Source organism: Bacillus rossius, chromosome 7, assembly GCF_032445375.1.
Source record: "Bacillus rossius redtenbacheri isolate Brsri chromosome 7, Brsri_v3, whole genome shotgun sequence".
In the NCBI taxonomy this organism is placed as follows: Eukaryota; Metazoa; Arthropoda; class Insecta; order Phasmatodea; family Bacillidae; genus Bacillus; species Bacillus rossius.
The window spans coordinates 50,495,007-50,567,095 of NC_086335.1; the positions used below are offsets into that span (position 1 = coordinate 50,495,007).

A 72,089-nucleotide genomic window follows, 5' to 3' on the forward strand; every position below is an offset into this window, starting at 1 on the left:
CAGTAAATACTTATTTTTCTTCTTTTACATCCCTATTTTATTTTTTGACTTAACATTTATATTCATATTATAGTCTCCGTATTTTTCGTGATTCTAATTCAAATTTCGGATCCAACGAAATTGTGATTCGACATATCACTAGTAATTTTGATAAACTGTGTAAAATTTTGCTTTCGAACCTGCCAATGATGCACTATCAGTTATTGAAAGAGCGTTTTTGTTAATGAATAAAATAAACTACAGTAATTTATCAGTTTTATCAACGCTCCTGCCTTGTATTGACTTCAAGATTTAGTATTGGCTACCTTATCTTACATTTAAAAACATCTCACGCATATCTTCCTTGCCCATGGTTTGAACCAAGAACCCAACCCAATAAAACTGTCACGCAGTATTTATTCAGGCCTACATGCCCCTCAAACAACACGGCATCAACTTCATCACTCTTAAGTGATACCAACAATGCTTTGGATGATCATTGCAATGGGAAAAATTGATTTAAAACAATGTTTTGGAATTGTTTCAAATCTATCTAATTGGGAACATTCTCACTCATGAGCATGAGGTCGCTGAAATGTGATCGGTTGATTAACTTCATCCCACAGTACGCCCCGAACAGGGAACAAAATCGCAAATTCATCTTCTATTGTGGAGAGCGTTAAAAATGTACGCTAACTTCCTAATAAAATTTTGAGGCAAAGTCATGTGCTTACCGTCGAGTCAATTGCTAAACGGAATTTCAAATATATCTGTTATAGATAAATGAAAAACATTCCTCCTCTCGTGTGGCAACTGGACGGACCGCACTGTTATGTTCCCCTTAACTGTAAACTTTAAATCTATCATTAAAATGAAATAAGTTGTTAAACGTTTCAAAAACACCGATCACGCCAACGAAAGATCTTTTGCGAAGTATAGGTAGAGGTGTTTATTTTATCCAGAAAAAAACCCCATCAACATTTAATTCTAATGTTAAGAAGTGTTTTTATATACATACGTACAATAATAAATGAAATAAAGTAAAAATAATTGAATATTTTCAAATATAAAAGTTTTGAGTTTTGTTTTGCGTTATATGAAAAAAATTAACGCCTGAAAAAAGTTTGACAAAATGGAGAGATAGTATACATGCAATTTTTTTTTTGAATTTGGATTTTGGCAAGTTGTTTTTCTTAGAATGTATTCTATGTATTCTAATTTTGTGATTGAACATGCTGGGTAATAAAACCAGGCGAGACATTTTTTATGCAAGGAATTGGTATTTTTTTGTCCTGAGCTCCAATGAGTCAACAGCTACCTGTTATCGTAAGCGAAACCACTGCAATTCAATATTCAGCATGCGGTGTATCACCTTAACTGTTTGCTCTCTGCAAGCCTAGACAGTTTACGGTGTATTCAGCGGCAAAATGAAGTCGAGAAACACATTTTGAGTCGTTTATAAAAGTAACGGGTTTCTAAGGCCACTTTCTGCCTCAAACTTCAAGCTGGATTTCTTTTATAGGACTAGGAAATTAAATATCGATGTCCGATAAAAGATAATAGATTCTCGCTGGAAAGACGCTAGGTCGTATGTGCTTCCTTTAATCGTACATAAATCTTCTACCTGCCGATATTCACCCCCCAAAAAAATCTTTTTTATGCATTCTTTATTATGCCCACTATAATAGAAAAATCTTCAGTATGCTGATTTATGAAACCACGATTACGAAAAAACTATCACAATTCCGCAAATTTGCTGTATTATATTCTGTGAAAATGATGGTTTTATTATATTAAAAATAATTTTTACTCTGTAAATACTTTAAATAATTGGGATTTATCTGGTTTTTGTTAACAGTTTTTAAATGTTGTATGATTGAAAATCGCGTTGGAAGAGTTACTACGTTTCAATAAATATAATTATTTATTTTAAACCATAATACTGAGAGTATAATACTTTTCTTCGTCATGTGAAACATGCAGATTGACAACAAAGACTTTTGAACTTCTCGTGTTATATCAGCATTAGAGTAGTTTAATGTAAGCAAAAATTTTAAAAGTGAAAATTGTGGTCAGACGATAAAATTTTCACTCCCGTGCTTTGTGGTAAATTATTTAGGCATTGAGGTGTCAGTAAATTTAAGTTAAGTGCCAGTATTGCTACTCATTTACGATACACGTAAATAATTCAAGAGAGAACATTTCCGTTGTCACGAATATTTTAGTCTAGGATGACCCAGTAGCATGCATTCGTTTCATAACAACGCTATTTCATTCTTGACAACCTGACTAGTCCTAAAGACAAGCGCACGAGAAAAAACGGAAACACAGGTAGGTACTACATTCGCAGCTGGCTGGGTCGACGACTGGAAAATGCTGACTGATAACATTTGTGCGGAGTAGCCTGTATTTAAAGACAGGAAAATTTTTCGAATTCATTCCGTGGGTTTGCTACAATTGAATTAGTTATAGCTAGAGACCTGAAAAATTCGCGTGTTCATTTCATGTTATGCTAAAATTCAAATCATTATACCTTAGTGCTGCTTCTGTCATTGGTTCACTGTTAATTTGGAAGACTGAGGGCCAATTAGAGACCCTCACTCATAGAAGTGTCGAATCACAGGCCATCCAGTCGAGACGACTCACAAGTCAACAGCCAATGAACAGTTGGCATTTGCCCGAGTGTGTAGAGGATATTGGAGTCTATCCTGGAGGTCATTGTGAACTCGCGAATTTTTCCGGTCTCTATATAGTTATAGCTTTCACCTGCGTCTATGACTGGCTCAGCGTTAATGTGAAAATACTTTGAGCCAATTAGAAACTCTTATCAAAAAAAATAACGAATCATAGACAAACCCAGGTTAGAAATCTCTCAAGCAGGCTACCAATGAGAGTGTGCATAGGACTGAGAAGTCTATCCTAGTATTCATTGAAACATCGAATTTTTCCAGTCACTACCTATATTTTTTACTAAATACCTACAAAATTCTCGTTTTTGTTGTTGTTTATAAACAGGCTTGAGTGTATCAAATTTTAAGATTAAATGACTTTTTCATTGAGTTATGGTTGGTTTTGACACGCCAAAAAAAACACAATAAAAACCGAAACTGTTATGATCCCACCATACGCAATCCGGACAGAAGGTAAAATATCGTAGCAGCCAACGAGTAAAATACATTGATTGTGGAGTCCAGCCTGACACCAGGAAATAACGCGAATCCTGCATTTTGCAATTGTTCCTTTTTGAATATCTGATGCCTCAATTTAACCTATACCCATCCACCGTCATCAACGGATCTGTTGGATGAGGTGGGCCTTTTCGGCGAAAAATTTAAAATGTTTTAATAGTGATGTTTCGTGCGTGATCCACTGTCAAGTAGGACGGCCAGTGACGCAGTATATGAGCGAGGTGGCGGAGGAGTGAGACACGTCAGAGTATCATTGTTCGAAACCCGACGCACCCATCCTGACATCGAACTACTGCTGTTTCCCAAAATCATTCCATGATAATTCCTTTGCACGTATCTTTACTAAAGGCCATGGAAGGTTCTTTTAACAATACATTTTATCTACAGATTCCACCAATTATTAAACTTGATTTACTAATATTTTTCTCTAAAGTTCTTGCATAACTTACTTACTAACAGCAATTAATATTATAAAAACTACTTTTTAGCGGCTTTTAAGTCCTGACTGGAATCTTTTTTGATAACTAAAATAATGGTGATAATACACGTTTCTCTGAAATATTTGTTAGCGTCAAATTCTTTAGTAATTATTTTTTTAAATACCGTTTTCTTGCGAGAGGTTATATTTTTACTTCACACAGGTTTATTAAAATATACAAACACTTTTACAATCGCCATTATTAAAAAAAAATACATAACTTCTATCACAGTGAGAATTTTACAGAGCTCTAAATTTTGATGTTTTCAACAAATAATTTTAAAGCTATGAACGATTTATTCGTTATTTGGTTGTACTTAAATTAAGAATTGATTTGTTAATAAAAATATAAGTATCAGAATTCTTTAATCAAATTATTATAATTTTAATTCTACTAATGGTCTTAAACTACTGGTATGATCTGTACGTCATCATAATGTGTTAAAGTGTACAACGACCATAAGACGAGACTTTACAAACAAACTAAAAAAAATCAATGAAACAAATAAAATAAATCATTTTTTTTTGTTTATATGATATTAATTTGTTAGAAAATTCGATATGTAAATCAAATGTAACATTAAAAATGTTTGACTGTCAGTACGAAATGATTTAACTCAAAAAATACTAATGATATTGATGTTAAATTAAAAATGGTTTTAGATAGTCTTTAAAGGACTAAACAAATCTCTATGCCACTGTAATAATTAAAATTTTCCTGAATATTTAATAATAATTATATAACATTACTTTGTAGTATAAAGTAGAATTACATATATTTTAATTCTAAGGTAAAAATATTACGATCGATTTATAGAAGCCTGAAAACCCCGCTATAAATAACCTAAAACTACCGCGTGATAGTTTTTAATGTCCCCTGTTATAAAATGGTATTTAAAAACAACTTGCACAGTATTATAATGCTTACCACTTCTTTTAAGCAGAGTACGTAAAATATTTTATAACTTTTACATACGAGAAATTATTTTAATATTAAATTATACTTGAGTGTGAAATAATAATGAGTCACTCGTAAAATAAAGTCAAATTGTGTTCATAATTTTTTACGGAATAGTTTAAAGCCTCCCGTTGTTTCTAAAGTAACTAATTCAAATAGTTAACAGCTGAAAATAAAAATTCTGATGCTAAGTGTACCTACAATAGGAGTTTTGTAACTTAATATTTTATTACAATACTTTTTATTTATACCCTCATACATCCGCATTATTAATAGCAACAACTATCCTTCTGTCTCCCTCTCGCGTATGAAGGCATCGCTTCGTTTTATATTGTATTCACTTTCCCTTTTCGTAACGTAATCGATGTCTGTTCTGCAGGCGCACACAATGTTTCTTTGATATCTGGTAGCCACTAAATTTTACAGTAAAAGCTAGCAACTATTTAGATAAAATTATTTTGACTTCTAAAAAAATAGTAGCCAAGGTATATTATGAAAATAAGAATGAAAAACCTTTTCACGACCGTAAAACAAAGGGTTATGATAAATGCTTTGAACATTTATACGCGTATAGAATATGTCATTATCTCTTGGGAAAACGATAAAAAAAATATATGAACGTAATGTATTTTTGTTTTTTGAAAGGAATGGTGACATTTTACGGCATTTTGTCTCAAAAAATGCATATATTATTACAGTTTTATATTGTTTTTTTTTCTTTGGTGACACTAAATACCGACCTTGAAAATACATCATTCAAACAATTTTTTATTTGCATTTCAGAAAAGTCTTGGAAATTTTTTCCTCCATGAAAACGAATATTTCATTCAGTCTGTGGGTAAGTCCTCATGTACGAAAGAATAGGGTAAAATATTAACTAGTGAAATATTTCATATGAAGATCTAAAGGCTATTCTTCCTTATAGTTTAATTTGTTATGACTAGGGGCAGGAAATTTTCGCGAAAAAATCTGAACCCATACTAGACTGCAAAAAGGTATACCCACACCAGCGGTTTCTTCCTTGTGATTGGCGGCCGTCTGCAAGAGAAGTCGTTGCCTTGTTTGCACGAGCCACTAAGGACGAGTTTGCTTCCACACTGAATTAGTGTGATTGGTTGTTGTAACAATCGACATGCACCTCAAAGTAACTCACCCAATCACGAAACACAGACGATGCTACAGTGTTTTAACTTCCAGCTACTCTCGGGATCTTTTCGCGAAATTTTCATGGCCCTAGTTATGACATTTCAGCATATACAGCTTAAATCCCCTTTTGTGGCTACCATTTATAATCATTTAAAAAAACTCTCATTTCATGCCGTTTTGAAATATAGTCTATATGGAGTAAACAGTGGTAAAGCAGTCATGGTTTGGTAGTAAATGGTAGGTTTTGGCCAGGTTAGTAAACTGTAACCATTAAATTGTCCACAAGCAGGGTCAGCGAAGCGGATGTTTTATGAGTTTGCTCCCTCACGTGAAAATATAGAGTCCTCAATTGCGAAACGATATGATAAAAAAAAAGTACGTCGGGGCACGTATGACGGCGGTTGGGATTGTGGTTTTGCTTCGAAATCGATTGCCCCTCGTTCCAGGAAATTAGCGTTCCAAGAATTTCTTTCCCCGCCTCCCCTAATCCATCGCTCTGGCCTCGACACCAGGCCGCATTCTAATGGAGTTCTCGTCACTATACGGGCAGCTATTTTTAAAAACCCGCCCACCCCCTCCTCCACCCTGACCCATCCTTGCGGGGTTTTAATTGCTGCATCAATCATTATACCTCTTCGCAGCCGAGTTGGCACAGAGAAGGGAATAGCAATAACTTCGTACCCTAGTCCGAAGAGCCTTCATGAAGATTTATGGCCGCAATGGCCTGGTTATCCGAACAGTGCACCACACGCTGAGATGTACACTGCCTGCCAATATGCCGTAAATTCGCAATGCTTAATACGCGGGGCCGCTATTACTTCGTGAATTAATTTCACTGCAGCCTGGACTCAACTTCCTTATGAGAGATCAATCTTTTTATGATGCTCATTGGTTGATAATAAGGTCACTATGGCGGGTTGCACGTGATTGGGTAGAGATTTTTCTCCTTATCTAAAACTAGAGACTGGAAAATTTCGCAGGTTCGTTTTGCGATAGCCTAGGATTCAAACTTCTCCCCACCCCCTTCATTCTGTTTCAGTGAATCGACGAGAGTTTACCTGAAGAACTCTTATCCATTAAGAAACCTTAACAAAAAAAAGTATCGAATCACAAGCATCGCAGTTAACCGGTGTCATGAGTTAGTAGCCAATGACCGGGTGTAATTTGCCCAAGTACGTAGGGGATCTTATTCAAGTCTAATTTGTAGGGGCATGCATATTTCGCGAAAAGATTCCGAGACTAGCTGAAAGTTAAAACACTGTAGCATTGTCTGTGTCTCGTGATTGGGTGAGTTTCTTTCAGGTCAATATCGATTGTTACAACACCAATCACAGTGAGTCAGTGCGGAAGCAAACACGTCCGGAGTGGCTCGGTCAAATAAGGCAACGACTTCCCTGGCAGACGTCCGCCAATCACAAGGAAGAAACTGCTGGTGTGAGTATAACTTGTTGCAGTCTAATAGGCTTTCAGATTTATTCGCGAAAAATTCCTGCCCATACTAATTTGCCATCCAACGAATCCACTAAATGACCGTGCATTTAATGATGTTTAAAGCACAAGACCATTAAGGATATTATTGATTCCAGGGGGACCGGGACCCTCCCCCCCCCTCCGAGGATCTACGCCCCTGTATCTCGGCACAACTTGAAACTGTATTATTATTTAATAGCTTGGTACGGACCGAAATATAAGAAATTAACAAGAAAATACCAAAATTCGTGTGATTCAACCACATACAATCCGGACGGAAGGTAAAATTATACAACAGACATTGACTTGTGTACAAGTTTGCGGACTCCAGCCTGCTACCAGAAAATAGCTCGAAGTTTGAAGTTCTCTAGTTTTTTTCGTAATGGGACATTGTAATGCAGAGAAACAATAATCTAATAAATACCACCCCAGTTTCGTTCTAGAAACATATTTATGAAAACTGAAAATAACCTTCGTAGATTCTTGCATCTATTGGTTAGTTATAAGCTAAATGGACATTCATCTCAATTTGCCTACCTGCAACGTACCTTATGACAATGAATTTTTCATTGCTCACAATGAACTACACACTTTAAAATAATAGAGCTTTTAATTATTTTTTACCATGAAAATTAAATTATACTAAGGAGTTTTATAACTATGATTTTTTTGTGTACGTTTTTTTATGTGTTTGATGTTTCTTTCAGCCAAGTACAGACCGATGCAGTAGTATCTAAGGTAAGGATAAGGAGAGAAAGGAAGAAAAATATTTTATACCCCTTCCCTCTTGTTATCAAATAGATCAACTCATAGGTAGTCACCCGACCCACAATGTGAAACAACCTACTGGCTGATGCAACTGAACCCAAATATACGAACACCTTTATAAAGTCACTAAAAATTGGCTTTAATCCTTACCTTCAAAAGCAAGCATGATTCTGTTCATGCTATCTGTATGTGGAACAATAAAACGACATTAAATTTATCCCAGCTATAAAGCTTGTAATGGAATGACTTCTGGAAAATATTTCAAGTTTTATCCAAGACGTGACTTAAATAAAAGCACAATGCATTTATTTAGTGAATTATGTACAGTGTTAAGAATTGTTCCCTTAACTTAACAAATAACCCTGGTTAGTAATTATCCAAAGTATTCGTAAATATGAGGATATTTTATTCAAATTTACGGGCTCTGTGCTTGCTTGCTTTAAAAATCAAATCGCAAGATTTGATATTCAAATGTTAAAAAAATCTTTAAAAAACTGATTATTTTTTAAAAAAATCTGTTAAAATGAAAATCACTCTTATTTCACCCTAGTGCCTGTTTACCCAGTTACCTTGTTTCCCTGATTACATTTTTCATATTGTTTACCTTGTTTATCTTGTTTACCATGTTTACTTTGTTAACATTGTTTACCCCATTTGCCTTGTTGGTCCTGTTTACCTTGTTTACCCTGGTTACCTTGTTTACAACGGAGTACAGAACTGGGAAGTCGGATCACGTGTATTTTCTAATAATATGCAATTATTTGGAACTTCGTTTGTTTGAAGTGCACTTTTCGTTGAAAAAGCGTCAGTATATTTACAAAAGTTTCCAACATTCGAGTTCAAAAGGTTATCATGTCATCTGTCGCAGCAGATTAAATATAACTATGTATGCTATATACGCTCGTTCAACGTGTTTCAGCGTGAATAAAGAACAAAATAGATTTATTTTTTAAGTCCATACACGATAAAATACAAAAATTTCTAAAAAAAAAAAAGGGAGGGTGATTTTTAATTTTATTCAGAGTTTAGTATTTGAAAATAGCACTGGTGGCCGGCATTGGTGAGAAGTATTTATTGCCGTAGAAATGTAGAGGATGTAATGAGAGACTGGGATAGATGTGGCTTTTAAAACAGCAGTTATTTAAGGTCCGTGAGAACTTTCCGTAATTAAACATAAGCTCCCTTCACGGCAGCCGAAGTGTTTCCATATTTTATTTTTACTTTTTCGACGTTCCGTTTTCATGCCGTTCTCGCTTTGATGTCGGACGGGTTTTACCTGATAATTCGGCTTTCATGCGCGATGGGACTGGATACAAGAAAAAATTATGAGCTGTAAACCTGCTGCGACATTCACGTTTTCTAGTCTTCGTAACTCGCTAATCACTGCTCGTGGAATAACATGAAAACACTAATATTTATACATTAGGTAATCATTAAAAATTTTAACAATAAAAAACGAAAAGGCAGTCATGGAGACTATCAACAGAAGTGAAAACTTTAAACTTTGTTTTTAAATGTGTAATATGACATCATTTCTACGTTAAAAGTACGTAAAAAATGTTTTTGGTATTATATCACTAGCATGTCCGTGAAGCAAACCCTTAAGTTTTGCCCGTACCAATAATAACTTTAAAATTAGAATAAATGATTTTTCATAATTGAATAATAAAGAACTTAAATCCACAAATAATCAACTTTACCTCGCATAAATCAATAACCGGACATTTGAAGAAATTTACTACGTAAATAAATAAATTTAAAAAAAAAACAGACAGTCATGGGGACTGTAAACAGAAGTGAAAACTTAAAACTTTGTTTTTAAATGTGTAATATGACATTATTTCTACGTCAAATATACGCAAGAAAATGATTTTGGTATTATATCAGTACGATGTCAGCATGATATCATTTATCCTTACATCATTTTTTAGTCACAACAGATGTCAGTGGTATGTAAAAATTACGTAAAAATTCATTACTTAGCTATGAATTACCAGTGACGTCATACCTAGGTCATGTATTCACGTGGTCAAATTAACTTCACTTACTGCTACTACAACATGTCGGTGATGGCTAAATAAGTTTTCACTTCAAAAACCTTAACCTCAACTTAAATAAATACTAAAAAAATAGCCAAAACTCGCAATATATACCACAGAATAACGTTAAAAATTCATTGGAATATAAAAATTAAAATGAAAAGCTTATAACTTTAAAATTAGAATAAATAAGTTTTATCCTTGAAAAATCAAAAAAACTATGAACTTAAATCCACAAATAATAAACATTCACTACGTAAATAACACAGGCCTGCGATGAAAAAATTGTTTGGAATTTAAAGGGTGATTCTTAAGTATTTTAGTGTGCTCAATTCAGGAAAAATATTTTAAAAAGTCCATCACGTACAGTTTTTTTACAAAATATACTTACCGTACAATTGTTATATTACAATTTTCCCCTCAGGAGTAAATGCATACACTAATGTTTTCTGATTTTGTATATTTATAATTATAATTGCGGGGTCTAATTAGTTTTAATTGTTTTAAAGATTTCTGGTATAAAAGCATTAAAGTTCAAGAGCAGGTGATAAAGATGACTTTCGGTAGAGGAATGAGAGCAGCCAGGGTGAAGAGGTTCTTGGCCGCCAGACAGCCAAGAACATGTTCAATCAGGTTCTAACAGGATTTTTCATGTTCTGTCCTTCTCGTTCATAGCACTTCTTACTTTCCTTCTATCATTCTTCCCTTGGTGTGCCGACCTCCGTAGCGTAGTCGGATGCACACCGGCTTACGGTGCGAGGGGTTCTGGGTTCGAGTCCCGGGTAAGGCATGGGTGTTATTTACAAGCTACAAATTGATTGATTAGGGCATGATAATGATTCGAATATGGACGAATTGTACAGAGATTTTATTGATAAGATATGATAAAAGAAAAAAAAGCTTCGTATAAGGACACGCTCATTTCTGGCTGAACGGGTACCCCCCAAGGCCATAACTATCAAGGTAGAAGAAGAAGGTTCCCTTGGTGTTGACACAGTTAACGTGGTCTGACAGTCGTATAAAATCTAATTTGCTCTTGGTTTTGTTTGTGTGTGTTTTTTTGTTTTTTTGACCACTGACTTATTTATTTATTTATAAAATGACCTCCAGAGGATGTCGTGTTTCTCCTGATAAGTTTTGTTATATTTGTGGAAGTTTTATTGTGAAAAAACAACAGAGAAATATTACTGATTTTGTGAAAACAGCATATTTTGCCTATTTTGGTATGAAGCTAGGGGACCAAGACAAATCGTGGGCACCACATAAAGTGTGTTCTATTTGTGTAGAAGAACTTCGTCAGTGGACCCAAGGTAAGAAAAAATCTTTTCGATTTGGAATCCCCATGATCTGGAGAGAGCCTCGTAATCATTCAGATGATTGCTATTTTTGTTCTTGCGATATTCAAGGTTACAATTTGATTAATAAGAAACAGATTTTTTATCCAAATATTCAGAGTGCTATGCGTCCTGTTCCCCATGGTCCAGATATTCCAGTACCCGTTGCTCCAAAGTCATTAGATGATATATCACTACCAGAAACATCTGAAGAAGAAATCACTGTTTCAGGTGATGAAGAATTCTATATACCTCAAAGTGAACCTCAACTGTTTTCCCAATGTGAATTGAACGATTTGATCAGGGATTTAAGTTTATCTAAAGAATCTGCTGAGTTGCTATCTTCTCGACTGAAAGAAAAAAATTTATTAGCTCCAGGTACTTCTTTCTACTGGTACAGAAACCGTGAAAAACATTTCACTCCATTCTTCACTCAGCATGAGGAACTGGTTTACTGCCATAATATAACAGCGTTAATGGGTATGTTTAATATTGAGTATAATAGCAATGAATGGCGTCTTTTCCTTGACTCGTCAAAGAGAAGTTTTAAAGGCGTACTTCTGCACAATGGTAATAAGTATGCATCAGTACCAGTAGCCCACTCTGTTTACTTGAAAGAGCGTTATGAAAATTTAGAAATGATATTGTCAAAGATTAATTATAATGAACATATGTGGACGATTTGTGGAGATTTAAAAGTGATCTCGATGTTACTGGGACAGCAGGGAGGGTACACAAAATTCCCATGCTTTATATGTGAATGGGACAGTAGAGACAAAAGTTCACATTGGATTAGAAAGGAGTGGCCAAGAAGAGAAGCATTAGTACCAGGAGTTAAAAACGTGTTAAGAGAAAATCTTGTCGAACCAGAGAAAGTTCTTCTGCCCCCACTCCACATTAAATTGGGTATTATGAAGCAATTCGTCAAAGCATTGCCAAAAGATGGCCCGTGTTTCAAATACTTGGGAGAAAAGTTTCCAGGATTGTCTGAGGCGAAATTGAAAGAGGGCATTTTTGTCGGCCCTGATATTCGTAAGTTGATGAAAGATGATGTGTTTGAGACGAAAATGAATATAACAGAAAAAGAGGCTTGGCTTTCTTTGAAAGAGGTAATAACCAAGTTTCTAGGAAATTATAAGGACCCTAACTACATGTTCATTGTAGAGAATATGCTGACTAAACTGAAAAATCTGGGTTGTTCGATGAGTTTAAAACTTCACTTCCTGAATTCCCATCTTGACTACTTCCCACAAAACCTAGGAGCTGTGAGTGAGGAACAGGGTGAAAGATTTCACCAAGACGTGAAAGAAATGGAAAGGAGGTATCAAGGTCGATGAAACATTACTATGATTGCTGACTACTGTTGGATGCTGAAGAGGGACTTACCGGACAAAGTCTACAAACGAGAAAGCCATAAAAGGAGCTTCAAAAAGAAGAGAATGAGGCATAATGAAGACGAATAAACATACAAATTGGTCATATCATACAGTAAATGGTGTTAAAAGCGCTCTAAGTGATTTATGAACAATAAATTTTATGATAAATAAAAATAAAGTGAAGTTTCTTGATCATTTATAAAATTGTATTATTTCTCCTAATTTTTATTTGCATTTTGTAGGAAAACCTTACGTGATGGAAAAAAACCATGGTCATATTTGGATTCAGCACACTTAAAAATATAAAGTTCAGCCACCAAATGTGAAACAATTTTCAAAAATTCGAAAAATGCAGGCCTGTGTAATTAAACAAAATAAAATCTCTGAACGTGGTCAATTTAACTTCACTTACTGCTACTACAACATGTCGGTGACGCGAACTCACAAGATTTTACCCATCCAAAAAGAGTCCAACACGCACATGATACAGTCGAGTATATATACAATGTATTAGTGTATATGTGCGTTTACATGTACACAGGCCGCTGCGCGTCGCCAGTCTGGCGCAACACGTCACTAGCATGTCGGTGACGCGAGCCCATGAGTTTGGCGCCTACCAAAAATCGCTCAACGCGGCTAAAGAAGTTTTCACTTCAAAAACTATAGTATTTTTTTATTTTAAACAGACGATTGGTTGCTCGAAAAGGATTAATATTATTGTTTACAACAAGCATATTAGCAGATTAGACCATGCGCACACATTAATATGAATTAATGTGACAAGCAAGAATAGGAGAAAAAAGTAGGGTGTTTGGTACCTACATAGTATATTTTATCACATTTTATTTCAGTCTAATGAGCTGATATCACATTAATTAATTTATATTACTGAAAATATTTTTCTTTCTAAATAAACGCGTATTGTATAAAGCCGTATATACCTATGCATGAATATTATTGGCATATTTTTATTGTAACTTATCGCAACGTACATGCATATCACAGCAGACCAATAAATCCTTTTTTTATATTCTTTCGATATTAATTTATTAATTTCATTCAGGAGAATAAGCTGGAAGGCTCTGAGTCATTCAAGCATTCACTCAGATGGACATCTGGAGTATAATTTCGCAAAATGTGTCCAAAAAGTAGAACATTAAGTATGATTTTTTCTTCGTCATTCTAGTGTTAATTTGGTACACTCTGGCCCTTATCTTTATAATTGGTATCAACCTTGGCCCTAACCTTGGTATACAATTTTGAAAAGGCAGTACTTGAAATTTTTGCAGTTCTAAATAAAACCTTTTAAAATAATTACAATTCTATAACTTGATTTGTCCTTAATAAGATATAGGCAATCCAAAATGTCTTTACATTCAAAATATATAAAAAATATTTTTATTATTGTGTTTTACTTCAATTTAACAAAGCCTATTGAAAAATTTCCCACTTTTTTTTCTGTGTTCACCTAGTGTCACACATTTTGCACGACATACCTTTGAAACAAATTGTGGCGAGAATAATTCATGGTAGCGAAAGTTTTCTTAAATTTTGCACATTGAGGCTATCACAATTACAACGTCCCTCATTCTCCAGCTGTGAACGCGGCGCTCAACATAACATCACACGACTAGGGGAAAAATTCGACTTGACACATTTCGATAACATTTGTCTCTATTTCAAACACATTCAGATTTTTCCGTGGCAAACCAAAGGTCAGTATTTCCTCTGATGTAGATCTGAAGTAATTAAGTAAAAAAATGTTCATATTTTACGAGTGATGTTTTACGTATTCAAAAAAGTATTACTTCAACTAATATGGAATTAATTTTTTCTAAGAATAAATGCCCATGTTTCTTGCAAACGCATGGGAAACTTTGTAAAACTTGAAGGAAAACAGGATCGGTCTATTTTATGGAGAAGTTTCAGGTTATTTGTGTTCTTAATAAATACTTGAAGAGATGTGATAAGTTTCAAGAAGTTGGCGGAGTTTTTAGACGGCAGCGAACATTGGTGCTGTGTCGGAAAAATTTTGTAAACCTTATTTTTCTCTCTCTCTCTCTTCCTATACTTGAAGACAAACTTTGCTGAACGGGTTCGATGGAGATAGGCACTAGAGTTTTTTGAATGCTTATTTTTATTTTTTGCTTGTATTTATTATTTATTTTCAGTAATAGTACTACTTTTAGAAAAAATAACAAGATGATAAGTAAAAAGAGGAAATATTTGTTTGATGTTGAAATATAACTAATTTAAGTACGTGAAAAAATTGAACGTAAAAAATAAAATCAGTAAGTAATTATGATATTAGATAGAAAATTATATCATCTTGCTGAAGAATTGAATATTGAAATATCCTCACGCTATAACAACATTTTTTGTTGATAATTTTTCACATTAAATTATATATATTTACTATGGAATGCTCTTTTAACATTCAGTTTGAGAACTATCGGTATATTGCTATGTTTTTATATTAATTTACGTTTTTGAAATATTTTTTGACAAATTAAAAAATTTTGAAACTTACATATTACAAATTTGTGTCAGAAAATTTCTTTAAAAAATTGGATCAATTGTAAAGGACGGATTGATTCATAGCAAACAATTCGAGACATTCAAGAGAGGCAGATGCCGGAAAAACACGCTTAGTCTCAATGATTGCAACTGATTTATCAATCAATTCTAAATTGCCAGTCACAGACAGAAATCACGTCGGAAAGAAAGGTTTTTGAATGCTGGTTTGAAGCTCAATACTAACTCAATTCATTTCCCATTTCTTTTAAATAATTACTTAATATTAGGTTCTTTAAAATCTCAGAATAATACTTTTCTCAGTGGCAATTCTTTCAAAGGTGGCATTTAGGTAGGCGAATATGTATAAATTATTGCGTATTAAAATGCACTTAACTCATGCGGATTTAGCAATATTTTTGGTTTATCTATGTATTAACATCTTAAGAAGTTATGTGAACCTGTCTGGTGCGAAATTATACGAATAGTAATTTGAATGATAATTTTTCTGTAATCTTATCTTAAATCCTGTGTGATGCATATTTCACATTTTGTCTAACGCTTTACTTTGTTATTCCCTTCATATATCTCGGCATTTTTCATGTTATATATTTTTATGTCAGAATTTTTTTTATAGTATTTAGGTCTTTTGCTAGAATCATCAATGATAATCTTACATTCCGCCAAATATTTTGTTTCAAAAGCTTAAGTTAAGGGGTAAATAAATTATCCTCTTGGTACATAAAGGAATCGTAGTGGTAATAAGTGGTAGAAATTATGTGGATTTTAGTTAAAAAGTTGTATCATAAATTTGTTCAGCGGATTTTTTTTCGTACAATAGAGATTGAGGTACGAACATAAATAATTTTTTGCAATGTGTTACCAACAAAAAACCAAAACAACGTGGCTATATATATGCGTATACACATAATTATCTTTTGAAAGAATATCGGAATATTTTGTAAGCCAAATGTGAGTACCAACTGTTTACAAATATATTGACTTCCTTTTAACCTCCTTCGCTGTGAACTTAATCAATAGATCTGGATTCATCTCTGGGGCAAAGGTTGCCCCCATCTTCATTATTTTTTGAAGTGAAACATCTTTGCTGAGGGGGCTACAATTTCCTGGAATAGTTAGATACGTGTTGGGGGGAACCAGTAGAGTAGCAGACGGCAGAAGAGAAGTAGAAATTACGCAGCATAATTTCACACTTGGATACTTGCAAAATTGCATACTTGCGTACTTTCATACTTGCACACATGTGCACTAGCATAATTTATACTTGCATATGTATATTTTTTTAATCTGTGACATCAGCCAAAGAGAATTATGTTTCCTAAACCTAATAAAATAATATGCAAGATGTTTCACTTCTGTCACGCTTTTATTACCTACGCGTTTGATTGCAGCGGTTTGTCGTGGACTCTTGGTGGACCCTGAGACGCGGCCGAGCTGAAAAAGTTGTCGGCTCGAGTTACGCCTGCCGTGCGTTAATTATTACCGACACTCAACTTCACTGAAATTTCTCCGAGGCTGAAAACTTTCTCGTCCATCTCCTGTGTAAACGTCGCGACGGTTTCAACTCGAGGGCACGCGAGAAGTTCTCGCCAGCTTGTTTGCAGGCGCGCCAACAATAATGCCGGGGAAAAAATTGCAAAAAAAAATATTGCAGTCCTAAATAATTGTTAGGAAAAAGTACGGATTTTTTTTTAACTTATACTTCTTTAGGCGCGTTATGAAAAAAAATATGAGAGTGAATTTCCATGATGCGCGCCCAACATGCAACGAAATTTTCACAAAATGAAAAAAAGGGTGACTTTTTAAAAACAGACTAAATAAAAATAAAAACAATATATGTGATTTTAAATTTTATACAATAATGATTCACATTGAATACTGGTTCATCTATAAATAAAAACTATTATTTATTTTTAATATTAGTGATAGAAATTGTTTTTATAAACTTTTTCAAATGTATTTATACAAGCGTGGGTGGGTATGTTTCCGTATGAACAATTTATCTGCATTATAATTCATTTATTGTTTCATTATAATTTTATAAATAAATAAAAATAATACATTATAATGAAAATTTGGGATATTTATTGATTGTCGTTATTAATTAAAATTTATCTCAATTATTTGTATAAATTATATATTTAATTTTATATACGTGTATATATTAATATTGAATACTGAGCAGTTATTAATTTTTTTTAATTTTATTGAATTTATACTTTACCAACAATATTTATAATATCACTCCAGTCATTTATTATTTTATTTCTATTAATTAATTGCATGCATAATTAAATTTTTTATTATGCCAAGTAAGTGTAACTTCTTAAGTGCGTTCACATATTTTACACGTACATATTTTAGGTAGATTTTAAAGTTATACTACCTATTGTAGCCGTTACCATGGTGTGACTTCCATAAAAAATTTTATATAGTTTTTTGTTTAATGGTCTATAGACCTTAAAACCATCGTCAACTTAAAAGCTTTCATAAATATATAAATTTTGTAAACACGATAACTGTCGCAATTTTTCACAAATCACTTCCAAAATGATATATAAAATCTAATAGTGGAAAATCTCAGTCAATTTCGTTAATGATCAACATTGACCAAATGGTAGAAATGGAGAAAGTTTTTTAAGAATAAAATAATCGCTATATTTCCCATACAACTTATCGGAGTATCATTTCTCCATAATATATAGCCCTTGAAAAAAACATTACAAAATACAAACTCTGACTGAAACTGTCAAGCTGTGATATCGCCTGATTCCTGAGACACTGAAACGTTACCCGTTTTAGTAAATATGTTATCCTTAATCAATATTAATGTTTGTTATTTTGATTAATTAATTTTTAATACAGGTAAAGGGTTTCCTGACTTGTGGGTTTTGACCGCGTCAAATTATATAGATTTCACCAACGTTTCGATCGACATTGCATTCGCCATCATCAGCGTACCCTGATGACGTTGGCTAACACTTCACTTTTGACGTGGCTAAAACTTAAATACCAAGAAACCTCAGGCAAAGACCGCGATAGCTGTCGATCCTTATAATTAGTAACGCAGTATTTTTTTACAACATTCAGTAACGCCATACCAGTCTTATGAAATAAAGAGGAAAGAAAAAGGTATATGCCCTACAACAATTTTAAATAAAGAATAAAATTGTAAGTTTAATGTTGGTCATTAAAATAAAAGAGATATATTTACTTTTATAAACTTAACATAAAGTTGTCTGATTTTTGGGTAGCAGTTAATATTTTAATTTTAACCATGAATTTTTTTAATTTATTGGAAGTTGTTTATGTTTTTGATCGTTTTCATTTCCAAAATTAATTATACGTTTGCAAAAAATGTTAGGAAGGATGGCCTCACAGGACAGAGATAAAGTATCAATTACTTGAAAATAATACGTCTTAAGAAATATTTTACACAAAACCAATTTACACGAGTCTATTCATTATGACTTGTTTTTGAAACTTATATTCTTCATCCTAGTAGAAAATGATTGGCACCCAAAAAAAAAAAATACGACGCAAACAAAAGCATACTTCACTCCATTCGGACCCAGTGACCCTTTACGTTCCGGAAACTGGGACCGATGACGTACACTCCCTCGTGAGTGATCGGTGTTCGCAGAGCCGTGAAGGTGATAACAGGCCCGCCACTCCAGTGATCACAGTTTATCAGCAGTGACGGGAGTGAGGGCTGTTCTGCACGCTGCTGCCATCTACCGCAGCGCCTCGGGACCACGTGGTGCTGTGACGTGGAGAACAGATCGATGGGATCCTCCAGCCCGCTTGGAGCGCCGGTTGCCCCACAGGCAGTTCGGTTTATGCAACCGGCAACTCCTGGACGCCTACGAGTTATACTATCCAAGTTCGTGCCTTTACTTCCCCGATCTTATACGCTTCCGAATCCTATACTTACGTTGCAGATATCCGGAAGGCTAAAATGGTGAGTTCTGATAAAACTATCACTCAAACTGTGTTTCCGTTTTTTTTTTTTAATGTTAAACAATAAAAGTTTAATTTCACAGCAGAACTTTTATTTTACGTCTTATCTCTAGAGACCTTTAAAAAATCGCAATTTCATTTCGCGAAAGGCAAGAATCAATCCTCGTTCACCTTCAATCTGCTTCAGTTATTGGACCAAAATTTACCCGATGGACTCCGAGGAAATAGATAATAATAATCTAATAATAATCTAATAATAGATAATAAGAATCTAATCAGGAACACCCTGGTTAACAGGTGTCATTAGTCATTAGCCAACTAGAAGGTGTTATTTGCACAAGTACGTATAGGATCTTTGAGTCTATACTAGAGGTGACTTAAAACACAAATATTGTCACGTGCCTCTTCATAAAATAAACAGCATATCGGTATTTTAGTTCGAAACATAATAGCTTGTATTTCAGTTTGAAATGATTGATGAGAACTTTTTTTAAATAATTTTTTTATTAAGTGTTAAAGAATTTTGCCAAACTTTTCATTTGCATATGTTAATTCAGATTTTAAAACAATTATTATTTTTTCATGTTGCAGTATGGATTTGTGAATTACGCCCTTGAGCTTCTGGTCGTGAAAACATTTGGAGAAGAGACATGGGAAAAAATTAAGTGAGTAATAAGTAAAGAAAATAAAATGTTTTAAATAAAATTTTTACATTATAAAGAATGTATTATGGATAAAGCCCTGCGTTGTGGTTATGTGTTTTGCAAGCATAAATCTTAAAAAACAACTTCTTTAACACCGTTTGGTATAATCTAATATATTAAACGGTCACGCAAAAACAGCGCAATAACATTGTTAGTTATTTAAATGTCTTTGTAACTTTTGTGGAATAAATTAATTTAATTCAGCTGGCACTTAAATAAGCTCTAATATATAATCCAAATTAAATATTTATTTCCGCCCTGAGCTCTAACTTTGACTGTGCTTACTGGTAGAGTATGTGAAGTTGGTATCTATGTACTGAACTTAAAAACAATACAGTTAAAAAAGAAATAAATTAAATCTCAAATTTAAATATTAGTTGTAATAATTTTATTTGTAAAATAAGACATCTTTATACACACACATACGAGATATAACTTACAGGTTTTCAATTGTGTAAGTGCGTGTGAGTTCACGCCTGAAATTAACATCAGTTCAATATGATAGTAATATTTCCACAGTTATTTTTAAACATTTCATATTTATAGAAAGAATCCGAATTTTTTTTTTCCATTCAAGCCACAGTTAAAATATTTATCTTATTTCGTTTCCATAAATTATGTAACTAACAATGAATTTAAGATAAAATATTTTTAAAAAAACGCGACAATTTTGTGGTTTGGTCCTTTTTGATTTTGTCAATATGATCATTTACAATAAATTGTAACGCTGGCCTCATTGGTTGTGAAAATAGTATAAAACAAAACCGCTATCTGTTTCTGTTTGTTCACTTACTTCATCTAAATATCAAAATGGATTTTTATGCAGTTTTGACCATAATTTCAAACATTTATTCCGAAAGTTTTGTGTTTAGAATACGTTCATATTAAATTTAATGATAATAGAGAAATCCCGCTGTTTTGTAATCAATTTAGCCGTTTTTAGGGCGCATACAGGCATACACTACTTATAAATGTCTGATACATCAAATCAATGTGCTACAGAAATGTATGTCTTGAGCGTTTAGTACTTTTCACATAGACATCTAAGTTATACGTAGCCCTTTCACACGAGACTTCTATACAAAATCTGTTTGTGTTGTCTAATGAGAAAATAAGGTCACAACATTGCTTACAAAGAAATTTTTTATTATTGGGCAGTACGTGTTAGTAGGTATATAATTTTTTTAAACACTGAAAACTTACAAGAACTCAATACATATAATTACTTACTTATTAAATATAGACACAACAAATTAGTAGATCGTATCCGTGTGAATCGGAGGCAGATCGCTAATTTTTTATAAATGGTTTATCAATTTTATTATCAATTTATCAATTTTCGAAATTAAATAGTGCATTTGTTTTTCATTCCTAGCATACGTTTTTTATTGTTTTAAATGTTTGCAATATTGTTTGTTTTCTAAAACGTGAAAAAATGGTAATTTAAATTTATAAGGAAACCGGATATTTGTTGGTTAGTGAAAGAAATTCTTAATAATCGTCTTTGCGAAAATAAAGCTTCCTAAATACAAACGGGGAGTTCAAAATTTATAACACGCGATATCATTCTCTGAGTTCATAGTGGAACTAAAATATAAATTGGCCTTTCAGGTTTTTAAGATCATTAAAAAATATATAGGCCTACATAAGTTCGTTCAGTGAATGATTCTTGAAATGGGGAAGATTGATTTAAAACATTATGATGGACATACGCCATTGTTGGTTTTCACTTCATTTCAGAGAGAAATAAAAAAAATGGACAAGAAATATTTCGTAATACTACAAGTAAAATATAATAACTCTGTACATCAGATGGCTATGTTTAATTTTGAACATATGAAATACATTTTCCGAGCTAATACGTAGTATGTATTTGTTACGAAAATTGTTACATAATTTTATATTTTTGTTGATATTTCATTGAAGCATAATTTTTAAACTATGGAAAAAGAAATCGAATATTTAATAATTTTACACTATCCGGTTTTATTATGCTTAAAAATGTGCGCAGTTAATACTGGAAAGCTATTCAGAGAAAATTTTACAAATAACTGGGACAATACAAAGCATAAATGCTCGGGAAAGAATCCAAAACCCAGTATTACTGCGAACACTATTATTTGGCAGTGATACAGTTGTTTTCACGTGCACGTTCAAATTTACTAATATGTAGAGACCCGGAATATTCGCGGGTTCATTTAGTGTCATGCTAAAATTCAAATAATTAAACCCTTAGTGATGCTTCTGTCATTGGTTCACTGTTAATCCGGAGGACTGAGGGCCAATTGGAGATCCTCACTCATAGAAGTGTCGAATCACAGGCCAGCACCCGGTCGAGACGACTCGCAAGTCAGCAGCCAATGAACAGTTGGCATTATTTTGCCCGAGTGTGCAGAGGATATTGGAGTCTATCCTGGAGGTCATTGAACCCGCGAATTTTCCGGGGTCTCTACGTAATATGTGTAACTGTACACGGATATTTCCGGTTTTTTGCTAACGATAAAAAAAATGAATATATTGAGAGTGCGAGGAGCGCGCTGCAGCGGAGGTGACGCGTGTGTTGTTCGCAGGAAGAACGCCGATGTGTGCATGGACGGGCAGTTCCTCGTGAGGCAGCTGTACGACGACGAGATCACGTACAACCTCGTCACCGCGGCCGTCGACGTGCTGCGTGAGTGACGGGGCCCGCCTCGCTCGTCCTCGCCGTTCTTACGTGACGTCCGCGTCTCGACACTCGCGGTCTTTTACTGGCCAATCCAACACTGACAAAAAAAAAAAAAAAAAAAACACACATCGAAAATACAAAGCATGTCCATAAAAGAATGTCCCAGTCATAAATTTCAATAGCATCAACTGTAAACGTTGCGGAGTTTTGTTTTTGGTTCAAGGTCGCAATTAAAGAGAAACCAAAAAAAAATTGGTTGTCTGTAAAGTCAGTTTACGGACGATAGTTTAACGCGACAACGTCATGACAAAACATTGATGAAATGATTGCATTCTTTTATGAATAAAATTGAATCATTTTTATTGAATTATCACTATTTTTTATGGATACAAAGAAGAAGTGAAATGAAATCTACAATTTAATTGATAAATTTACTTTTATTTGCACTCATTAATTCAAATATGTTTATTACTTTAACGAACAGATTATTTTAACTATAACTTTTATACATGTTTGCTATTTAACTTCTTCCAATCTGTGTTATTCTGTTAAGGATAGGACGATGATAGGAAAAGTAGGGAACGAATGGGAGTGTTTCAAGTTTAATGTGCCTCGAAAAAGTCAAATCGATGGTTGTTCGAATCGAGTGGAAGAGAGATAGATGTGGCGCAAGCGTACAATGAGCGTAACGGGACACAGCATAACGGGACAGTGTGAGTAACGGGACAATGAGTCATCCTTTTCCGTGCGTGCAGCCGGCTTTCATCGATTTATTAGACGTTGCCACGTCAAAAAAACACATTGAAAATACAAGCATGTCCATAAAAGAATGTCCCAGTCATAAATTTCAATAGCATAAACTGTAAACGTTGCGGAGTTTTTTAGGTTCAAGGTCGCAATTAAAGAGTAAGTAAAAATAAGGTTTTAGATAAGCGCATGCACGAGTACTAATTTGCTGTTTTCACGCTTGCAGCGCCACCTATGCAAAATGGTGACTCCTGACCGTAAACCTTTTTTTTTTCTGTTATGCATTTTCTAAGAGTGAATCTGTAATTTCCACCTTCTCCATTGGAATCTCTTTGCACGAGAGTGGTTGAAAGTCGAAGTCCCTGGCCGTTGGATTGGTCGAAATGGTCGAGACGACAGAGCTTTTTTTTCGCTGGCCTCTCATGTTCACCTGTCATAACGCCATGCGATTTTTTTTTACCTCTGGGACTTATAAAAGATCGTGTCTACGTTCCGACGCTAACAAATGATTTGCCGGAGTTGAGACACAGAATTGTAAAAAGTTATTGATTCCACTACTCCGGACTTGTTAACCAAGAGTGGGAAGAATTGGACTATGGTGGATGTGTGCCGTATAACTAAAGGTGCACATATTGTAAACTTGTAAGAAAAACTATGTTAGTTTACCTTCCTTTTGATATATGATTTGTTTTAAATAGTCTAAATTAAACTGTTATAATATGCCATGGAAAATTACACATTCTTTTATGGACATTCTGTTTAATCAGTACGGATGGGTCAAATCGAAATTTTCTCAAATCCAAATCTCGAATTCGAATCCCAAAAGGGGCACCTCGATTCAACCCCTAGAATCCGAATCTGGGTGTCAAGTATCAAAAATAAAATAATGTACAATAAATTAAAAATTACCAACTATGGTGTTGAAACATTATACCATTTAAATTGTTGTTTCGAAAACAAAATTTCCAGATTCAACACACATTATAATATTATTTATATAATTACATGTTAAAATAACAATATTTTGGAGAATTGTTTCAATATATGTATGGAGAAAAAAAAGGTAGTTAACTTTAGAGGTTATCAGTGTTGAATTTTTTCAATTTACTTTACTTTATTTCCTCGAATATCGAATCTTCAAATACTAAGGATTGGATGGTATTTGAGTATTTGATTAGCCCATACCTAATAATTACGTGAACAGTGCTGTACAGTAAAATCAAGTTAAAGATTCAATTGTCACATTTAATGTAACAGCAATGATTTTTTAATTAATTTTCTTTTATTAAATACATATATTATATAATGAGTTTAACATAATAATATAAAATGTTTAACAAGCATATTCATTTTGCAACAAAATAAAAGTTTTTAACTTCTTGGTAAACCAGATACATTAAATCAGTAACAAACTGACTTTTAATATATATACATATATATGATATTGTTTCTAATGCAATAAATTTTCCTTTAAAAATTGCAGAGATTCCTGCCAATGACATTCTTGAACTTTTCGGCAAGATGTTTTTCGAGTTCTGCCAAGACTCGGGGTACGACAAGATCCTTCAAGTGCTGGGAGCGACTCCAAGGGATTTCCTCCAGGTAATTCATCCAGAACGTGGTGGCAGTTCCTAGTTGTTGCCGTCCAATCTGTTTAAGAAACTAGCGTCATTACTTGGAATTATGACTTAGCCTAAGGTTAATATATTTAGCTTCAAAATTTTAGCAATTTACAAACATGCAACTTTACTTGATTATTTCTTGCAAAGTATATTTTACCCCCTCAAAATATATGTTGTAATATTTTCTTTGTTTACGCAAAGGTTGCCATAAAAATATCACATGAATATTGAAATTTAGATACATGTCACAGAAAATATCAAAGAAAAAAATATTACCTAAGAGCACAAAAATATTATATTTGTATTAAGTTACTAATATTCATAGAACTAAATCTAATCCATTTTAAACATTAAAGAAGCAGTTCTGATTGTGTTATTTCAGTATAGTGTGAACAAACCAAAACACTATTTCTTCTTAAAGATTTCTTTTCGTGTCTTTGCTATGTGAAAATTTAAAAAGTATAACATATTTACCGTTTAACAAGTCGAGCAGATTTTGTTGTAATTTTTAGATACCAGAGTTAATTAAAGTATTGACGATTCCTTATACCTAATACCATTCCTAATACAATTAATTTTATTTGCCGTGTTTACATACAACCAAAAAATAATAACTCGTAATTTTACTGAATTGAACGTGTATATTTATTACCTTTGCTAACGTGTATAAAATCTTGGTTTTATAAAGACTTAACTAATATAGTAATACATTATAGTTGCACACTTAGGAACATGTAATGTATCTTTGGGTCACAGGAATTCCTCTTTGGTGTTAACGCTCCCTGAAGGGAACCTAACTAATATATAACTGGACTTGTCAGATTGCTGTGAAGGGAACCACAACACGCAAGTCACTTGACTTGTCACTTATCAGTTTGGTGGTAACGCTCCCAGAAGGGAACCTAACTCTCATATTACTTGATTTGTCACTTGATGGTTTGGTGTGAACGCCCCCTGAAGGGAACCAAAACTCACATGTCACTTGACTTTCCACTGTCAGTTAGGTGTGAACACCCTCATCCTTCATCAATGAAAGTAATATCACCTTCCCCACATCGTTGGACAAGAGTCGGCATCAAGAGCCAGCATCTAAATGATCACACATGTTTAATCTCCATCCAAGGCGATCCCAGTTATATACCCGGCGTTGCCGAAAATGGTAGACATTGCGCACGTTGTCGAGGACCGGATGATTAAAAGACTATTGTTTTCCCAACTTTTGCAATCCTGTCAATACTCCATTACAAGAGGTACAAACATTTCACAGATTTACTTGCTCGCAATATAGAACGAAAAACTTCATACTATTCCACTGTGTCCATGTTTGAACCGCAGCCCATCTTCTACCGTGAGCCAACGATGTTCAGCTATAAGAGACGTAAGCGAATCAGGTATTGTTTATTAATGAGAATAAAAAATGTTAACGCTTATTAGAAACGAGCGAATTGTAAAAGCAAACGTTGGTGGAGAAAACTTAAGGCTTTGAATTTTAGCCTGGCTCCAAGCGAAATTCTTGAAATTTGCGAGTTTCAAACCATCGCCGTCTCGTGAAACCAACACCAAAGCGTCAAACATCACCCACTTCCCGCCAGCAGAGTGTTCAGTCCCGCGGCAGAGTGTTCAGTCCCGGGGCAGAATGTTCTCTCCCGCGGCAGAGTGTTCAGTTGCGGGGCACAGAGTGTTGAGTCCCGGGGCAGAGTGTTCAGTCCTGCGGCAGAGTGCTCAGTGACCGCGGCAGAGTGTCCAGTCCCGCGGCAGAGTGTCCAGTCCCGCGGCAGAGTGTTCAGTCGCGGAGCACAGAGTGTTCAGTCCCGGGGCAGAATGTCCTGTCCCGCGGCCGAGTGTTCAGATGCAGGGCACAGAGTGTTGAGTCCCGGGGCAGAGTGTTCAGTCCTGCGGCAGAGTGCTCAGTGACCGCGGCAGAGTGTCCAGTCCCGCGGCAGAGTGTCCAGTCCCGCGGCAGAGTGTTCAGTCGCGGAGCACAGAGTGTTCAGTCCCGGGGCAGAATGTCCTGTCCCGCGGCCGAGTGTTCAGATGCAGGGCACAGAGTGTTGAGTCCCGGGGCAGAGTGTTCAGTCCTGCGACAGAGTGCTCAGTGACCGCGGCAGAGTGTCCAGTCCCGCGGCAGAGTGTCCAGTCCCGCGGCAGAGTGTTCAGTCGCGGAGCACAGAGTGTTCAGTCCCGGGGCAGAATGTCCTGTCCCGCGGCAGAGTGTTCAGATGCAGGGCACAGAGTGTTGAGTCCCGGGGCAGAGTGTTGAGTCCCGCGGCAGAGTGTTCAGTCGCGGAGCACAGAGTGTTCAGTCCCGGGGCAGAATGTCCTGTCCCGCGGCCGAGTGTTCAGATGCAGGGCACAGAGTGTTGAGTCCCGGGGCAGAGTGTTGAGTCCCGCGGCAGAGTGTTCAGTCGCGGAGCACAGAGTGTTCAGTCCCGGGGCAGAATGTCCTGTCCCGCGGCCGAGTGTTCAGATGCAGGGCACAGAGTGTTGAGTCCCGGGGCAGAGTGTTCAGTCCTGCGGCAGAGTGCTCAGTGACCGCGGCAGAGTGTTGAGTCCCGGGGCAGAGTGTTCAGTCCCGCGCCTGAGTGCTCAGTGACCGCGGCAGAGTGTCCAGTCCCGCGGCAGAGTGTTCAGTCGCGGAGCACAGAGTGTTCAGTCCCGGGGCAGAATGTCCTGTCCCGCGGCAGAGTGTCCAGTTGCAGGGCACAGAGTGTTGAGTCCCGGGGCAGAGTGTTCAGTCCTGCGGCAGAGTGCTCAGTGACCGCGGCAGAGTGTCCAGTCCCGCGGCAGAGTGTCCAGTCCCGCGGCAGAGTGTTAAGTCCCGCGGCAGAGTGTGCAGTCCCGCGGCAGAGTGTTCAGTCCCGGGGCAGAGTGCTCAGTGACCGCGGCAGAGTGTTCAGTCCCGCGGCAGAGTGTTCAGTCCCCGCGGCAGAGAGTTCAGTCCCGTGGCGGCAGAGTGCTCAGTGACCGCGGCAGAGTGTTCAGTCGCGGGGCACAGAGTGCTCAGTCCATGGGCGGGGGTTGCAGAACCTGGACGCGCTGCACGACCACCTGGGCACGCTGTACCCGGGCATGAAGGCGCCCTCCTTCCGCTGCACGGAGCGGCCCGAGGACGGAGCGCTGCTGCTGCACTACTACTCCGACCGGCCCGGCCTCGAGCACATCGTCATCGGCATCGTCAAGGTCACACGCTCCGTCCGGTCGCGCCGAAACAAACTAACATGCTCGCGGTCACACCACTCTGACCCGCTACGCAAACACACCACCACGCAACTTTAAACATGTTGGCAGTGAGCTGCGGATCTTTAAGGTTTCACAATGATATTAGAAATGAACAGAAACAATGTGTGATTCCGTCTGCATATAATTACGTCAAATTTATTAAAGGAAAATTTATAACAGGTATTAAAAAAAAATATAAACATACAATATCAATTACGTACTTAAACAGTTCTCATGTATATTCAGAAAGAAAAAAAAATGGGCCGACCCGAAATTATTATAAAAAGGTTTCATTTAAAATAAAAACATAAACCAATAAAAAATACAAATATATTTAAACCATCCCAGTATATATACTTAAAGTCCAGAAATTATATTTATCTGAAGAACTTCGTCTGACGGCGTAGTTTAAGAAAGTTCCGAAAAGGTTAAAACATACAGTAGCACCGGAGGTCGGGGCTTCGTTTCCCGGAGATAAATCGGGAACATGATGCCAGGGCGCCTGTGTGTTGTTGAGGAAGGGTGGTGAAAATGCCAATTCGGCGTCCGGCTCTCAGACCCTGTCAGACAGGGAAGTTGGCTTCTGTTTTCCGGTGCGTCGCCAGCCAGGAACTGGATCCCGCGAATACGCGGCTGAGCGCGGACGTTTCCACCATTTCAAAAGAAATTAATTTAAAAAAAACTAACTATTACTTTTTGCACTATGCAGACGGACTAAACTACTTAAAAAATATTACAGGGATAGCATCCCTTAGTTAATGGACTACATCGTCGGTTGCGGCCGGATGGAAGTCTTTCAGTGTCTCGTCCACTCGCCGATAATCGCAAACGGTCCGTCTGCAGCCGCGACGCGAAGTGAAGTAATATTACAGACCTGGGACGTGCCTGCAAGCGAGGGAAATGTTAAATGGGCTGCCAACGAAGTCTTAGATTTGCAAAAGCTCAGATATGTCTCTGGGAAAGGTGCTTCGGTCTACTGGCACAAAGTTTAACTAAGGAGAGTACACCAGCCTAACAAAGAGTAAATCACCCAAAGTAATCAAAGTATAAAGAAAAATAAAATTACCAAAAATAATTTAAAATTATGATAAAAATGTTATAAAACGTGTCGAAATTCCTAATTTCCGGCACAGCAGGATACGCTTTAATGCCTTAGCCGTATAAAATAATGTAAATCAACAATATACTACTTATACTACTACTACTAATACTACTACTACTAATACTACTACTATGAATTGTGCTTTTTATGTTATCCAATCAACAATTTAAAAGAAAGGAGGGAAGCATTCTGGGGGGAATAAGATTATTTCAAATTTCATTTTGTGTAGTTGCACTGCCTTTATATGATTTGTTAATCATGTAAACTAAATGTAAAAAAAAATTCTGGAAATTGTTATCTTTCAAAGCTCCGTACATATTACGTATTATCTTGTAAAGTTATCTTTCAGGGGATAAATGTTCACTTTAGAGTGTAGCATGTTTTGGATATTTAATCTGTAAATGTGTAAATGACGTGTTCATAGCGTTTTGGTGTCAGCCGTAAACAAGGCTCAACGGAATGTAAATGAAATAAATAAAAAAACAATGAATGCATTCATTATTGAATGAATGCAGTAAGGATTAAATGTCTGAATGCAATAAATATTGAATAAATAAATGAGTAGAGACACGGAAATTACGCCATTCATTAATTCATAAGTTAGAATGCAAACCTTAACACTCTCGCACTGTGTTCATGATTGGACCGCAGTTATTCGGACACACCCCTCTACGAACGTAATCCAACGATTCCAATTAACAAGGATAATAATGTTCTCACTAATTAATCAACCAATGTGAAAGCAAACACAGGTTGAGTACACCTATGACTTAGAATTATATTCTTGAAGTTAGACGGATCCACGAAATTCCCGGGTCTCTATGAATGAGTGAATTTGGAAAAATCGAATGAAGAATGAATGATTAATGCAGAAAGCAAAGAATGAAGGAATGAACGATGCAGAAAGCATTAAATGTAGAAAGTATTAAATGAAATAATGAATTAATGCAGAAATTATTGCATGAACGAATGTAGGATTTATTACAGGAATCAAGAATGTGTGAAGTTATGAATTAATTAATTAATGCAGGCAGTAGTGAATTAAGGAGTTAATTATATTGAATCTATCGTTTTTTAAGTTAAGCAGAAAAGGTACATAAAGAAAAATAATTAAATATAATCATATACTTATTTTTTTATGTTTGAATACAGATATTTTGCAATGTTATTAACATATTAACAATACAAAAATCTAATTGATTTAAGTAAACTTAAAAATTGTAAACAATAATGTAAATTTTGCTTAAAAAACTTTCCTGATGAAAAAATCCTTTTTACGAACTGACAATTCATATATTTATTTATACTAGAATATTGTTATTAAAGAATAATTATACTAATATTATTTCTAAAATGATATTTCTAATAGAACATGTAGATTCCTGCCAATGACATTCTGTAACTTTTCACCAAGATGTTTTTCGAGTTGTGCCAAGATTGTCTGTAAGGATAAAACAAGTTAAATGCAAAGAAATCACGCTACCCAGGAAGACGTATCTTCCCGCATTTGTAGAGTATTATAGTTGGACGTGCTTTTGATCCAAAACTAGACATAAATTCTTAGCCCCAGAACAAAATAATTTGTTGCCCTCATTTATCTCGCGGCTGCAGTAGAGTGTCCTGGTGGTACGAAAAGCGTGGGAACATTGCACCATATCGTTCCACAATCCCGGCGCGTTTAAGGCGGTACTCTTAAGTCATTCTAGACGGCTAGGTGATATGAGCTGGCAATATAGATGGCTCTTATCAAAGTCATTGATTTTGACACCGGTTGACACTGTGGGTATGAAGGATATCCTAACTCACTACATGAAGAACTGCAATCTAAATTTTAAATATAGTTGAAACTGCTCAAAATTAAAATATATATATGACCTCACACTGTATTTTTTTTTGTAAAAGGAACAAAAATACTCATTTAAAGTTACAGATATTCGTAAATTTTTTACATTTACGTGGAAAAAAAACTGTATCACTACAAATTAGTGTTCGAAGTAATACTGGGTTTCAGATTCTTACCCGGGCATTTATGCTTTGTGTCGTCCAAGCACCTACAATAGTTAAAGTTATTAAAAACCGTTCCCAGATTATCATTCCAGTACTAACGGAGCACATTAATAAGCACAATATAAATAATTTAAAGTCGAATTATTGAATATCTATAATATTTTTCATGGTTTAAAAAAAATGCTTGAATGAAACACCAATTAAAATAGAAAACTATGCGCCAATTATAGTATAAAAAATACTCAGTATTATCTCGAAAAAAGTATTTCATATACTTATGCAAAAGTAACCATAGCCATGCGCTGTACAAAGTCACGATGTATTTCTTGTAGTGTTATAGACTATTTCTTGGCGACTGGTTTTCAAAGGAATTTTGACGTGACAACGTCTAATAAATCGATGAACGCCGGGTGCACGCACGAAAAAGTGTCCCGTTACGCTCATTGTACGCTTGCGCCGCATCTATATCTCTTCCATTCGACTGGAACAACCATCGATTTGACTTTTTCGAGGCACATTAAACTTGAAACACTCCCACTCGTTTCCTACTTTTCCTATCATCGTCCTATCCTTAACAGTAATAACACAGATTGGAAGAAGTTAAATAGCAAACATGTATAAAAGTTATAGTTAAAATAATCTCTTCGTTAAAGTAATAAACATATTTGAATTAATAAGTGCAAATAAAAGTAAATTTATCAATTAAATTGTAGCTTTCATTTCACTCCTTCTTTGTATCCATGCAAAATAGTGATAATTCAATAAAAATCATTCAATTTCATTCATAAAAGTATGCAATCATTTCATCAATGTTTTATTATGACGTTGTCACGTTAAACTATCGTCCGTAAACCGACTTTACATACAACCAATTTTTTTTTGTTGTAAAAATAAGTAGTTTCCTTGTTCTGCGCACGACCTGACCGCGGCGCAGACGGTGGCCAGCAAGCTGCACAACACCGAGGTCGAAGTGAAGATCGTGAAGACGAAGGAGGAGTCCGACCACGTGCAGTTCCTCATCACGGAGCTGTCCGGCCCGGGGAAGGTTTCAAGTCCCGAGATATCCGACATAGACACGCTCCCCCTGGGTACGTTCTTTCCCCGGCTCTGCTCTCTGTGACACAGCTGTTAGTAGGGACCGGAAAAATTCGCGGTTTCGATGACCTTCAGGATGGACTATACAGTCCTGCATATACTAAGGAAAATAACGCCAGTTCATTGGCTGCTGACCTGCGAATCGTCTCTGTTGGTTTGCCTGTGATTCGATACTTCTTTGGTTGAGGGTTTCTCATTGGCCTGGAGCCGTGGAGAATAACACTGAGATAATTGCAGAAGCAGCTTAAAGGTATAATTATTGGAAATCCAGCACATCACGTAAAGAATCCGCGAATTTTTCCAGTCTCTAGCTGTTAGCAGTGTCGTCGACGGTGATGTTGAGAACCTATTCATGACTCGTAGGTACGGAACATGTGTTTTCTGCGAAAAAAAAACCCTGAATGCCTATCAGACTGCAATGAGGTATGCCTGCGCTAGAGATTTTTCCCCCCTTGTGATTGGCGGACTTCTTTGAGAGAAGCCATTGCCCTATTTGGCCGCGTCATACAGGACACTTCCGTACTGGAAGGCTGTGATTGGTGTGCTGACAGTATGCATGTGCCCGAAATAAACTGAACCTACCACGACACACAGAAAATTCTAAAATGTTCCAACACTCAGCCTGGGGGTAGGTATTTTTTTTCTTTTCGAAATTTGACTTCTTTCATGGGGGAAGAAGGTCCACTTGCTATTTGCCACCTGAAGCTTGTCAGTTTGATGTCCAGGACACTTGCGTCATATCATATGCTATCTCCCATATCGTGGAGTTAGTGGAAAAAGTTGGTAATTCCAGTTTCTGGCATCTGGTGTCTTGTAATAACCGAGGCAAAGAGAACGGTTTCTGTGTCCAGAAAAAGTCACGAAATGCAAAGCATTATTTTCACTATTGATGGTACGCATAAAAAAAAATTCTGACAAAATTGTATAATTGTTGGTATAAAATTACTTGCGCCTTTTTTTCTAGTGACCCTACGATATGCTCTTAGAAGTATTTTATAATTAAGGCTATCTATTTTTCGCGGAAAAGATTTCCAGACTTTGTAGCATTGTTTGTGTTTCGTGCTTGGCTGGGTTTATTTCAGGCACAAGTCTACTGTCAGCACACCGATCAAGACATCCATTTCGGAAGCAAACGCGTCCTGAATGGCCGGGCCAAAATAGGGCAATGGCTTCTCTTGCAGACGGACGCCAATTAAAAGGGAACAATGTTTAGCGCGGGCATTCCTTACTGAATGTCGCGGAAGATACATGCAGCTATTATCTTTGAAAGATTTGTGCAATGGGAGTGCATGACTTGATGTAAGCTTTTGGTCATACGCCATTGCTAAGCACATGTATGTGTGTAGAAGAAAACTACAAAAAACACAAAACACAAAAACACAAATTAAGCAAATGTGCGTCTCTGGCTGAGGACGGTAGCAGGTAGCAGTTCCCGAAACGTCGCTTGTTTCTGTTTTAGAAAACTGTTGTGTTTGTTTCGTCTTTTCGTTTTGTCGTGTTTTTGTCTCGTTTCAGCTGTTGTGCTGAATTTTTTTGGGTTCAATATTTTTGTGCTGTCATCATTTGTGGGTTTTTTTTTCGTTCTGTTAGTCCATTTTTCTTTGTTTTTCTTTGTTTGTTAACCATATTCCTGTTATGAAATATTATGTGGTGTTTGTATCCTGACAACAGCAATTTTTTTTAGCTTAATTTGTGTTTTTGTCTTTTGTGTTTTTTGTAGTTATCTTCTACAGACATACATGTGCTTAGCAATGGCGTATGTCCAAAAGGTTACATCAAATCATACATGCAGCTGCTGTAATGACCTCAGGTGTTCAACAGCCGGCGAGCGAGAGGGTCAGTGCAGGGATGTGCTCGTGCCCGCAGAGCCGCGCATCAGCCCCGCCACCTTCTGCCGGGTGTTCCCCTTCCACCTGATGTTCGACCGGCGGCTGAGCGTCGTGCAGACCGGCACCACGGTGGCCCGGGTCATGCCGCAGGCGACGCGCCCCGGCTGCAAGGTCACCGACCTGCTCGACACGGTACGTCCGGCCACCTCGCGACCACCCGCGCTTTCTTTGACGTGACAACGTCTAATACATCGACGAACGCCGGCTGCAAACACGAAAAAGTGTCCCGTTACGCACAGTGTCCCGTTACGCAGTGTCCCGTTACACGCATTGTCCCGTTACGCTGTGTCCCGTTGCGCTCATTGTACGCTTGCGCCTCATCTATCTCTCTTCCACTCGATTGGAACAACCATCGATTTGACTTTTTCGAGGCACATTAAACTTGAAACACTCACATTCGTTTCCTACTTTTCCTATCATCGTCCTATCCTTAACAGAATAACACGGATTGGAAGAAGTTAAATAGCAAACATGTACAAAAGTTATAGTTAAAATAATCTGTACGTTAAAGTAATAAACATATTTGAATTAATGAGTGCAAATAAAAGTAAATGTATCCATTAAATTGTAGATTATTCATTTCACTCCTTCTTTGTATCCATGCAAAATAGTGATAATTCAATAAAAATGATTCAATTTTATTCATAAAAGTATGCAATCTTTTCATCAATGTTTTGTTATGACGTTGTCACGTTAAACTATCATCCGTAAACTGAATTTACAGACAACCAATTTTTTGAAGTGAAACTTCTCTACTGAGAGGCCTACAATTTTCGACCGTTACATTTCGGATAGCTAATACTTCGTATAAACGTTACCATATTTAGTCTTAAAAATTCTGGTTTTAGAGTTAACACATGCGTGGAAGAAATAGGAGTGTTTTTTTTCAGTGTTTTACCAAGTTTTTTTTATGGGGTTGCTAGTATACCAAGATTACACTTTTTGAGGGGGCTGCAATTTCCGATCGCATGTGGGCAATAATTAGATACGTGGTGGGGGAACCGGTAGAGCAGTAGATGCGTCAGCGGTGACGCCACTCCATTAACGATCGAATGGGAAGACGGCACAAAAAGGGATGGGGGGGGAGGTTAGGTACGTAGCTTACCATGTTATATGCTAGTTGTAACGGCCGGAAGGGAAGACGGCAGGGGAGAGTTAGAAATGACGCTGCAGCGATGCTACGGAATTCTCGGAACGCTGCTGGTGTTTGTACACTCCTCGTTATTTTTTTTTTAATTTGGGTTCATACCCGTAATAATTATCTCTTGTTCCATAAAAAAATTACCGATGATTTATCTTATATGTACCTAATAAGCAAGAAGTTTCACTTCTGTAGCACGTGGACTCCATGCACACAGTTTTTTTTTTTTTATGTGTGTTAAACATCTTAGCTCTTGGTACACGTCATTTGGCAAGAATAATATCGTGAAAATGGAACGGAAGTCTATGAAAGTAAATGTGTCACAAAGATGATGGACCAACGTGTAGCAACATAAACCCGTATATAGTCACTTTCGTAAACATTAGGGCACGGGCGTCTCTCTTTGGCCCTGGGGAGGGAGTCTTGGTATACACGTTTCCCCCCCCCCCCATATTTTCTTGTAAATCCAGTAGTTTTATACCATTTTCATTTTTATAAAATATTATAATTACAGTACTGAAATACAGTAGTAAATATAAGTGTCAAATAAAAACGACATACAAAGCACAGTACTGAAAAGTACTGACATATTAATACTAAACTTTCATAGTTTTGTTAAATAAAATAGCAGATTTCTCTTTGTATTTCCCTGAATAAAACTTGAATTTGGTCACTAAAGGTGAGAATAAGCATTTCCAGCATGTGTGTGTATGAGAAGACTGAAGGGCGCCAGAAAAAATCATATTTCTGGAAAATACAGTCAGTGACAGCAGCTCTGAGACAAATCAAAATTCGACATCAGAACCTTATCAAATCAAAAGGTTTTTCATATGGTTTTTCGTAAACCGAGTTGACGTTTCATGTCTCTTTCTGGAAAATGTTTATTGTTATTTAACCCTATTATGTTAAACAGAATAAAAATTTAACACATATGATACCATTGCTATTTTTCTACGTAGCTACCATACAAATTTAAACATTTGTCATAGGTATTACCAGTTTTCCTATGCTTTCATCATATTCAGTTGCCGCCAAGTTGTTGAACCAGTCATTAACGTCCTTTTTCAGTATGTCGTCACTTCCACAGTGAAACGTCTACCCTGCTGAATTTTTTTCCCCTCAATCCTCGATTTGGGTTCATCAGTCACAGCTGAAGGTCAGCCCGAGCATGAATATTCGTTCGTCCGCCATTAAACATGACGCACCATTTTCTAATCAAAGCTTCATCACATTACCATAAACATCGGTTGTCTGTCCGTAAACTTTGATAGGGAAGAATATTTCACGTTAAAAAAAAAGTATTACACTAAGAACTTCATACTTGGCGGGATCTTTAAATTTTGTCACACATTTCAAAGTCACGCTATGAACAAACAGTAGACGACCGTTGCGACTCGCTGTTAACGTCAGACTGGCGCAGTAATGGATAGGTCCTTAACGCTGCGGTGTGATTGGGGAGGGGGGGGGGTTGTGACTGCGTTTCTCGCTACATCATAACGTTCTTTTCTTTTATAATGACCCTCGTACTTTTAAACTTTTTTTTAAATTTATAATTATTTTTATTTTTACTTTACAGTTAAGACACCTAGCCATAGAAATAGCAAAATGATTACATACACTAAAACTTCACAGATTTGAAGTAAACGTCACTGATGTATCGCGAAAATGATTGTGTGACGTGTAAACCTTACGACCAGCGTGTGCGTGAGAGAGTTACCCCCCCTCGCCTCTACGTCTACAGGTGCGGCCTCACCTGGAGTTCACGTTCGAGAACATCCTGTCGCACATCAACACGGTGTACGTGCTGAAGACCAAGCCGGGAGCCATGGAGGTCGCCGGCGACGACGGAGCGGCGGAGTTCACCTACCTCAGGCTCAAGGTCACTGTCGCAGTCCAGCGGTCAAGGCCAAGGACTCGGAAACGGGAGGGTATACATGTCGCGGTGTGCCGATGTTATAACCATGACCTTGCTTTTCTTATAGTTCCTACACATTTTACTTTTCATTATTTTCATTATTAATAAAAAATTTATCTCGATTATTTTACTAAATGAAATAATTAATTTTATACATTTTTATATTAATATTAAATATTAAGTATTTATTTTTTTAATTAGATTCAATTTTTACTTCAACTACCGTATACTTATAATATCACTCCAGTCCTTTCATTAATTATTTGCATGCAAAGTTAAAGTTGGTTTTTTTCTTATCACGCTAAGGTTAGTATAACGTATAACGCGCGTACATATGTACACATGCCCATTTTTTTATGCAAAGACTCGGCCTTTTAGTTTACATTTTGAGACTTATATTAGGTTTCAGGCTGTCGTGGCCATTGTCTAATAAACTTATCTTGGCCTTCAGTCTTCGGTTTATTTCTCCTTCAGGAAGATGCCTACTGCAATACATAGTGGGACGTCGGTACAGTGTTAGAAATTGCAGTAGATTTACGAACTTTTCAACGAAGAATTTACCTCAAATAAACAAAGAGCGCTACATAATTTCGGATAGCTGAATATTCCTATTAACTTCCGTCGTATTTAGTCTGAAAAATTCTGTTTTTAGAGTTAACACACGCGTGGAAGAAACAAAAGTGTTTTTTCACAGGGGTTTTGCCAAGTTTTTGAGTCTTTTGCTAGTATGCCAGCATTATTCTTGTGGATTCGTGTTCACAGTAAATAATCTTAATACCTGTAAATTTACGAAGATAACTTAAATTTAAGAAGTTCACTGGATAATTTTTAAGCAGCCTTCTTGGTAAATAAGATGAAATTATTTTTAATAGTGTAGCCAAGATAGTTTATTTGTCACATATATTGTTCAAAGGACACGTAAATTATTAAATTATTATATTGTTAAATTATTAACTTAACATACTTATTCTGTTTCGTAACGTACTATTTTATGGGTGTTTTGTAACGACTATTCAATAATCTCGCCGAATGAGTATCAAATTTCATCAATGTTTATGCAATAATTTTTATATCGATAAATATTAAATAAGAATGTATACAATGTTCATCACGTCAATCAGTTATTAGGAATACAGAGTAAAGGTCTGTAACATACTTAATGATCGTAGGCCTGCCTGACTGTTGCAGGGCCAAATGTACTACGTCCAACAGTCTGACCTCATCATTTTCCTCTGCTATCCAAGCGTTATGAACATGGATGATCTCACCAGGTAGTACTAAAACTATAACTGCATCTTTGATAAAAACTTTAAAAAAACTCAGTAATTCCATGCTTGCTTAATCGCAAATCTTATAACAATTGTTACTGTTAAATACTTCCACGAAATAATTTCATGTGGTAACAAATCATGCATGTTAACCTTAACACATGATCACGTAACATGAAATATGACTAAATATGACACAATTCATGATAATTTCAAGAATATTTTTGATACACTCAATTTTATAACACTAAAAGTGTTTGACATTGTATTTATAAAGGACATAAGTTCCCATAGCAATAATTTAGTCAATACAGACTTCAAATGAGCAGAAACTCTTACAATAATAAGTAAAATGTTTAAATTTTATTTCCGTCAAATAATCCGAAACATAAAATGTTCAGATTTCTTTTCCTCAAGAAAAATCATTACTTAAATTTATATGTGTAAATATTGGAATTCTAAAAGTCCCTGAGATTTTAGTGTCGCAGTTGAAACAAACCAATTAAAAATAAAATTTACTCATAAAAATATTGTTTTTGACGTGACAACGTCTAATAAATCGATGAACGCCGGGTGCACGCACGAAGAAGTGTCCCGTAACGCACAATGTCCCGTTACGCTGTGTCCCGTTACGCTAATTGTACGCTTGCGCCGCATCTATCTCTCTTCCATTCGATTGGAACAACCAAAGATTTGACTTTTTCGAGGCACATTAAACTTGAAACACTCCCATTCGTTTCCTACTTTTCCTATCATCGTCCTATCCTTAACAGAATAACACAGATTGGAAGAAGTTAAAAAGCAAACATGTATAAAAGTTATAGTTAAAATAATCTCTTCGTTAAAGTAATAAACATATTTGAATTAATGAGTGGAAATAAAAGTAAATTTATCAATTAAATTGTATATTTCATTTCACTCCTTCTTTTTATCCATACAAAATAGTGATAATTCAATAAAAATGAATCAATTTTATTCATAAAAGTATGCAATCATTTCATCAATGTTTTGTTATGACGTCACGTTAAACCATCGTCCGTAAACCGACTTTACAGACAACCAATTTTTTTAATGGTATGGCTGTACACCCTGCGGTGTCCGGTGCAGGCGTGGGCTGTACATCAGCGACATCCCTCTTCACGATGCGACCAGGGACCTGGTGCTCATGTCGGAGCAGTTCGAGGCCGACTACAAGCTCACCCGCAACCTCGAACTGCTCACGGACAAGCTGCAGCAGACGTACCGCGAGCTGGACAGCGAGAAGCAGAAGACGGACAGGTACCTACTTCTTTTTTTATCTGGGGCAGTCAAAAGCCATTTAATCCGGGCACGTTCTGTGCCACGGTCATCCGTCCCGGGTAACGGAACGTCAATACAGTTTCAACTCGACCACTGCCTAGAGACTAGAAAAATTTCGAGGTTTCCTTATTCATGCCAGTCCTAGCATGAACCAAAAGATCAAATCGTATGGTAAACAGATCTGGATTAACCGTTTGTATGTGGCCTCGTCTTCGAACACTTTATTTTTAGTATGTTGTCTCTACGTTACACTAAAAACAGTTAGTTTGGTTATTAGAAATTCCTGTAGTAACTAACGTGAATAATTTAAGTCACTGCTAAAAAGAACAATTATTTGATATCAAAGTTCTCACTCAAATATCCAATTAAATATTCTGAAGAAAAAAAAACTTCTAACATCAATGATGAGCCATGTAGTTCATAAGAGGTCTGTTCGAAGTGCTATAAAAAAAATTACATTACATAATAATTTCACTACCGAAAATTCAGAAGGGTCTTACTGATTTATCTATATAATCGCCAAAACGATCGAGGAATTTGCCATATCGTAACACAAGCTTCTCGATGCCTTCTTCTAAGAAGTCAGCCGCCAGTGAATATAGATACAGGGCCAGCGCCTGGATCTCCATCTCCCTCACCACGCCGCTGTGAGGCGGGTGGACTAATCAGGCGGTGCACTGGCTCCCTGGTCAAGAAATAGCTCAAGGAATAGAATAGTGGAGCAGAAAGCGCACTATTAGCTGCTGTACTCGGAGCTAGTGGACTGAACTACATGCAGCTGTACTCTGAGTGGTGGTGTGGTGGTCTGGCCTGCAGGCTGCTGTACTCGGAGCAGGTGGACTGAACCACAGACAGCTGTACTCTGAGTGGTGGTGTGGTGGTCTGGCCTGCAGGCTGCTGTACTCGGAGCAGGTGGACTGAACCACAGGCAGCTGTACTCTGAGTGGTGGTGTGGTGGTCTGGTCCGCAGGCTGCTGTACTCGGAGCTAGTGGACTGAACTACATGCAGCTGTACTCTGAGTGGTGGTGTGGTGGTCTGGCCCGCAGGCTGCTGTACTAGGAGCAGGTGGACTGAACCACAGGCAGCTGTAATCTGAGTGGTGGTGTGGTGGTCTGGCCCGCAGGCTGCTGTACTCGGAGCAGGTGAACTGAACCACAGGCAGCTGTACTCTGAGTGGTGGTCTGTTGGTCTGGCCCGCAGGCTGCTGTACTCGGAGCTGGTGGACTGAACCACAGGCAGCTGTACTCTGAGTGGTGGTGTGGTGGTCTGGCCCGCAGACTGCTGTACTCGGAGCAGGTGGACTGAACTACATGCAGCTGTACTCTGAGTGGTGGTGTGGTGGTCTGGCCCGCAGGCTGCTGTACTAGGAGCAGGTGGACTGAACCACAGGCAGCTGTACTCTGAGTGGTGGTCTGGCCCGCGGGATGCTGTATTCGGAGCTAGTGGACTGAACTACATGAAGCTGTACTCTGAGTGGTGGTGTGGTGGTCTGGCCCGCAGGCTGCTGTACTCGGAGCAGGTGGACTGAACCACAGGCAGCTTTACTCTGAGTGGTGGTGTGGTGGTCTGGCCCGCAGGCTGCTGTACTCGGAGCAGGTGGACTGAACCACAGGCATCTGTACTCTGAGTGGTGGTCTGTTGGTCTGGCCCGCAGGCTGCTGTACTCGGAGCAGGTGGACTGAACCACAGGCAGCTTTACTCTGAGTGGTGGTGTGGTGCTCTGGCCCGCAGGCTGCTGTACTCGGAGCAGGAGGACTGAACCACAGGCAGCTGTACTCTGAGTGGTGGTCTGGTGGTCTGGCCCGCAGGCTGCTGTACTCGGAGCAGGTGGACTGAACCACAGGCAGCTGAGAGGTGGTGTGGTGGTGTGGTGGTCTGGCCCGCAGGCTGCTGTACTCGGTGCTGCCGGTGAGCGTGGCGAACGAGCTGCGCCACAAGCGGCCGGTGCCGGCTCGTCGCTACGACTGCGTCACGCTGCTCTTCTCGGGCATAGTGGGCTTCAGCGAGTACTGCGCCGTCAACACGGACCCGCGCGGCGCCATGCAGGTCCGCCTCTCCCTCCGCCTGGTGTAGCGTCTCTCATCCGGCATTACATGTATTATGTTCCTGTGCACTCTGTAATCCGTGAGATTAGTTTGTCAGGTCGCTTACCAGCGGACATGTTGTGATTGTTATTATCTTTGAAAGATTTGTGCAATGGGAGTGCATGACTTGACGTAAGCCTCTTGGAAATACGCCATTGCTTAGCACATGCATATCTGTAGAAGAAAACTTAAAAAAAACCAAAAGACAAAAACACAAATTAAGCAAAAAATTGCGGTTTTCAACAGGATATAAAACCACATAATATTCCATAACAGGATAATGGTCAACAACTAAGAAAAACAAAGAAAAATGGACTAAGAGAACGAAAAAATATCCCACAAATGATGACAGCACAAAAATATTGAACAAAAAAAAAACGGCAGATTACTTTCGGGTTGCATTCCAAGTGTTTATTCTGCCGCCATATCGCATTACTGCGCTGCCGGGGTTTTTATTTCGCTCAGAATTTTTCGTTCTTGTCGATTTTCATTTCAGTACAGTGTTTCCTGTTTCATTGCAGGTTACATTTCACATTTTTTTGTAATTTTTTTTTTTTAAGAATACAATGATCGTATGAATTTTTGTAGTGAAACCTTTCTAAGCGCGTTGGGAATTAAATATCAAGCCCGCATTTTAATGCAACTTTTTCGTGAAACATTTTTGCAAAACCTTTTTTTAACCTAATTAAAACTAAGTGTTTTTTGGTGAGTCCAGATTAGAGGAGGAACCTAAGTGCGTCTCAGGCTGAAGCCTATACGCCTAGTCATGATGGGATTAGCCGTGCAGGGAAGGGTCCAATGCATCGTGTACTAGGAGGGGATTGGCCAGCCATGGCAGTAATTGATGCCATGACTAACTCCCCTCACTCTTAAATCTGCTAAACTACTAGTCAAGTTGGGACCAGATAAAGCTTGCACAGACACAAGGAAAACCCGGGACACAGTCATGCGGGGAGTAAGTTTACATGCATTAAGTGTAGGAAAATATAGGATACAGGGGATATTCTGGATGAAGAGTTGGACAGACTAGAAGCCAAAATAGAAAAATAAACAAACATAAATAAACAAACAAATAAACAAGTGAACACAGAAATGGGTGCATCCGCTACTAAGACGACGACTTTTTAAAATCTTTTGACGAATAAATTTTTTTGCCTTTCTCTTTCTTCTCTTCTGCACCCGGGTCATCCCAGTTTGTGATAATACTCTTTACATACTCTGTTCACAACTTCGTTTTAGAATTTCTATCACTTAATTTTTTACGTGACAACGTCTAATAAATCGATGAACGCCGGCTGCACGCACGAAAAAGTGTCCCGTTACGCACATCGTCCCGTTACGCTGTGTCCCGTTACGCTCATTGTACGCTTGTGCCGCATCTATCTCTCTTCCACTCGATTGGAACAACCATCGATTTGACTTTTTCGAGGCACATTAAACTTGAAACACTCCCATTCGTTTCCTACTTTTCCTATCATCGTCCTATCCTCGACAGAATAACACCGATTGGAAGAAGTTCAAATAGCAAACATGTATAAAAGTTATAGTTAAAATAATCTCAGTTCGTTTAACTAATAAACATATTTGAATTAATGAGTGCAAATAAAAGTAAATTTATCAATTAAATTGTAGATTTCAATTCACTCCTTCTTTGTATCCATACAAAATAGTGATAATTAAAAAAAATTATTCATTTTTATTCATAAAAGTGTGCAATCATTTCATCAATGTTTTGTTATGACGTTGTAACGTTAAACTATCGTCTGTAAACCGACTTTACAGACAACCAATTTTTTTAAAATGTACAATTATAGAGTTCAGGGCGTTCTTCTACCTCTGAAATTAAGAGTTCCAAATCTATACTCATTGTTGAATGCCGTGTCTATGCCATACGAGGCACAAGCGCCATGCCTTGGCGTGACGGTTCGCGGCAGTCGCTGCTACAGTTATGTCGTCCGTGAGAAGAGACAGGTTTTAAAAACAGCGTGTTTAATCGTCTATGGCGATCGCTCAGAGACTGTTTGACGGGCGACAGAAACGGAACCAGTTGCGTATTTTTAATCGCGGCGATAAAAAGAAAAAAGTCGCAGGTGTGCATGGATCAGTTACAAAGCATTGGTTCCATCAAGAGCGACTTTTAAGTCGCTGCGACAGAGCAACAGAAAATTTCTCATGTGTAAGGGTCCTAAGAGTCGCTCTTCTATAGCTCCCGCCTTGTTACAGGGTTGACATGCAGCACTTTTATTTTGTTCTATTTTAAATATGACGACCGCTGTCCTATCTCTTAATTTTTATGTTAGCTATATGCTTAAGTTTTTTTTTACGAACTAATGGTTGCAGTCCAAAGGTGCCGAGTCGCAGAAGTATGTAGTGAGTGGCGGGTGGCAACACTATGCAGGTGGTGCGCATGCTGAACGAGCTGTACACGGCCTTCGACGTGCTGACGGACCCGCGAAAGAACCCCAACGTGTACAAGGTGGAGACGGTGGGCGACAAGTACATGGCGGTGAGCGGCCTGCCCGAGCCGTGCCGCACGCACGCGCGCTGCATCGCGCGCCTCGCCTTGGACATCATGGACATGGCGCGCGAGGTGCGCGTCGGCGGCGAGCCCGTGGTGAGTGCCATAGAGTAGTACCGTGCCTGGTGAGTGCCATAGAGTAGCCGGGTGGGCGTCGAGTAACAAGGAGGTAGACTGTGCCTGGTGAGTGCCATAGAGTAGCCGGGTGGGGGTCAAGTAACAAGGAGGTAGACCGTGCCTGGTGAGTGCCATAGAGTAACGAGGTAGACTGTGCCTGGTGAGTGCCGTTGAGTAGCCGGGTGGGCGTCGAGTAACAAGGAGGTAGACTGTGCCTGGTGAGTGCCATAGAGTAGCCGGGTGGGGGTCAAGTAACAAGGAGGTAGACCGTGCCTGGTGAGTGCCATAGAGTAACGAGGTAGACTGTGCCTGGTGAGTGCCGTTGAGTAGCCGGGTGGGCGTCGAGTAACAAGGAGGTAGACCGTGCCTGGTGAGTGCCATTGAGTAGCCGGGTGGGTGTAGAGTATCAAGGAGGAGAAGACACGCCTGAACGTCAAGCCATACCATCAGTATTACCATTGAATATATATAACTTATAGAAGTCGCGAGGGGATACGATTTATTCTGCCAGTTTTGGAATCAAAACTGAGGTAGTTGCAAGCTCCCCCACCAGACAGCTCTGCTTTCGAAAAGAAGGCACTCGTGGTTAGTGTCTCCCACGCTAGAGCGCTATAGTATCGCTTGTTTCAAGGTCGCGCGCGTATTATATCTCTCTCTTTCTCTCTCTCTCTATCTTTTGTATTTTGTTTCCGTTGCTGTGTGGAGGGTCAGCGCATTGACAAGGCGGGAGGTTATGCTCGTCAAAACGATACGTAAATATATTGAACACAAATGTATTTTGTTTAAAGAACCGAAAGTGAAAAAATATTCCTTGAAATATTACACAATTATTTAAAAAGAGCCACATATATCAGTACTTCATTGGTGTTGGATTCCAGATGGTGTAATAATTATTGTATTTGAATAAAAATCGGTCCAATTGGATATAAAATAAATATTTTATCCACCAAATTAATTAAAGTACCTCAAAGAATCCACTTTAATATAAATTCAACCAAATGTATGCAAAGAGGAAATTATAAAATACCAGACACTGTTATATAAATAGTTGATCAGTGTAAATCTGTGCACGAACTTAGTCATACATTAATAAAAACTTTAGTAAGCTCTAACACAAGAAACTCGTTTTTATCGGGGAAAAATATTGTATGTTAAAGAAATAACTAAACAGTAAACATGTACATACATAATATTTATGTTCGCATACGTGCAGTGAATATTATTTTGCAGTGATAAATTAATATTTTATTAACATGGCTAGATCTAAAAATGTTTATACAAAATTTTAAAAATATTTACTATCTATATACTTTTCATAAGTAAGGTTGATTTGTAAATTCTCCTTCAGGAGCATCATGCAACACAGTGCATTAAATTGCATTTCAAGTCACATAAAAAAAATTAAAAATGGGTGGAAGTAAAATAAAAATACCACAAACAAATGATTATACGTACTATTTTATCGTCTTTATAATTTACAAATAATGAGGGCCCAATAACTTTGAGTTAAATTGGTGTATAAAACTCTAGCGAAAAACAGTTCTCTGTATTCTAGAGTTGTTTGAAGAGTTTATTTACATGCACAAAAACTTTCAATGTAAAAAAAGCCACATAATCATCCTACCATAGTAGGTGACATTTTTGACAGTTCGTACAACGAAATTTGTGACTTTGACATATGAATTATGTGAAGCATTAAGAATTTGTGAAGCAATAAACAAAACTAACACATATTCATGTAGTGCAAGACTAGCTAATCATGTATTAATTATTTTTGTTTATTTTACAGTAAAATATTCAGCGGCCAAAGACTTAAGCCGTTGCAATAAATGTAATCTAAAGCCATCTTAAGTGAAACAAACTGTGGCTTAATGAGGCCCAGTAATATTGAGCGAAATTGTATTCGTGCAAGTTCCCATGTACCACAGCTGTATTTACCTTATATTATATGTATATGCATAATAAATTTAAATATCACTTAACAACTTTAAGAAAAAATAAAACAGAGTACAATATAAATTTCAAAGAATTATTTCATTCTAAATATCAGTATATAAAACTCTTCCATTGCGTACAAAAATTTTGTAACTTTTACTTCCGTACATTCATAACGATACGAAACATGCACAATGCCATCTAATGACATTTAACAAAACTATTGTGTTATTGTCCCTAGGTATTCGTTACGTATACGTTTTATACGTTAAGTAAAATAATCTCATTAGTAAGTACTATTTTTTACAACATTAACTAATGTAAAATATTTCATTGTCGAGCTTTAGCAAACGACTTACACACGTGCAATCACTGACACGTATAGAGGAAGGTTTATAAATCAATGACTCGTTAGAAAATGTACGTTTTTGTTTCATCTGTGAAATATGTAAAAATACGATCGTGTAAAACGCAGAGGAATAATCAACTGTCATATGTCAGGACTGAGATTATTTGTCAGAAACGTTTGTTGAAAGCTTTCAAACTAGCAATAGTTCTAACGAAGGAATAAATAGCCCAGTCAAAATATGCTAACATTTCGCTCGTAGTCGAATTAAATCCGATATTTTTGTTACACTTTGCACGTATTTAGTAGTGTCCAGGGAATTAAAATCAAAAGTCATGATGAATAGGAAGTGAGGTAGTCAGAAACTAGAAAGGATTATAAAAAAAAGGCATTTGTTTTTTATTTTCAAAAAAATATCTCGTAAATGAGTAACCTTAAAAGAAAAAAAGGTTTTAATAAAAAAATGAAAGAGTATTAAAAATCCTATAAAAGATTATTTTCACATTTAATTTCTCCAATATTGTTTGAGATAGTCTCACTTAAAAAATGAGTTTTTTTATTTATCTCAAACCTTTTCCTATAGCAACTGACCTATATATTTGTGAACCGTGCTTCTCGTGTGCCAAATGCTGTCACTTGACTTTACAAGACATGTTTAAGCTAGAGTCCATGATGACCCCAGAATTAAACATTTTTACATGTCAGGGTTACTTCTCAAAGAAAAGAACTGATAGCGTTTGGTCAGACAGACCACAGAGCAGACTTAAATGCGTAACATGAAAATTGTTGGAAACCTCACACGAGGACGAGGATTCACTGACAAGTTCTTAAGCGAGTGGACCTTGGGGATGACTGCATTTGCATCTGCTCATCATTGAAGAGTTATGCGCTACTCATTTTATATCTTTGAACGACTAGATTTCTGACAATATCGAAGAAGTAGGGATGCCACAGATTAATATAAGATCTCTGCTTAGCTAAATAATCACCCACCATTTCCTGGATCACAACAAATCATGTCTATAGCAACTGGACTAGTAGGGGATGCCACAGTTACCTTTTTCAATGCTATAGTAATTGGCGAGCAATCAATACAGAGTAATATTGGAAAAATGCTAATCAAGCATTGTCACGAAAAGATCAAGCTCTCCCTCTGGCGAATATTAGCTACACTATTACATTCAATTGTAATAGCTCATTTATCATTTGTTAGTTTTTCAGAGGATAACGATAAGTGAAGAAAAATAGGATGACTTGATCATGTATATGCAGTATGAGTTGGCTCCATTTAATTTAGCTCTCTTTGACGAAGCTGGGATACGCAAAACCAAGAAAGCAACCATGTACATGTTTTAGGTGACGAGGGAGAATTTGGACTTGGAGAACCCTGACTTTGTTCTTAATGGTGGATTCTTACTACACAGTCATATAGCCGATAAGAGGTACTGATTCCTCTATTTGCCCAAAATATGTCAATTACATTATCATTTCCTATTTATCATGACTGTTGATGTGACGGTCCGTGCAGACCACTGAACAATTGAAACACAAAATCATAAACATCGGATTGAATTTGAGCACATAATATACTTTGACTGGGCTAGAAGTCTATAACACCTCGTGTTTAAATGCGTACCTAATTTTTAGAATCTCAATATAAGTGTCTTCCAGGTTAATTTTTTTTCTGGATACATAATAAAATATTTTGGAATTTAAATTGTTCATAACTTAGGTAATAACGGTAGAATTCAAAGCATTTTAAACCGTTTTATCTACTTAAAAAAAGTACGGAGGTGGTTGTGTGGACCAATTTTTACCACGTTTTTGTTTTTATTTTTGTGTAAAACAAAAGTTCGAACTTATGTTTTTCTTAGGCTAATCCACTTAAAAAGTATGTTCTCTTGTAAATAAACGCAAAATTTTTCACATGACTTTTTTGACAGCGATCATTAAGCTACTAACATCTTAATATTGTAAAGTAATAAACAAAAAATACTAATGCAGCTGCAGTCTATCTACTCACAAATAATTAATAGTTTAGTTATTTCTTAAGTACATATTGCAATCTATATTGAAATTTTTGTTGAAACGCTTGCCAAAGAAATGCATTTTATGACAGACGACGTGGGTAATACTTGGCTAAAACTTTGCGTTTATTAAAATTTACATCGAAAATTAACTAGCGTTCACTCGGTTTTAGTCAAAATGATGAAATTAAAAATATGTGGTTGCTGTAATATAATTAGTTTTTTAAAGAAATTAAAACATGGATATTTTAAATATAATAGAAAAGAATTCTTTACTAATTCATATTAAATAATTAGGACTTTCCTCGCATACTTGCGTCAACTTTTTTTTACACAGTATATAACTGATAAATAATGTAAAACAAAATTGGCAAGTTATAATTCACAACTTCCCTGTTATTATTTTTAACTGGAAAATGAAACATTGATGTGCCTTTTGAACCGATCCTCGTATTATGACAACCCGTGTACGCACATTTATTACCCTTCAGCATGTCTGATATTATAAAATTATCAATGCGAAATAAAGTCAAAATAAGTAGGTATTTAACTTTTAAATTAAATCATATTTTAAACTCAACACGGACTGAAGGCCTGATACAAAGTTCTTAGGAGCTAATTTTCACGTTACTAGGGTACACAATCCCTCGATACAGTGATCCCAGTAACTGTCTTCTCCCGGGGTTTCGTGGCTCTCAAAGGCAGTGGTAAGGAATACTTATCGTCAAGGTCGCCGAACGGTGCTGATACCAGCTTCCCGTGTATGGGAGGGTGAAGGGAGGTGGCATGACTGGCTGGTTAACGTAGTACGTCCTAAGACCGCTAGGGGCGTGCGCTGTCGATACCCAGCGATTGAAGCGATCGCTGCGACGGAGCTTCCTACTACTACAATTCTTCTGCGAAACCGGACAGAAAATTTAACCTGGGCTCGCGACTTCTATACATTATATATATTCAATGGTATTACTTACTATCTGCAGTACCCGGCGTTAGCCCGGGCTGAACACAGGGTGATAATATTTATTGTCCACGAGATAAAGCAAAATGGATAGCTCTATACGACAGTGTGGTGTACAACAGAGAAATGACACGCAATTACTGCTTGTATGTCTACAACCAATGACTTTCTGTTATAAAAAAAAGAGTTTACCCATGACGATTGGTTGAACTGTTCAAAAGTAGATGCGCTGGTAGCGCCATCTAGTGGCGATTTACAAAAAAAAAATGGATAGCATAAAATATTTCTCCCTGAAATAAAAAAAAAACACTTCTATTTGCCAACTTTGACGCCGATGCGACGGTCAAACTGTGTCGGAGTTTATAAATCTCATACATAGTATCAGCCATATATGTGTGTATTGCCTCAATGCGGTAACTGTTAGCAATGTGTCCACGGCGATTTTAATGGTATTATTGTTTTAATGGTATCGTTCGTTGTCGCTGACGCTGGTTTGGTTCGGTGTTGCTCGTCCTGCCAGAGGATCACCATCGGCATCCACTCGGGCGAGGTGGTGACGGGCGTGATCGGCCACCGCATGCCCAGGTACTGCCTGTTCGGCAACACGGTGAACCTCACCAGCCGCACCGAGACCACGGGGGAGCCGGGCCGCATCAACGTGTCCGAGGACGCCTACAGGTGCGTCCTCATCTCCCGGTGCACGGCATTTGGTGGCAGGCGTGAAACAACCGGTACATTTCACTCGAGACCACTTGAGGGACTTGCTACACACCTTCAACTTCATTTCTTTGACATATATAATGTTAATATCATCGCTCATATTTCACAGTTGCCAAAGAGCTGAACTGTTGAGAAAAAAAATTTATAGTTTCTCGATGTTACGCTACAGAATAAGGGGAAGCTTGGTACATAATTTCAGCTCTTTGGGGCTTTTGTGTCTGGAAACAAGAGGGAAAAAATATGTTTTAGCCTAGGACACTCCAAAGCTCAACTTTTATAACTTCTTTCTTAGTGAAACACTAGGGCACAAGATAGACTTATGTACCTACCCATTTCAGCCCTCTAGTTCTTTTGATCCGGAGATTTCGTGATGTCAGTGAGTGGTATTTAGGTTTATTTATATACATATACATACATTCTCTCACTGGTACATACACCTTGAATCCAATCACGAGAAATCTTTTATTTTGTTAATCATCTGAATAGTAGCTGCAACAACAGTAAAATTTGTAAATTACATGTACTGCACCTTAAATCAATGGTAAGGCCATTAATGTTTTTCAGAAAAGGCACAGTATATTTGCAGCAATGCAACGCAATAGATTATAATATAAGAGAGAAGGGCAATTATTGGATTTTTGCTCTGACTCTCATGTTTATATTTACTTTGCAATGAGTTTATGACATTCACGAAAGAAAAATGCAGGTCATTTTAGGAGAAATTAATTTGTACTGCATTATTACATACCTGGACATCCGTGAAGAACCTAGAAACACAGTATAATTTTTCAAATAAACACGGTGGACGAGTTAAAGATGTTATTTTGTATGTTAGAAACCTCAACAGCGGACAAATAATATGAATATACAATTTTAAAAAAAAACATGAACATGCAAGTACACAGAAAACAAAAGGTAAAATCAGCCGATGTTAAAAAAAATAAACAGCACAGAAAATTAGCCAAAAAAAACATAATAGCCTAGTTGGCTAACAACGACGAGACGAGACAGTAACAGCAATGCGCGATTGATGTTACGGTATTGTTTGGCCGTTGTTGGATGCTTTGAAAGGGGTACTGAGTAGACGTGGACATGGACGCGGCTGGAGTCAGTCCTGGCGGAGGTCCAGGTAGTCCCGCAGCGAGGCCGGGAGTGCACACGCGGCTGGAGTCAGTCCTGGCGGAGGTCCAGGTAGTCCCGCAGCGAGGCTGGGAGGGGCAGCAGCGCGATGCCCCTGGGCAGCTGGAAGCCGCGCCAGAGAGCCTCCCGCACGGCGCAGCGACACAGGTGCTTGAGCTCCGGGGGCGCGAGGCCGCACCTGCCCGGCGGGACCAGCCCCTGAGGCGCGAGGCACGGCTCCAGGCCGGGCAGCGCCCTCAGCGCGAGCCTCAGGCAGGCCAGGTCCCGGCAGCTGGAAGCCCCGCCGGAGGACTCGGAGATCCTCGCGAGCAGGGGCCCCAGGTCCGGGGCAGAGACCCTCGCGCCGTGCCGCAGCAGCAGCTCCAGCATCGGCAGGTTGGCGAGCTGCAGGGCGAGCCTCGCGGGGGCAGCCCCGCTGTACGGGTCGACGGGCACGTCGACGGTGCGCGCGCGGACTTCCCCGTGCTCCAGCCTCGCGCGCGCCGCCGCGTCGAACAGGTAGGCTGCGGCGGCGACCGACTCCTCCGGCGTGGCCGAGTCCCCTCGCCAGCCGCTCACCAGCTGCGCCGCCTTCCCGCCGAGCAGCGCCCCCGCGAGCAGCCGCTCGAAGCTCCGCTCGCAGCCGTGCACCGCCACCAGAACCTCCGCGACGACCTTGTGGTCGCGCAGCTCCCAGTCCACGCACAGCTTGGCCGCCACGTACAGGACGTCGTGGTACTTTCCGGAGCGGCAGACGCCGCCGTTGGAGGCGCGCGCGTCCGAGTGGTAGCGCAGGGCGCGCCGCACCGCCGCCGCGACGGCAAAACCCGGGTCTGAGACCCCTTCGGCGAGGCACCAGCCGCGCGCCGCGTTGCTGAGGAAGTCTACCAGCTGCAGGCGGCGGCGGCGCAGCATCAGGCTGCTGCGGTCCAGGCCGGCCACCACGCTGTCGAAGTAGCAGTCCAGGAGAGCGTCCATCGTCGTCATTGCAGAGCCGCCGTGTCCCCGTCGACTGTCGACTGGGCTCTTAGTCCGCCGCTCTAACGCGATTACCTCGCGACGCTTCCGTACGGCTTCCTCGCGAGGTGACTTGAGCACGGTGGGGGTCCGTAACATCGATTATTTCGAACCGTGCGTGCTCAGAACTTGAGTTGTAACTATGAACCAACGTGGAGGATTATGTGTTTTGTTTATTTGTATTTGCCTACGAATTTTAATTTTAATTCAAAGCGTAACCGTGGAGATGGGAATTTTCTGGAAACGGCTTGCTGTGACGTAGGTGAAGTCATTTTTTTAACCTCAACATTGCCGTTCTGTCCCACCAAAAACATTACCAGTCTGATGATGGTTTGTAAGTGTGAATTAGAATCTCCGACGTTGAAAAGTCGCTTCCATGAAACGGTAATTTTAAACTGTTTCCACAATGCAAACATCACGCTTCAACCAATGTTTTGGGCGTCTAAACAATATGGCGCAGACCATGAATTGAAAAAAAAAAAAAAGATTCAAGTGGTTACCATTTATCATGCAGATGTGGCTGTACCTTGGTTGTAACCTGTTCTATAAGTGTTTGGTCTGTGGTTTTTATGATACGCATAGTACTCAATAGGAGTTGTTTTGTAATCACGAAATTATTTTATGAATTATTTATAATTAATAAATTTATTAAGGTCGTGTGTGTTTAATAAAGAGTTTAGTTCGATTAAAAAACGATCAATTAAAATTTCAACACCAAATGTGATGGTTTTCATGTGAAATTTTTAGATTTTTAAGGGATTTTTGTAAGCCTAGCTGATTTTAATGTTTTCATACAGTTCGAGGAATTGGGCAATATTAATATTAATTGCCAAATGTAATGAATCCTAATTCACCATGTAATATATTCAGTAACACTCATGACACGAGTGACTGACTTAAAAAATAAAGCGGAGCTATCGATCCACCACGTCTTCCCTCCAATGCAATTGCCTGACTCCCATCAACAAACTTCCACAATTCCTAATTAAAATTAAAAATTGCATTACCAACCCAATCACAACCAATCACAGCTAGACTCAAAAAGATATCTTTAAAGCCTGAAAATTATAATCACATCTCTACCATCAACTTTATTTGTTGGAAATTGAGTGTTTTTAATATAATAATTACAAATAATAATCGGATAGAAAATCCATGGCAGATATTTAAAAAATATAATAAAGGGCGGCATGAATTGGGGGGGGGGGGGCTAGGTTATTTTTCGTTTTTCGGAATACAACCTCTTTCATTGCAGAGGGGGTCCAGGGTTCCACAAAATACGTAATAAACAATAACAATGGTACGAAATACCAATCAAACCAAACTTTTAATATTATTTTTTTCTGGAATATTCTAAACAATAATTTATTTCTTTTGTTTATTTTTACTTCGATAATTTTTTTAAATTTTGGAGTACGGGGATAGGGGCTGCTGAACACTTACTCCCCCCCTCCTTTTCCCATCATCTATGTACGCTCTTGGAACTACCGTGTCCATGACGCGATATTTAGAGTACTTCACGTCACTTAATGTGAGCATATGATTTTTTAAAAAATGCTATTGCCATTTTCCAAATAGAAGTAATTTTTCTCTGCTGAAGCCCGGGAAACATATACATACATAAATATGCACATCTTTTTTTAATGTATACGGCATTTGGTAGCAAGCAGTAATTTCGAGAATGGAACGGAAATGAGTGACCACGGTGCTGCCATCTGTGGCTAACGACGCGATCCATAGTTTAAAATTTTAAATATTTCGTCGTAGCATTTCGTGTCCGAGTTCCGTGTTATAAGCGTATTCGCAACACGGGAACGCACGAATTCGCTCGTTACCGAGTAGGTACTTCTTTTGTTCAAACGCCACTGTTTGCGGTGTCCGCAGGTACCTGAGCCGAGGCCACAATGCGGACCCGATGTTCCACTTGGAGTACCGGGGGCCCGTCGCCATGAAGGGCAAGTCCGAGCCCATGGACGTGTGGTTCCTGTCGCGCAGCCAGGAGTACATCGTGTGAGCCGCCGTCGTCTGAGGCGCAGCTGAACCCAGCTTCCGTGACGAACCTCTAGTCGCGTGTCCGTGAATGTCTGCCGTCCGCCGAGTATTAGCCTAGGTCACGAACACTCTCGTCTCTGAAGTTACCCGCCTCAGTTCATACGTTCCACGCGGTTAAACATGCCGTCTTTTTTCCAGTGGTGGAAAGTTCACAAAATATTATATATATATATATATATATATATATATATATATATATATATATGCCTAAATATATCATTGTACCTAATTAACTGGCACAGTTTCATTTTTAAAGTTTTTGTGCAATACTGATAAGTAGAGACCTGCAAAATTCGCGGATTCATTTCGTGAATTGCTACAATTCAAACAATTATACCTTAGCGCTGCTTCTGCAATTGGTTCACTGTTCATCTGGAGTAATGAGGGCCAATTAGAGACCCTCGCTCAAAGAAGTGTCGAATCACAGACACTCGGTCGAGACGACTCACAAGCCAGCAGCCAATGAACAGGTGGCATTTACCCGAGTGTGTAGAGTGTAGTAGAGTCTATCCTGGAGGTCATTGAATCCGCTAATTTTGCAGGTCTCTACTGATAAGGCGAATGAAAGGAATATAAAAATTGGAACTTTTTCAGGAACAAATATTTAATTTTATCTGGCATTTTATGATTTTAAAACGTTAAATAAAATTAAATAAATATTTCGAAAGAAATTTGAAACATGTGTTCCACTCAGTAACCACCAGTATTGCCTTCAGACCCAAAAATGTAATGTTTTTTTATTCCATTTAGTTCTCCTTATCCGCGCGGCACAAAAAATGTTAAATATTTAACTTTACCAGCTAATTATACAAAAAAAGTATGCACTACATTTTTATTTTATTTTGTTGAAATTCGGCTTCTCAAAATATCTACAAGTGTAACCATGTTAAACTAATAATGAACTAAAATTGATCTGTAACGATACATACTTCCTTAAAGAGCAAGTTGATGTAAATTTAATACTACTTAGAGCATCTCAATTAAATATTTCCATTGCCTAATAGTTCTAAATAAAACAACGACAATAAATTAGAAATTCAGCATGATAGGTTTATGTTGACTCCAGACAATGTAAAATCGAGAACAGCCGATAGTCCAGTAAATTACGGCTCTGAATCAAAAAACAAAAATTCAAAAAGTATTGTAGTTTTCAAGTTATGTGCAATTTTTTTCAAACATTTTTAAATCCTCACACTGCAGCAAATTATTATAAACTGTGAGTAAACATTTTGCCACGCAAACATATATAATCCTAGTAGATTTAGTATTGATAAAATTCAAAAATAAAATATGTTATACGTTTTAGTAAATAAAATATTGCAAAATAAAATTGATTATAATACCGTAAATTAATAAATTTGCTAACTTAGCCAGTTATTTGGAAATATGGCTAATTAATGCAAAGTAACCTTTTTATAGCGAGAATGGTAAAATTTACAGAGTAAAAATTGTTGTCGCATAAGTCGTACATATAAATTCCCCCCCCCCCCCCCCCAAAAAAAAATGTAGCATGGATTTTATTGTCATTGCGTAGCAAAAATATTTTAGTCACAGTATTTAATAATTCTTTGCAGAGCAGTAATTAAAAAAAACTTTTGAAAAATGCATATAACTTGAAAATTACGACCCTTTTTTTAATTTTGGGTTTTGATCAAAACCATGATTAGTTGTCCTATCCTCTGCATGATGTTGAGTTATGGGACGCTCTGTAAATACTAGGCAAGGGAAAAGTTTATTTATATTATATATGTTAGTATTAACAGTCTTGTGTTGAATTCACTTTCGTTTAGATTAGTTGTATCGTTTTTTATTGGTCCTTTATATTCTAATCAAGTCATGTTAAGCAATGGAAAACATAAATTCAGATTCGTCAGTCAACATAATCCAGTGCTCTTTCTAATTTAATTAGCGTCTGTTCTTAATCCTCGACAAATGAATAAGATACCTTTTACGGGAGTGCAATCAAAAAATAAATTAGCATGTCAGATAGAACCGCTAAGAAGGAGAAATGAATGATTGTCGGAGAAACAGCATTACCCGGAGAAAATTATATAAAGTGTTTTATAATGCAAGCAGTTTTTAAGTAAACGTTATCTAATGGAATCGCCTTAGCGGTAGTCCTGTGGGTGTTAGATATGGGCTGTGCGTATGTGATTCCCTACAAATTATATAAATCTTTACCATATGGGAGGTGAAAAATAAATAACCTATATTCCAATCAATGTTGTCGAAATTGTGCATGTTTCCCATTAAAGAGGCAGCGTTTTCAGTCCTTTTTGACTTTATTTCATGGTGAGGGGTGATTATGATATTTTGGCACCATAAATTTTGATTATTGCTAAGTCAATTTTACTATATAAGTATCATGGTCTAAAATCTCACATGTATGAATTCACAAGTGTCTCATTGTAGAAAAGTATTTTGCTTTGTGTGTTATGAATACGTAGTAGAAATAAAATAATACTCAGATTTGTACGGTTATTGGATTAAGTGCCAAATTTTAAAGTTTAGGAAAATAAAACCTACATTAATATACAAAGCATTTTCATGTACCTGAAGTGTAAATAAAGAAATGGAAGAACAATTCATGTGCTGTGCATGTTTTTGGCAGGAATAAGAACGTTTTTTTAGAGTGTGCTATTTTTTTTACTAACTCGGAATGTACGAAAAGCCAACACAGGACAATGATTGTTTATTACTTCAAATAAAAGTTAACCATTAGTGGGTGTTCTGACGCTCTGTCGGATTGCGACAAGCGTCGTTCATCTTCTGTGAATGGTAAGTTCCAAGGAAGTCCGTGAGTATGGGAGCTGTTCTCCTCTCTTGGCTTTCACCATGCTGTCCACTCATTGGCCACAGACTTCTCTTCAGTCACTTTGGAGTAAAACTTCTTCGAACAATTGTTCTTACAAACACATTAGATACCAAAGAGTTGTTTATATAGTTAAATTCATACACACATTACAATCATTTTATAAATAATGTATTTTCATTTCTATAGTAATTTCAGAAAACATTTATAAATCTCTTAATTTTACAAGCTATATGATATTTACACCTGAAGAGATGTTTGGAATGTAAAATATTTAATGTAATCAACTTATTTGCGAACACTGTTACGTTAAAATAATAAATCAATGAAAGAGAAAACATTTTGTAATGTCAACGAGAAGAGAATCAAATTTGAGAGCTGAGAGATGTATTTTGGTAACTAAAATCCTCTTTACTTAATTTTATAATTTGGATAGATATTTTTTTATCAAAAAAAAACATGTAAGCTCATTGGACTACAGTTAGGTATGCCTACGCCAGAGACTTAGTTCCTCCTTTTGATTGGCGACCGTCTGCTAGAGAAGCCATTGCCTTAATATGGCCAGGGTATTCCAGACTCGTTTGCTTCCGCATTAGATTTCTGTGAATCGTTTGCTGGCAGTATACATGCACCTGAAAGAAACTCAACCATCCACGAAACATAAACGATGTTACGGTGTATTGCACAAATACTTTTTCCCGAAAACAACATGCCACATAGCTAAAATACAAGTATTTTCATAGATATTAAAAATTCACAATCACAAATTTTCAGGATAATTTGTATTTGGGTTATCAATTTGTATGGGGCTAGGAGAAATTATTTTATACTTTTGAGTCCGTTTTAAAAACGTGGTATATTGTAAAAAAATTATTAAAATAAATATGTTTTGCTTTTTAAAATGTATAACAAGTGAGTATCGAAAGTGAGCCGACAGATTACCAGTCTATGTGTTTCCCCACTACGCCACACCGCTGAAATAAAATTGGGGAACAAAATCCATTTTTTAAAAATCTTTACAGAGATTTTTCTTACTTCCTAGAGCCCACTCAGGCTAGATATGTTAAGAAGTCGAAAGGAGCACCCGCCTGCTTCTACATTTTAAGCCAAATTGGTGAGCACCAACTTGGACTTTCCTTGTTAGATTAAAAAGAATTACTGGGTTATAAAAATTTTATTTGAAGGAATGACACTTGCTTGAAGATTAAACTGCATGGCAAACGAATATTCTTGATTTAAATACACACTTAACACGTTAAAACATGCTTTCTTCTGAGAGATCCCAGTTTGCTTGGGACCCGCATTCTCAAGGCTCCAACTTTCAACTGACAACTGTGGCAAAGTTACAAGTTATTGCTGTGCATTAAACCCTTACAAAGCTCCCAAATAAATTAAAAATTCCAAACCTTACCCGACGATTAAAACGAAACAGTTTTTGGTTAATATACCTACTTTAATACGAATCTCCCATTTAACACAATGTTAATGACGGGTTCAACTACTACTAGCGCTGTTAGTTCGCAGGCCGCCGCGAGCTTCACTAAGAAGACGGAGAATGTAAGTAAGTTGCCACAAATATCTATATGACTGTGTCAGAGACGGTAACCCACCACAATCAATAATTACTTGGTAATTTTGAATCAACTTATTTTTAGGTGGTCTGGTTGCCTGTAGCCAGTCACAGCTTCTGTGCACGGAGTCAAATATAGTTTACTGTTGAATACTAAATAATTACGGTAACGGTAAATTTAGTCATTTTCTTTAATAGATGACTCTGTGTATAGGCTACGAGTGTAACAGTTTATGGTTTTCCTTAATGGGTCATGTGTGACAGTCATAAAACATTAAACTCGTATGAACAGCCATTTTTTAAGGACAGGAAATATTCTTAAAGTTAGTTCTTCAGTGCTCAGTCGTAAACTGTGCGTAAGCTTAAACTTTGAACATTCTCGCGCTTGTCCGTTCGACTAACCACCACCCATTTATCGGACTTGGCCGTTTTCAAAGCGCTTCGAGGTTTCTGAATAACAACATTTCATGAAATCAATATTTACAGCCTTAATACATTTGCTTAGCAGTCTTTCACGAAATGAGGATTAAAGGAGTGGTTATGAACCTTTACTGCACAACAAAAAGATTGGGTTAGTTGTTTTTATTTTGTCTTAGGTAGGTAAGAAGCCAAATTAAGTTAAATTATATCCATAAAAATTATATAATCCACGCGTTATCCTCCATTATTCCTCTTTTTCAACTATGAAATCAGAGATGAGGAATTTCTAAAGCGTTTATAACATCCATATTTAAAGGCGTTACAATTTTTTCTCCCAGGTGGATATTCTGTGTACCTACTACGTAGGAACAAAAAACACTTTTAATTAATTAATTTCGAAGTCATATTTGACTGACAGTCGCATAGGGCTTTGCTTGTACACGGATAGCCATAAAGACCCGGCCATATTCAACATAATATTAACAGCGGCTACAACGAACCCCATTCCTTTGTTTATTTTTGGTTTTTTTAGTCTACAAAAAATTAATGTTGCTGTAGGTGGTAATGTGTAATTATAATGCAAAAAATATATAATTAACAGAATAAAACCCATAATAGTACATAAATTAATCAAGAGTTTTATATATTTACTAGATAATGCCCGGCATGCGTTGCAATGCCTCAATCAATTTTTTTTTTAATTTTTTAAACGTATACTAAGCATCTCTCTTTATCTCTCTAATTCTCTATCTCTCTATGTATATCTCTATAACTCTCTCTATCTTTCTATTTATATCTCTATATCTCTATATATCTTTCTAGCGGACCCGACAGACATTGTCCTGCCCAAATGTACTTTTTGTGAGATATGGATATGGCGGTAAGTATTTCTACGCTGGACATTTTGTATCTTCTCATTATACATACCCCTCCTCTTGGGCACGCCATTGCCGTTACCAAAAACCTTTCCCATGGTTGCGCAGAAGGCAACAACAATGCAAAAGCCCGTTGCCATGGAGGCTAATTATCAACAATGCTTAGTTTTTTTGCTTTTAAACCGTGTATTTTTAGTTTTTCTTAACTCAGAATCGAGATAAAATATCCAATTGTGAATCTAAACCATCCTCGAATCCCCGTGAACTCACACACAAAATTTCATCAAAATCGCGTACAAACAGACAGACAAAAAAAGTACTGTTTTATTATAGTAAGATAGATAGATTATTCTTACATGTTCGCATCCATGCAGTATATGAAAAATCAGCATGCATAGCCCCACACCTATAACTATACGTATCTGCTGCCCACGACTTTTTCCGCATGGAATTTTGTATTATCTTGCACCATTTAGAAATTTAAACATTATAACATAACAGTTGATACAGTTGTAGTAGTTTTCTTATGTTCACAAATGATAATTTTTCTCACCTCTATTTCAGTCTTTGCAATAAAAATATGTTACTACCTAAATTTTGAGTAAATATGTTTCTACTTTCAAATGTAATGACGGGAAGACACTTCATAAAATGTCTTTGTAAACCACATTTACTGTTTTTTCCGTCTCGAGCTAGAATGTAAAGATTGTCTGCATTACTGACCCGCGAGCAAGCTACATACATTTCAGAGAGAGAGAGTGAGAGAAAGACACCTATTGAATGTCTATCTAACTAATTTTTTTATGAGAGCATATTTTCATTAAATAAATCATGAAATCATTCAACGATAAAAGCTGTTTATTTAATTAAGCGGACGGGTTCGCTCCAAGGAGAAAATTGACGCGGCGAGTCCTCGTGGACATAGAGAAATGACACACACTCACTATTTGTGTGGCTATGAAACATGATTTTTTTCTGCAATTTAAATTGTAATATACAAAAAGGGTATTGAAAATTGAAACAAATATGGCGACGCTATAAACTGTCAGGATCTTTATTTTTTTCTTACTCTCTACTTAGTTCCTTACAATAGCAAAACTCAATGGCTTCTAATAATGCGTTGCAATTTTTGCTTTAAAAGCGTGTTTTTTTTTTTAGTTTTTCTTAACTCAGAATCGAGATAAAATATCCAATTGTGAATCTAAACCATCCTCGAATCCCCGTGAATTCACACACAAAATTTCATCAAAATCGGTCCAGCCGTCTAGGAGGAGTTCAGTGACATACACACGCACACAAGAAATATATATATAAAGATATGGAGCTACTAGATATTAATACCGTACTTGTGTATGTTTGCTGCAATGTACGACTGTAGCTAGACAGATTGAATTACATGAATCCAAGTGTTATGTATAATACTGCGTTGTGCTTGTGAGCAGCTTATTTTGATCGTGACAGGGCTTTAATGGATTATAAGTAAGCCCAACGACATTACTTTCAAATATTACCTCATATAGGCTAAATATAAAGCACTGAGATCCATTTGTGTTACACCTCTCCTCTTCAAAATTAGTTTATTTTAAAACTGATAGCTTGGAATGTAATAATGAAACTTTTTTGTAGAGTTACAGAAATGTGTTGTGTTGACAGTATAAACAGAGCCCGCGGTGACAATTTTAATTTTCCTTTTATGCCCACTTTTCGGTGAAACCTATGGACATTAATGGGAAAAGGAATAAATAAATTTTTATTCGTAAGTACCTAGTTTCAAGTTCTGGTCAACTACCCTAAATAATTTCAAATTAGTTGTCATGATTTCATTAAAAAAAAAACTTTAAAAATTTGTATTGGATCATAATGACGCAATTTCACCAGAATGTGACTTTTGGAATTTACAAATTCAACCGGAATATTATTTCTCGGGAAAATAAGATAAATTAGAAAAATACAGTCGAAATTTAAAATTCCAGATTGGCTTAAAAAATTAGTTTTGAAGATTTCATTTTTCAGATTTCCCTAGGGAGGTTTTTCACATATATCTTCACCCTCGGTAAAGCCCCTCTCAAAAATACGAGGGCCCCGCAAAGTCTAGGGACGCCACTTACCAAAACTATTTTAATAATATATGTTCGAAATTATATTTAAAATGGAAATGTTCTAAAAAAACGTTCTATGTCATAGAAAGAAATAGCTGCAAATATTAGGATATCATTTTTACTAAATTTTACGATTTGATGTAATGTAGCATATAACAAGTGAGTTTTGTTTGCTGAGAAAACGTGAGGAAATCTGTAAAAGTTGATTATATTGCCGTAAGATAGCGCGGCAAGCACCACAGCTGGCTTGTACTTAGATGTGCCTAGATCCTTGCATTCTGAGATCAAGATCTTGTCTGAATCTAGTAACATAATATGTATATTATACATCGGCAAGTTTATTTAGGTAATACAAATAATGTGAGTATTCCAATAATCGCCAGTAATGTGTAACAAATAACCTTGGTAACGAACAAATTCATGGGTTCTCATGTTGCAAATACACTTTTAAATAAAAATTCGGACATGAAATTTAATTAATTAATTAATTAATTTTACCGAATTGTGTTTTCATCTACATATATGGACGCGAATCACACGTAGTTTCCGCACCCACCGCTAGAATTCGCTGCCCTAGCAGCTATGTCGATTATTGAATAATTTAATTAGCAGACCTAAATTTTAAACTAGATAATGAAACGGTTCCGATAATAGGTAGCAAAAAAAACTTGAAAAAAAACTCCGTCGCTACTATAAAACACTAAGGAAGCTTAAACACTTTAAACGAGCACATTCGATCTCCTTACTTTGGGCACAAGCTACAATTGGTCTTTACTATAGGATGTTAAATCCTCAAGTTTATACATAATTATATATAATATATAACCACACATAGTTGTTCTAAACTAAACCATTAATATTTATATTACACTTTTACTGTAACTATATATAATTAGAATGCATCACAAATACTATCAAAACCTTTAGTACATATTCGTTTTAGGGAAGAACTGAGAATATTTATTTTTCCTTTCCTTTTTTCTTTTTAGCCCAACTGTGTATATTTTTAACAGGATGGCACAAATAGTTGTTACAAATAAGTACTTATATCACATTTGCACTGGAGTGATTCATTGGTTCGTTGAAAAAAAATTTTTTTTTCCAGTGACGAGATTTGCACTACGTCCTTTAAGGGGCCTCCCTAGTAAAAATGTTTAGCGCGGTGGGCCACTGGCCACGTGCTACGGCCAGTGGTTGGGCGGGGCGATATACCTGAGACTGTCGCCTGCGCCGAGGTGGAGGGGGGAGAGGGCGTTTCAGCGAGGGGGGCGGAATAATGGGAGGGTTGTCATTGTGTGGAGTCCATTTGCTACTTATACCTGCGTTATCTGCGAACAAGATCGTGGCAAGAAAGGTGACTGTTTTTCCCTTTCGCTACATTCAACCAAAAGATAATGTTCTCATATTGCCTTGCTTGCTTCCTGACAGTGTTTATTAACTTGAAACATTAAATTAGTGTTGCGATCCAGTCCATATCCATGAAATGCAAACAATCGTCAATTCTGTTTAAAACATGTATTTTTATTTCAATTAACGTTCTACATAATTAAGAGATTTACATACATTACAAAAAATGCTGTCACCAACAATCGATGTGTTAGCTTGTATTTTCAGGGGGGGAAAAATGCAAAAATTATATCATTAAAAAAATTTCCAACATTATACTTTCGAACTGACATTTGTGTGATGAATGGTTTTGCACGAACAGTTATGCTTTCATTCATAAAAGTATTCCGCACCGCGACGAGAAATCACGTCCTACTAATAATTGAGTAATAAAACTGGGAATAAAATGATGAAAATAATATTAATTATTTTTAATCTTAGACACAAATCAACTTTTTAAATCGCAATAACGACAAATAAATTTTTAACTTACTTCCTGAATAAAAAGTGCATGTCAAACTTACTTTTAAATTCTGTAAAGAAAAAAAATGTCAGGAACAAACAAGTGTTCCCACCAACGACACATCGTCAACTTTGTATTCTAGGGTTCACGTCGTATTTAGTTACACTAAATATTACTGCATATTATTATTTTCTGGCTCTTATTACACGTTTAGCATTTTATTTTATTTTTGCATATTTTTTTAATGACTTTAACGTTGCATAATATGATGAATAAGTATACACGAATGAACTGGAATCACGTTTCGAGTTACATACAGACTGTTCACTACGAGCAGTGTAAATTTCTTAGCTGTTGCAACAGCGGCCTACAGGTGGATTCAGACTGCAGGCTTAGTCAGTCACGCTGAATCCACCTGAGTTCAGATTTTATCGAAGACAAGTGCGGGTGGTATGGAAGAACTCAGTGTGCACTGACTGTTGTGCTCAAGGTGTCAGTGAAATGTGTAGCTGGAATCACGGGCGAAAATTTGTAGGATTCCCATGAGGCCCACGGGATAACGTGAAGATTTTGCAAATACAAGCGGGGCCCCCTCAGACGGACTTTTTTATTTCAGGGAGGTTCGGGCCACCCTGAGATTCTCCCCTCCTCCCGGAATCTACGCATGCAGCTGGAATTGATTTTTAGCCAAGTACGTCATTTGGTGCTGTATTTAGGCTGTCAAAGAAGATACGAAATATGGCTGCTTTGATAATTGACGATAACTCCTTTTTATTGTGGAATAGTACTTACCCATCTACAAATAAATCCCTAAATATACCACCACTACTGTTGGGGATTTTCTATACAAACTATCAAAATAATTTTGGTTTCGTCACTGTCACTAGCTATTATTGTATCATACGAAAACATGTATGTTTTGTGTATTAATTTACGGTATTCATCTCTGTCAAAAAAATATATTTTTCGATAATAGAGTGTAAGCAAGGTAGAATACAATGGCTAATTTTAAAATAAAAATGGAATAAAGTATTTTTTGCTTGCAGTAGTTCAAATTTTTGAATTAATTTAGTTGTTTGTTTAAAAAACCCTTCTAAAATCAAAGAAACTACCTACTTCCTTAATAGATAAATAGTGCTTTAAGATCACACGCTTTCATAAATATTTAAACGCCAACATTTAAAATGTAGATTTCACATAATGATAAAATCTTATCTATTTTCATGGTCACGCCTAATGGAAATAATACACAACAATTCGTCATATATGTTTTTTATGCTTTAAATAACTACTCTACACATGAGCAAATTTCAATATACATAAAACTGAGGAACTCTGCATTACATTTTTAATCTGTGTACGACACTAACAGAAATTGAAGCATAAAACAACATTTTAATTTTTTAATTAATAATTATTTCATCAACGTGAGCTTTGCTTTCATCTCAATGAAGCCACTCTACATAGAGGAAGTGCACATGTATTCAGTCTTAACATTAGACCCTCCGGATCACAGAGTAAACGAATGAATGGAATTCATAACATTACGCAGGGTTTTATGACATATTTTCCCTTCTACTCAATCGCAACATCTCACTTAGCGCGTAAAATGGTTTCAGTAAACATAACATAAAAAATATTTCCCCCATGTACAGTAGAGGAAACTAAAATGTTTGGAACACTGTAAACTAATTGTATTGTCATTTCTGTAGTCGCTCGAAGTGGCAAACTATGTATCTTTGTTCAATAAAACGAAATATTAAAACAAACAAACAATAACATTACGTTCAGACAATTCGTTACGTGAAGTGAATGTAATAAAATACACAAGACAGTTACACACACCATTACCAAAACACAATCCCATAAAAATCAAAATATTACATGTCGACTTAAAATTATTATTATTCACCATGATAATTTCTTGCGGGTAGCCAGTAACAAAGGGACACAATTTTTATTCATTTAATTAACTTTGACAAAACTTGTAAAACCTGGCATGAGCAAAGTAAGCTGATTCACAATTTTATTTTGCGTCAAAATATTAAACATCAACTAGTAATGAATTAAGAGTATGCTTCGCTTGGTAGAACACCGAATATAGTCATCTCCAGGTATTAAACTGAATTTTGAAAGAGGGACTCAAGTTTCTGAAGAAGTTGTTAACTTTCCTGATGATCCATCGACAGTTCGTAAACGGTCTCATCGTCGGGATGTCGAGCTTGGGACCTTTTTCCTCACCATAGTCCCGTGATCTGTTCTACCATTCGCACAGCTATCCCAACCTATACAAATAGCCGAGTGATACTGCTCCCGTTGCTTCTATCATGGAGCTCGCCCGCAGTCGTACTTCCCTATCCAGCCTGCGTAATACACGCGTCCTACCTGCTAGCCGCCAAGAACGCGTCCATTTGTGAAAAAGCCTCACCCGCCAACAATACTAACTCATTAATTATAATATGCAAAACATAAAAACATTACATATGCGATAAAACAAAATTTGCTGCTGTCATAAGCCGAAGAAAAAGAATCAATTTGAAATATAACATAGACAGATAAATCTAAAATGGAGTTATCGATAGTAATGTTTTAATAAACAGAATAATATATGTCTTATTAAACTAAATACGTGTTCTTACTGACAACCGAATTTAAAAATAAATTAAATTACTTTTTTTTCTTTTTAAACCATAACCGCATAGAAGAAACAATACTTTTGATACAATTTTTTGCATAACTATACGACAGGACTAAAAGTACATTGTACATAATAAGTATTTGCTTATAGGAATTAATGCTGCAGAATATACGAATAGATTCAAATGCATAGAATTTAATATATTGTCAAATTTATTAAGAAATATGCATGTAACAAAAGATTGAATTTGAAATGAATTATCTGTTTTTAACTACAAATAGAATTTATTCATATCTCACTTTCATTCAAACTTAAGAGTGTCATTTTCAACAACAAAATAGCCACAACTACACTTAAAAATATTTTAACTTGATACTTATATTGTATAACTTTTGATGAAATTAAATGTTAAGGGGTTCATTTAAGTTTGTAAGGAAACATAAATACAACGTTCAAAATAAATAATAAAAATTTTGTGTAGTTAGGAGCTCCGCGTCATGCAAATAAAGGAAAGTTAAACTTTTCAGTATACGGCTACAATAATTATAGAGGAAAATGTTATTTATTCTTTACTTTTAATTCCCGTTTGGAGAAAATAAATCGATAAGTACTATACCGAAAGTATAAAGTTGAAGTTCAATATCGCTTGTCAAGTAAGTTCAAGAACAAAATTAAAAAAAAGAAAATTTGTTTTCTTGAATCTACTTTTTTCAGAAAAGTATACATACATACAATATTATTATATTATAAAAATAAAAATTTTTAGTCCGTAAGTATAAATTACTGAAATATTTTTTAGTTAATTAATTTTTTCATGCGAAGAAATATTTAATTGTTAAAATCACGAGAACATAATTTATTATATTTATGTATTCCAAAAGCTTATGTTAAAGATCGACTATATGCTATTCAATTTGCCCAAAAATTTTACTGAAATAGGAGAGCATTACAAAAACACAATTTAACTAATGTAGGTATTATAACAATAAGTTATGTTCATAATCTATATTAATGGGAAACAAATATTTATCATTTAATTATATGCAACTATTTTTCTTTGAGGTAAAAATTGAGGTATATTTAATGTAATAAGTAAATCCTCTCATAAAATTTACTGAAACTAATATTCTTCATTGTCCGTCATATTATGATTCCAAACAGTTTAAAACAACTGAAACATGAAATAAAATAGTAAGGTTAACCATGAGGTGTGGAAGAAATTAGAGATTACTTTGTAAAATGTTTTAAAAATTTCTCATGAAATATTGTGATTATTATGTTCGTACATAATGTAAAAAAAAATTCAATACATGAAATTCAACACATACTTTGTATTGCAAGTTATTAAACATATATTTTAAAAACACATGTGCGTATCTAAGTCGAATTGTTATGTAATACATGATGAACATTACCGATACAACTTCCCTTACAAATAACTTTCACCCAAAGATAAGGCCGCGGACAAATTAGGTATACACACTGGTCGCACGAGGAGCTGAAATAAGTAATATAAGAAAGCCGGCCGGAGTAATTCTTTTCAAGCCAAAGCTAAAAGTAATGGATGTTGTTTGTCTAAAGCAGGCAGTGAAATGACATACAAGTTTACAGAATAGCCATATAAGATCTTTGACGCTTCTTATCCCGTCAGTGGACTGTACGCGAAGAACCAACTGCATCATGGCCCGCCGCCAGTTTTATACTTACGTATGAATACACTTGTAAACGTTGGTTTGTATACTTATGTATGTTGCCGACATCGATAGGTATTCTTTGGCAGCTCGATGTGGATTCATTCGAACACGTTTGCGCTAAACACGACATATTTTTACATGAGAGTGACATCGCGCACTGAAAAAAGTTGCAGGTCTGTAACGCAACAGTGATACAAATATTACATAGTTCGAACATTTTCTGGAGCACGACATTCACTTTGGGTAATGCTAAGCTACTTGATAGGTACCCTTTACCCGCTTTAAAAGTGATAACTTAAAAAAAAAAATGTACATTAAAGCAGACTCAGCCATAATTATGTTTATTGCTGTTGTATTTGTCATAAACCTACCCTACGTTCAATACGGCCTGTATGTGTACAAGCTGTGGTTGTAAAGTGAATTTATATTCTTAGTTAACTAACGTATATCATAACATATTTGGAATAAGGCTACCTTAATTTTTTTTCTAGATTGCTATATTGTTATATATATAAGTATTACTTAAACGGAAATATCTGGTAATAAAAATAAATGAAAAAAAGCATGAAAGGTTAAGGATTATTTTTTTTCAACAACAAATAATTTATGGTTTAACTGCTTTGTGTACTATATAAAAACAGAACAAGCTTTCAAAATTTCCAAATTTCTTTGATTATCCGTTATAGTTATGTTTGGTTTTAACTCATAAATATTTAAGTTGATTGCCAACGTCACGAATGTACAATAATTTATTTCACACCGCTCCGGGTTGCAGGTAAAGTAACAGGCGTGCAATTTGATCAGAAACGCGTTCTACTTATTCAGGCCCTTTAATTGGGCGTGACGGACCATGTGCCAAATATGTAACAATTATAAGTAGGTGAAGTATAAAAAAATAAAGAACTTGAATGCAAAATAATGCATATAACAAAAATAATTTGCAAGGTTCTTTCGTGGATGTTGTAATGTGTGGGCAATATTTACTTAATTTTGGTTTTTGGATAAATTAATTGTGGTTTAAATTTTTTTAATAATTTTGTATAATTGCTGTAAAAAATTTATTTCCTGCCCTTATTAATTAATTGAGCTGTAGAAATAAGTTTATCTGAAAATTTACGTCATCTTTATTAAACATTGCCACTAATTATACTTTTTAACTTCAAAATGGTTTTTGAATTTTATAATTAATAACGTACCATCCATAACTACATATGTGAGCGATCGGTCACTGACCTCATCTTCAATCCTCCTCGTGATTCCTGCGCCAGGAGGAACATTTACATAATTCTGACTAGCTTATTTAATATAGAACTTCCATAGTTTTTATTTTTTTATATATCATCCCATGAACATTTTTAAAACAGTGCAGGCAATCAGATATCTATCTAACCATAAAGCATAGCAAAATGACATTTAGTTTTCAAAATACGATTTTTCTTTTAATTTAAAATACATTTTATATAAAACCTACATTTTTAAGTATCAAAACTTTTGTAAATAGTTAACCATTTGGTTAATACCAGTATAAAATTTTTCCTCGGCATTGTAAGATGTGTAAAATTATTTTGGAAAACTAAAATAATTTTAAAAAATATTGGGTGGTACAATAATTGTTTCTTGAATTTTTATTAAAAATAAAAGGAAAAACAATGAAGTGTATTTTCATGTTAAAAATTAAATATAAATTTTGTCGAATTAGCTAGCGAGACTGTAAAGCCACCAATAAATAGTTTGTAGGACAACTTTCAATGTGTTGATTGATTAGTTTCAATACTTTATTTCGTAATACATGATCTAGTATGGTAAGCTTTAGGATATTTGTAATTTAAACAAAAGCAATGTTTTAGAGATACACGAATATAGTCACAGAGTAAGTCGAGCACATGGTACTGTGGCGAGGCACACTAAAAGCAATTCTGAGAATTTCTTTCGGTCACAGGATTATCTTTTACCGGTGCCGGTTGTGGGTTGTCTCCCTCTCACGCACGCACGCACACACAGGTAGCCTGCCTCCCCTCCGGCCACGTGTTCCTCCACCCGGCTACCTGAGCTGTGTGGCCTGCGAGCTGGCTTCGCCGAGCGGCAGCACGAGACGGTGGAAAACTTTCAGGATTTGCGGAAATTGTGGAAAAGATATCTCGGAATTCAAAGCGATGACTATATGTTTTAAATACATGAATTTCTTCAGAAAAAAATTATCTTTTTTTCTAGACTTGTACTTTTTTTCTGTCATTCTCCTAAGCAGTATAAAATGGCCCCAAAGTTGGACAAGTTGGTGATTTTTTATTTCATATTTTGATAGAAAAAAACAAAAATGTAAAAGTATACAGACAATTCGTGTATTATCTTCTCGTGGGTGAAAAATTTTCAGATTCGTAGTGTCGATTAATAAAGTCCCATCATTATTTTAAAAACATAGTGTTCCGCTAACTTCTGATGCTACTAGGGAGGCCCCTTAAGGCCAACAAGCGCGCGCTCTACCGCTGTGCTACTACACTATTAAAAATTTACACTTTCAATTTTCGAAGAACATTGGTTACAAATTATTCAGGGATCTTCGTAAATGTAAGGCTAATTTCGTAAATTTACGGACAGAGTTCACTTAATTTGAACATATTTCCAAAAGAATATTCTTGGTATTTACTAACAAAACACCCAAAAACATGTTAAGTCTAAAGTAAAGAACACTCTATTTGGTCAACGTGTCTGTTAACCTTTGTTAAGAACTAAACATAACTCGAAAGTCGAAATACAGCGTAGTTTTTACGAAGAATAAGTTGTTTGAAATTACAAATAACTCTTAGTTTATTTCAGTTACATTCTTCTGAAAAGTCCGTAAATTAACTGTAATTTCCAACAACGTGAGCCTATTAATAAATAAGGTGAATATGCATTATAATCATTGTAACGCCAGTTTTCGTACAGGTAGGCTAATTATCGGATGTCGCGGATTTTCAGAACGAAAAGAAAAGAAAAATATCGAAAAACATGGTTTTCACGCACTACACACGTACCTAATATTACCCTGGTGGTTTCATAATTCCCACTGGTTCGTGAAAAATAATAGTTTTATTGCTTACATTACAATACCTGTGTTTTCACACTGCCGCCGCCATTCATTGTTTACCCGCGATCGCGTGTCTCTTTGTTTAGCACAACTGTAGCCAGCTATAGGGAATTAAAAATAGGCTTATTATTTAGTTTCACATATTGAAGTTTATCCCTGGATCTTGAAGGCTTGATGCTGATGCCCTGATCCTGTTGGCTTGATCATGTGGTATACGATGCTTGCTGTTTTAGTTCAGTACGTTGGAAGATCCTGTCCAAAAAATGT

At 36.7% G+C, this 72,089-nt stretch overlaps 2 protein-coding genes across 2 annotated transcripts; one reads left to right on the forward strand and one right to left on the reverse strand.

Moving 5' to 3' along the window:
- The first annotated feature begins 19,813 nt into the window (after positions 1 to 19,813).
- On the forward strand, positions 19,814 to 51,403 carry LOC134534553 (guanylate cyclase soluble subunit beta-1). The gene is made up of 12 exons (XM_063373034.1): positions 19,814 to 19,896; positions 22,506 to 22,606; positions 24,831 to 24,949; positions 27,994 to 28,149; positions 32,232 to 32,385; positions 34,259 to 34,413; positions 37,164 to 37,301; positions 38,526 to 38,608; positions 39,713 to 39,883; positions 41,792 to 41,951; positions 44,388 to 44,603; positions 50,411 to 51,403. The coding sequence occupies exons 1-12, from the start codon at positions 19,814 to 19,816 to the stop codon at positions 50,732 to 50,734; spliced, it is 1,860 nt and encodes a 619-aa protein (XP_063229104.1). The 3' UTR covers positions 50,735 to 51,403.
- A 377-nt stretch (positions 51,404 to 51,780) lies between these two features.
- LOC134534554 (uncharacterized) lies at positions 51,781 to 52,845 on the reverse strand. The gene has a single exon (XM_063373035.1). It carries the CDS (start codon positions 52,843 to 52,845, stop codon positions 51,781 to 51,783), a length of 1,065 nt encoding a protein of 354 aa, XP_063229105.1.
- Between the last annotated feature and the right edge of the window lie 19,244 nt (positions 52,846 to 72,089).

Excerpts from the sequence above, each read along its gene's own strand:
- LOC134534553 (XM_063373034.1), top strand. The coding sequence starts at position 19,814 with ATGTTGCAGTATGGATTTGTGAATTACGCCCTTGAGCTTCTGGTCGTG. Across the intron at positions 37,302-38,525 it reads TCACCTACCTCAGGCTCAAG|GGCCAAATGTACTACGTCCA; the intron begins GTCACTGTCGCA and ends TGACTGTTGCAG. Across the intron at positions 44,604-50,410 it reads GCGTCGGCGGCGAGCCCGTG|AGGATCACCATCGGCATCCA; the intron begins GTGAGTGCCATA and ends TCGTCCTGCCAG.
- LOC134534554 (XM_063373035.1), bottom strand. The coding sequence starts at position 52,845 with ATGTTACGGACCCCCACCGTGCTCAAGTCACCTCGCGAGGAAGCCGTA.